This window comes from Calidris pugnax, unplaced genomic scaffold (genome assembly GCF_001431845.1).
Source record: "Calidris pugnax isolate Ruff unplaced genomic scaffold, ASM143184v1 scaffold20, whole genome shotgun sequence".
Lineage (NCBI taxonomy): Eukaryota > Metazoa > Chordata > Aves > Charadriiformes > Scolopacidae > Calidris > Calidris pugnax.
In genome coordinates, this window is record NW_015094510.1 from 30,981,016 (window position 1) to 31,047,473 (window position 66,458).

At 40.2% G+C, this 66,458-nt stretch overlaps 1 protein-coding gene across 1 annotated transcript; it reads left to right on the forward strand.

The window, feature by feature from the left end:
- The first annotated feature begins 2,822 nt into the window (after positions 1-2,822).
- MMP7 (matrix metallopeptidase 7) lies at positions 2,823-45,590 on the forward strand. Its single transcript, XM_014965770.1, has 7 exons — positions 2,823-2,904; positions 41,411-41,544; positions 42,062-42,285; positions 42,388-42,536; positions 44,092-44,217; positions 44,741-44,902; positions 45,453-45,590. The coding sequence occupies exons 1-7, from the start codon at positions 2,823-2,825 to the stop codon at positions 45,473-45,475; spliced, it is 900 nt and encodes a 299-aa protein (XP_014821256.1). The 3' UTR covers positions 45,476-45,590.
- Positions 45,591-66,458: the final 20,868 nt, after the last annotated feature.

The window sequence follows — 66,458 nt, forward strand, 5'->3', positions numbered from 1 at the left end:
GCCCTCAGCAGTACCCTTTGCCTTATTTTGTTTCATTCACATAGGAGGCTGTGAATGTGTCTGGAAAACATACTTCCAAATGCGTCTCTTGCCTTTGATTTTCTTGACTGATCCCTTCCCTTCCCTTCCCTTCCCTTCCCTTCCCTTCCCTTCCCTTCCCTTTCTTTCCTTTTCTTAGCTCATGTTAAGTGCTGTTGCTGTTTATGAAGTTCCTGAGAGGAATTTGTTTTATTTTCGTAAAGGTCATTTATTTTGGGGGCAGGAGGGGTCCAATCTTTATCTAAAGACATCAAGTGATGAAGAATTTCCCAGCTCATTAAATGAGATGTTTTAGCATTTGAACTATTTTCTATTAATTTGTATTGAAAAGTGAGATATCATTAATCAGATCCAAGGTCTTTTAGGGCTTTTGACATCATCAGTCGGATCCTAAAGCTTTATAGGAAGACCAGTGTTCAACCTGGTCTGCGCTGTTGGCACAAGATACATCACCAGTTGCATCATGTAGCAGTTTTATTTTCTCTTGTGCTGAATCATACTGGTGCCATCTTTTTCCTTCAAATTCAGATTCAAGAGCTGTACCTGCAACTGCACTGCTGGGAGACTGATAATTTTTGAGTAACACCTTCCCCTTTTCAGGCCCTTATTACTGGGTTACTCAAGGATTTCAAACGCCGAGCCCCCCTTACACCATCTCTGACTTAGTTTTTTCCAAAAAGAGCAGCACATTGATGCAGTGGACTACCTAAAGGATAAAAAGGAGATGCTCTTCATGAGAGATGAATGTTGCACACACATTCATTACCTCCTGACCCTTTTGGACTGTACTACTATTGGAAAACAAAGATTTTATTTTTCACTAAGGAAACGCAGAGAAAATAAAAGCATTGGATACGTCTGAAAAAAAAAAATTTAGATGCCTACAGTGTATATGGCTGTATATGAGTATTTCAACCAAGAATTCCATTATACCAATCTGGACCCGTGTTTTACCTAATCTCTGAATAATAGTTTGGAGGGTGCCTGCATTGAACAGAGCTAAAGCCAGAGATTTCTCTGCCATCTCTCCAGCCTCCCCAGGGCTGTCGATTTCATAAGCAGAGTGAGCTACACTCTCATGCCATGGTTAAACACAAAGCACAGGCATGGTTTGCCACATCTCGGCTCCCCCAGTTTCAGAGGTGCCCATGTTTGGAAGATCCTCAAAATATTTATTCCATATTCTTCCAAATAGCACAAGGCACAAAATAGCCCTGAAATAAACTTTTTAGCTAAACTTCTTCTGTAAACGCCAAACTGCACCAGAGGAAGAGAGCAAGAGAGGTGACAGAGATATCTGTCTAAGTCCTGGGCCCTTAACCAGCAAAAAATGTGTTAGATACATGTACTTGATCCGTTATTACCACAAGCCCCTTTTGCACCCTTACTACTGCTCATTCTTTCTCCAGAAAGAAGCTGGGGAGAAATATGCACAGCCTAGGAGCCAGTCTAACCTGCATTTAAAATAGAATCCATCATCCTTAAAATTTTCCAACTCCATCTAAGTAGAAGTGCAATTTGAAATACTTAAAATAGTTAAGGAAACAAAGGATAAAAATATCTTAAAATTGGTAAAATGATAATGGAATATTTTCACATCGTTGCTTTCCTAAACAATTTTGATTATTTATCCCTCTTATCTAATATATTCGTTTTTAAATTTGGTTTCTTTGCTTTTCCTGGTGAAAAAAGAAAAACAAATGGTAACTGAAAATTTAAGAAAGAGGCAGTTACTCCAAAAGAAGGGGGAAAAAAATCCATTACTTTTCCAAGAAAAGTTTTCTGGAAAATTCCTACCCACCTATCTTAAAATCAGCTCCCTTGCTAAGAAAATGGAATAAGGATGCAGAATGAATGCAATATTATTACAGCTGTTCAAACCACTGAGCGAACACACTGATTCATTCTAAAGAAACCACATTCAGAAAAGCTGTAAAATGTTCATAGGAGGTATAAAATTTATTTGATTTGATGAATACAAAGCATGTGTATTTTCTGGCATAGTCATGAGTAATAAAATAATTAAGTATGGAACTAAACCAAATGTCTGTGCTACTGTACTTAGTACTTAGCAAAGTTGCTATGGAGTGCATCGGTCTTTCCATGAAGTTTACCATTAAAAGTAGCATTAAAGCTTTTAATCTGATTTTCCATTTTATTGACTTGACAGTGGGACACTAATCTTAGGGACAAACAACCATGAGTTGGTTTTCACGAGCCTTCTCTACCAGTCCTAGAAAACTTCCATTATTCTAAACCTAATGATGTTTCTTACTTGCGGTTTCTATAGCTTTCTTCTTAGATCAAGCAGTTTCCTATGGCTCCCAATAGATTTTCTACTAGCACATTTAACCAAGATCTTCAAACATTTCCTTTTCTTACCTATGCAATTCATATTTTTTTTTTAAGGTATGAGAATGTATAACTGCATCCATGCAGACTATATTATGCAAACTGCACAATCCAAGTGAATTTGCCTGAAACCATCTGCGTAGGTGAAGAGTAAACAGCCATAGCAGGGCTGCTGGGAGTGAGCAAGTGTAGGGGTTGCACACTTTCTTGAGGGAGAGGCAGCAGAAAGAGGCAGGAAGGGGTTGTTTATTATCTTACTGCTCCTCAAACACCACCATCAAAAGCACTATTTAGATCTTATCTATTGATTGCAGTGAAGAAGTCTTGCCACTCCAAATACATTTTCAAAGGCATGAAAAAAAGACCAGTAACACTGGTCCATTCATAATAATTGTTTCTTCTTTCAAAGCTACAATGAAAAGAAAAGAAAGATGGGAAAAGACCATGCAAAAGATACTCCTAAAGAGTTCAGAGGAATCAATGGCAAAGTAGATGCAATATTGGACGTGAATGGTGCGTATTTAACTACACAGCAAACAGGCCTGACCGTGCCAGTCTGTCCTCTGTGGAAGCAAGGAAGTTAATATAAGCACAATGCCTGTTTCCAAAAATAGTATTTTTATTGATTTATTTCTGTGATGAAACTGGATGAGACTTCCCATCCAGCTACTTCAACAAAGACTCTGGAACATAACAGCTCCGCATTCGAGCCATGAAATTATCAGATTATTTCAAATCCCAAGACATAATTTTGCATTTAGTTTAGCATTTTTCTCCATGCTAGTTTTAAACTGTTAAGAAATTCTTAATATTCCCTGTCTTCAGTTTTCTGCTGAAAAGCTCACAGCACACAAAACCTATGAGGTTTCAATTAGGAAAAAGACATATCTGTATTCATTGCAGAAGTAAAAAATTACCTTTTTGAGTCCTGAAAAATGACTTGAAAATCTCATACAATTACAGCTCTAACAGGGAAACCTTGAATTCCAAATACTAGATTTTACGGGAATACCATGCAGCTGTGACAAGCAAGACTGGGAAATTCCTGAAGTTTGTTGAGGATAATTTCTTGTCGCAAGCACTCAGTGAGCCAACTAGGAAAGACGCCCTCTTAGACTTGTACTCTATGAATAGAGAAGGACTTGTGGGAGATGTGATGGTAGGTGGCTGTCTTGGCTATAGTTACCACAAAATGGTTGAGTTTAAATTTTTCAGTGTAATGAGAAGAACGAGCAGGCAGAGCTGCTACTCTGGACTCCAGGAGAGCAAACCTTATACTGTTTAGGGAGCTACTTAGCAGTGTCCACTGAGAATTTGCTTTTGAGGGCTTAGGGGTCCTGAGTGATGGTCAGTTTTTAATAACTACATTTTAAAAGCACAGGAGCAGGCAATTCCATTGTGTCACAATGTCAAGAAGTGGTGCAGAAATCCAGCTTGACTGAACAAGGAACCCTTCGTGGAGCTCAAGAGGAAAAAGAAATAGTATGTTTTCTGGAAGCAAGGTCAGGCTTCACAGGAAGATTACAGAGCCATGGTTTGCATATGCAGGGAGAAGATAGGAAAATAACTTGTCTAGGGCATGAGAAAACTGAAAAGAGAATTGGTAACAGCCAGGCAAACAGTTTTTCCTGTGGCAGGCAGCAATAGCTACTGACATGCATTCAGCACAGATGTTCTGCAGATGTTCGGAGGTATCAGTCAACAGCAGATGGTGCTCACTGGGGCTCACATCTCATACCCTCCAACAGCAGGAACTGCTTCTGAGAGCTCTGTCTAGAGGTGATTGTGAAACCCTTCTCCATGACTCAACAAGAAATGCATAGACGTGGGTTTGCCACCAGACATTTTAGACTATAGGGAGCAGTAGGGGCATTTCATGAATGCAGACAGGATGTGGCAAGCATGAGATTCGATCCCAGATATTCTTTGCCAAGATTTTTCTTCATGAGATTAAGTTAAAGATGCATGACAGTGAATGTGTCTGTTCTGTCTGAAACATATAATTGACATTCAGGCTAAGTTTAGATAACATACCTCAGGAACAGCCTGCATTTGGAGCAGCGTAATTGACATTCGGGCTGTTTAGATAACGTACCTCAGGAACAGCCTGCATTTGGAGCAGCATGGAGCTCAACATGTATGTTGTGGTTTAACCCCAGCTGGAAACTAAGCTCCACACAGCCGCTCGCTCGCTCCCCTCATGGTGGGATGGGGGAAAGAATTGGAAGGGTAAAAGTGAGAAAATTTGTGGCCTAAACAGGGTAAACACAGTTTAATAGGTAAAGCAAAAGCTCCTAAACAGGATAAACACAGTTTAATAGGTAAAGCAAAAGCTGTGCACACAAGCAAAGCAAAACAAGGAATTCATTTAATGCTTCCCATCGGCAGGCAGGTGTCTGTCATAATTAGCATTGTATGCTAATTCTGCATATTTAAAGCTGCATGAGGCCTGCTACAGCTTTTTAATGTAATACAATGCTAGAAAACAAATGTGGAAATATGGACTTGGATTAAGTCCCTCAGATTTTATAAACACAGTTTAACATGCATATGTATCTACAAACTATTGCAACAGAGCCTTTAGGATGAGCTAGTTCCTCTAATGAACGCTTCCTTTTTCCTTTATGCCTTCTTTTCATTTTTAAGGATTTAATTACTTCTTTTCTGGTCCAAAAGCCTATAAATATGACAGAGAGAAGGAAAATATGATTAATATTGTGAAAAACAGTTCCTAGACTCATTGCTATAGCAGTCCTTAGTAAATCCTCAGATGGAAGTAGAAGAAAGTGAAAGCTGGACCATAAGGACCAGAAACAAGGTTACTCCCTTTCTAAGCTTTTCCTTTTATGTAAACATGCATCACAAGGAATGCTACAACTCAGCCCAGCAATATAAAACTATTTTGATAAATAGATCAACAATGGTGTTTTGAAGAGCTTCAGACAAATCTCAGAATCTCCTAGACCCAGAATATTGTTACCATTCTCCTACCTAGAATCAGTTCTAATGAAATTCAATGAGAAATCCTGTCTGACCACTTCCTAAAAACTTGCATTTCTAAGGAACAGGGGGACATAATGGTAAACCATTGCAGAAGCTGTGACTAACCAGACCCTTTGCCAATGGAACCATCAAAATTATTCCAGAGAGAGCAGCTCTCTGGAGGAAGAACCACTCTTGTGGTTTAAGTGGTCCTATGGAAGACAGACGAGCATATCAGCAAACAGCGTCTAATTATTGGAGTCCAGTCTACAGCCTCTTCAGTCTGACCTTTCATCACCACAATCCATTTTCATCAAGGAAGAGGTGATGACAAACCAGAAGCTAATCACCACTTCTCCCTCTTAGTTTGAAAGAACATACCGCATGATCTTATGAATGAGGCCTGACACAATACCTACACAGTTATTTAGTTGAAAACAATGATAGAGGATTTGCATATCACTCACTAAAACATGGGGAAGCATAGTTTAAAGTATGGATATGCATGAAGCCTGATGCTTTCTGTTGTCATCCTGTTGTCACAGTTGTTTGCATTAATCCAAAGAAAACTGGTATTTAAACATATGTACCTTTCATATTCCTTCCCTCGTGCTTTTGTATGCCAATCACAAATCTCCACCAGAAACTGTTCCAGGCAGGACTCTTTAGATGGCTGCCAAAAGACTGGCCAATGGATCAAGCTTACAGAGAAATTGCAAATGTGTAACACACTTGCACCCAAAGCAATTTAAGAAAGAACTTCTCTGCTTCTGTTCCATTTACTTCATGACAGAAAATGCCATTTTAACCTTCAGAGCAGCCTGGGACCAAGGTATGAGTGGGCCTTATATCTATTGTGTCTCCCCTCCAAACTGTGTAACCTATGCACAAGACAAATGTATTTCATTTCAAGTATCTACAATTCATTGAATGGTTTTTAGTCTTCTGTCCCACTTCTTGGGGATGGATCTTCCTTTCTATCTCCTTTAGAACAAAGCCAAGTGCGAAAAAAACTATGATCCAAAACTGGCACAAATTTGTCCCTGCGCAGAACTACTACAAATGCCCTCCAGTTTTACACATCCAAATGACAGCCCTGCATAGGCATCCCTTTATTTTCTACTGCCATCAGTGAAAAACAATTTTTTCATCTTTAGTTCCTATAGAGCAAAAAAGTGCAAGTTAGATTTGTCAAACATGCTGATAAAAGGGAACAGCTATTTATTGCCATTACTGAATTTAGCAGACATTACTGAGCAATCCTGAAAATCAGGATAAACAGAGAAGAAAATAGTTGTCAAGAGTTTCAGAGGCTTGCTGAAAGTCACAATGCTATGAGAAAACACAGTACCTCATTGCAACAGTGTCCATTAAAGGCAACAGTGTCCATAAAAGGCTGACTAAGATAAAGGCAGATTACTTTTCCCATGATAAGAAATGCCAGGTGCCATTTTAACAGATTAATTATCCCTGTCAACAAAATCATAGATTAAGAATCTGATTTTTCAGTAAATACACTGCCTAGATGCAAATTTGGAGAAGCCATATCACAATCTCTCCACTGGAACAGAATCCCCTCATACAAGGAAAACAGAACATTGAATCAGATTTTAGCGATATGGATAAAGAAAGGAGAGGAATTACTACTCTGTGGAAGAAATTAAACTATTCCTGGGATTATATGCTCTAAACAATAGATTGCTTTGATTTTTTTACATATTCTAGTTATTGAATAAAAACATTTTAAAACAGCAAACTAACTAAATAAACCTTAAGAAAATGTGTGTTAGAATTATAAATTATAGAAATCCAGCTTCCAAGTGATGCTACTATCACAGTAGAAAATGTCTTTATTTGTGAATTTTGAAGTTAACAGTTAGTTCATACTTGTAATTTTTGTATTTAAATATTTTTGTATATATGTGTAAATATGCCAAGAAACTTGTGAGCTAACTGGATTTTAATAAATCCAGCAAGACAATGTTCTATCAAAAATGATAATTTTGTAATTAAAAATTAAATAAGATATTAGAAACTACCTATTCTTTGTTATGCAATTTTTCTTGTTGGGATTTTCAGTGCAATTTTGAGAATTTTAGCAAAACATACTATTTCTGAACCATCCAGATACCATTATTTTCTAATTTTTTTCATTCCAAACTTTTCAAATCCAATAAAAGATTGCAAAAGATGGAATTCAGGTTCTGAATTGCACAATGGCATTACATCTTTCCCTTTTTTTTAATATGCCATCATTTCTGAAATTATCAACAAACTTATTTCATGTCATCAGTGAAAATCTTTTGAAGTATTAGCTAAGTTTCCCAGTTTCAGTTTGAAAAAGTGTCCCATCTACTACCTCTATATATTTTCAGCAAAATATTTTTTTTTTGCTTATTGAAACAAATTACTTGTGTTGTTCTTAGTTTTCTCTTTGAAGAGACATATTGTGTCTGCTTTTCAACTTGTCCTCATTTCTGTAAAATTGAAAAAGGAACTGTGACAGTCTACTTCAGTAACATTTTTTTCTTACTGAAAGCTGTTGCAGATATTTTATAATGAGATAGCTCTTTACATTTTTTCTCTAATGATTGTGACAGAATGATAGCTGGAGAGAATGGGGTGAAAAGATCTGAAGGGAAATACAGGCCTTATTGAAATCAGTGATTTTTAAACTGGCTTCAAGGGGTCAGAGGTTACACCTTGAGACTTAAGACTTTTTGAAGCCAGGCTCTCAAAGCCATGCTCCCACATATTTATGGTAATTCAAAGTGTGTTGTACCATGCTTATGTAACCAAAATACTGCACAATAAATCCATTATGTATGTGTTTTCCTTACTTTGAAGTTTCTCATACCTTGTGGTTTATAATAATGGCCCTTTTGTTATTCTTGCAAAGTAGAAAGTTGTATAACTCTGAGAAAGTTACGAAAGCACTGTGTGATCTACCTCAATTTAGGTATGGCGGAAAAGCTCTCCACTGTGCCCAAGTGGGCGCTGATACTTGGTATCAGCCGTTCCTTAAATGTTTGCTCTCTCTAGAGAGAGCCCATGGGCAGGTATTACAGCACAGCTCTCTCATTTCTAGAAAACCAAAGCACACTCAGTCATCAATTTCATGTTGCCACACACCGGTGAATGGAGGAGTTCGGGACAGGCATATTGGTTGCTGCTGTCATCTCCCATTTTTCTATTGCTGTTGTACCTAACCATAAAATCTGAGGATAAATTCTGAAAACAAAGTATTTCTAGTGTAACCTGGACATACCTGGCAAGGAAGAATTTAAAGGATGAGATGTTCCCATACATGGGAAGTATGGAGAAAAATTTTTTGGCAAGAAAGACCTCTCCATAGATGTCCTTCAAAACCTCCGCTTGGAGTCTCAGTTAGGGAGAGCAGCTTCCTGTTGAAACGTCCCAAGCCTGGGATGAGAGTGTTCTTGTATGGACACACTGCCACTTCAGGTGGGCTCTGGTCCTTGCCAGAATTCTGGGTCTTTGGCTGTACAGCTCAAACCAGAAGCCACTTGCTGGGAGCAGCTGAAGAGGCCTACTTCTCTCTAAAAAGAAACCGGGAAACCTAGGCCTGTAGAGATTGCTCTTTTAGATTAATCTCTCCTTCAATGTGCTTCAGATTTTTATTTTTATTAATATTTTGTACCTTAAAGATAAAATATAGGAACCTTCCCTTTCACCTCCCCTTTGCCAACCCTTACCACTGGTACTACTTTTTTTATAGCATCCTGTTTTAATGACACAACTGGTCCCTTACTTCCTGAAACTGGCCTTATACCTACCTAAACCCCAGCTTTAAATTGTGCAAAATTAATGCAAAATGGCTGTAAAATATTTATCAATTAAAACTACAGAACCAGACTGTGAAAGACATTCTGGTTTGCTGAGTTCAGAGCTGTCAGGCAAACACATTGCATCGTTCCCTTCATAAATTTATCAAGTCCTGTTTTAAAGCCACTTCAATTACTGCTCTTCTCACTGGGGAGCTGTTAAAAAGCTTCATTCCTCTGATGATTAGAAACCTACTTGCTATTTCTCTGCTATGTTTTTCCACATACTTTTCTATATTTTATAAATTCAATCGTCTTTGCTCCAGTTTAGTCTCTAGGATATACTTGAAGAAAATAGTCATGTCTCCTCATCATTGCAGCGATGCAAATCACTGCTGCCAACTAGTGGTGTTTGAACTTTAGTTGTGAAATTAGCAGCTGCTCTCCCATTACACAGAAATACAAAATTGCTCCATAGCGGAAAGCAAAGAACCTGTTCCCTTAAAATTCAGCAGATTTAGCTCAAGTGACACCAGTAAGGATGACAGTAAATGGAAATAGAAGTCCTGATTAGTATATGATGTACCTCCTTGGAATTTAGGTCACAGTTATATTAAAACAATGCAGTTATTAATTACTTTGCAATGCATAATAGATGAATCATCAGCTACCAGCAAACTTGGGTTTATAAAAATACCTGTAAGCTATATTTTTAAATTACAATAATGGGTATTTTAGCTATCACTAAAATGTTTTTAGATATCACTAGGTGTTTCTTCAGTCAAAACTTAACTTTTTTCTCACTTTTTCACTTTGTCATCTAAACCTCTAGACTTCATCTTATAAGAATTTCTTTGTCTTATTTTCTACAGAGTATCAATGTATATACTGTATAGTACTTAATTTCTTCAGTTTTAAGAGTCCTGAGACAGCTATTTCTGCCACATAGTGCAAGGAAAGCTGCCACAGTGACAAGCTTTGGAAAGAAAGTAATTCAAAGGTATTTAAGGGGAGGGCATAATTTTATCTTTGATCTATAAACTTATTGAATTTTTCATTCAGTACTTCCTAAGCATATACTGCAGATAACTCAGTGGGGAATTACTCTCCTGATGCAAGAGCATAGTTAGTACACAGCATAAAGGAAACTCTGTTTTTATACATACTTTTCTAGCTCATGGGGACTTTTGACCATCAGAAATGCGACTGGCTCATGTGTTTGGACCTGTACCTGGAGTAGACGTGCACTATGATGGGAATGAAAAATGAAGTCTTCCGGTGTGCAGTGTGAAAACAAGGAGAAAAAAAGGGACGTGGGGAGGAACTCTACTTTGTTGTTTGAGCCTGGTTAGAACAAGCCTTGATCACATTTTGTTCAGAAACAGCCTGTATCAAAACAAAAATTCCTCAGTCATTGCTTCATATTTCTTCCTGACCATAGTCATGTTCTACTTCCCTGTGACGCACTTCTGAAACTGTTCTGCATTGTCCTTTAAAGGTATTAACTTGCACTTTGTTGCTGCTCATAGGTTTGGCTACTCTGACTTCCCCCTTCAAAAAACAAGCACATCTGAAGCACCCACATAGGAAAAACACAGCATTCCCTTGAGGATGTGCATGAATGAATGACAGTGAATGATACGAGCTACATTTTACAGTTCTGTACTCGGTGCACTAAAGCATGTTTTATGTTACCCAACAGGCCTTGCTGCCAACAGCATCAGCAGGTTTGATACGGAAATACAAAGAGGAGTTAAGAGGTGGAGGGAACACTAATACAAAGGTAATGTTTGTGAACTGAAGGATTTCATTCTGAAAGCAAACATGAAGTCCAAGGAGACCAGAAAAGGTGCCAAACCAAGCAAATCCCTTTTGATACACACCTCTTTATACCTGCAGTCATATAATCATAGATTAGTTTGGGTTGGAAGGGTTCTTTAAAGGTCATGTAGACCAGGCCCCCCGGCAAGGGACATCTTCAACTAGATCAGGTTGCTCAGAGCTCTGTCCAACCTGACCTTGTGTGTTTGCAGAAATGGGACATCTACCTCTTCTCAGGGCAACCTGTTCCAGTGTTTAATCACCCTCACTGTAAAAGATTTCTTTCTTATATCTAGTCTAAATCTACCCTCTTTTAGTTTAAAAACATTACCCTTTGTCCACACACAACAGGCCCTGCTAAAGTAGTAAAGGAGTGTTCTTTCTTAGACGTCAGTTCTGGAAACAGCCATGCACAGAGAAAAATTTTTCCCCACAGCAGTCTTACTTTTCCCTGAAAATGCTCTAGTGTGCAAAGCTAAGTAATTGTGAAGGATCGTGAAGAACATGGATCTTCTTTCAAAAAGCCATCTTGAATCTTCCTTTGTTTATGGTGCTGTAAATTTCATGTAGTCATACTGTAGTTGAAATAAAACAGTGACTAGAAGAATAAGACTCACTACAGGAAACAAAATAATGTTTAGTGGACACTAATGTAAAATTCAACAGACACAGTTGCTTCTCAAGACCCTCACTGCCATAGATCCTCTGCACAGCACCTCAGGCTGCAAATATAACACACCTTATTTAGCAAAGATAGTCTCTACCCTTCCAAGCTCTTGAGCAAAGTCAACAGCAAATGTGTAATCAAGAATTTTTTTTCTTCTATCTTAACAGATCTCATAAGGAATAAAATCCATTTTCGGACGAAATCCTGTCCCCATTGAAAATCTCCAGCAAAGCTGCCACTGACTTTAAGAAACATGGTAATGTTCTAGATGAGATTCAAGGCCTCTGTGACAGCCAGGGGCAGATGTTTGGAAAGTACAACGCAATGCATGTAGACAGTAGGTCTTGTCCTGGCAACTACCTTCAGTGTTTGGACAAGGATGTTCATGATTTTATTCATTTTATATCACCTAGGAATGATCAATCCAAGTCCTCAGGTGAAACTAACCTAATATTTGATCTTCTTAGTAGTTTGAGAGAAAAGCATTGTATTCTTCAGAAATAGATGCAATAAATATTGTACCTTATTCATTCTGAGAAACAGAGAGAACAAATTTTGTAATTCTGGCAGAAACAGGACTTTCTGATTCATCCTTATCAGCAGTGATGAAGAAAAGGTATTCTTTACCTGAGCATGATTTAAGGAAGAAGTCATTTTCTTCTCCTGCTTTACACTTTCCCCTAAACAGAGAATCCTACAATCAAAAGGCAGCTACAAGATGCATCTTCATCCTAAGTAATGTGCATTTGTACATGATGAAGGCTTTTAAGAACGAAGGCAAACTGGCCTACATTTCTCTGATTTTTATGCAGGTCACTCTATGACTTTCAGCAGCCACTGAAGGTTTTCAAATTTATTTTTTTTCCAAAACAGACAAAAGAAAAAGGATCTGGGTTTGTTTCTTCTTATCTGAGACTTTAAGTAAACAGATATAATCTGTCTATTGTTTGAAACATAAAAAATTGTCTGTTAAGAGTGACTTTCAGTGAGCTGTATTGAGAAACTTGAACTGTATGCAACATATTAAGATACTTTTTCTGAGTACAAGGATTATATGACACGTTTTATAACCCTTGTAGCATAGAAAATGTCAAACAATATGAAAGTTTTCAAAATGCCATGTTAGAGAAAAAAAATAATTTAAATAAAATGCATCATTTAAGAATTTAATGTGTGCTTTCCTATGTTATTAGAAAAGAAACAAAAATGTAAAAATTCAAGTGCTAGGTAAAGTTAATAGTGTGACTGCTACTATTATTTTTCATTTCCATGGAGAAATGTTCTAACCACAACAGAGCATTGCACCTAAAGGCATGCCAAATCACCATTCCTTCTACCTTCTCATTTGTTCTATTGGCCTTGAGCACTTTTAATAATTAAGCTATCAGAATAGGCACAGTAAAGAGCATGGGAAACACAAGGAGAATATATATTTATTTAAGGAGCCTGTGGCTAGTGTGACAATCACTAAAGAACTTCTAGGAAGAGACAGGGAGAAAGGATGGATGGTGAGCTGAAAAAAAGGAAGGGTTTGGCATGAGGTGGAAGAAGGTTGGTGAAGTGACATCTGGCAGTAGCTTCTAGTGAAGAGGTATGGGATCAAAAAAATCAAATAAGTAATCTGCAAGCTTCAAACATCTAAAGTGGCTGTTGGTAAGATGCAAAGGGTTTCCTAAAAGAAGAAGGATTGAATCACTATTTGCAATTTATTGAAGGTCGGGTGTGGCCATTTTGGAGCAAAGTAGGCAATTGAAGAGCTCTGCCTGTCGTCACATACATGCAGACATGCTAAACAGTAAGAGTGCAGGCCTGTTAAGTACTAGGCTGGTTCAGAGCTGGTATGTTCCCCAGAGTTTTTGGGAACAGCTACTGATGCTGCCTGCAAAGAATGTTGTGGGACTTTTCCTCTATGCTTCATCCTGGATTTTATTGTCTTACAGTTTCTGGAGGCACAGAAAGGTTATAGGAAATTAATGGTGTCTATGGGAATGGATGCACAGAGACTTTTTCAGCTCAGACTGAGCTGAGCAAACAGGTGGGAGTTGCCTCTCTCTTCCCATTTACTACAAACCGAGATTCAATAGTTATTTTAAACTGGAAACCTCAAGTGTAGATCTCTAAGTGAAACTCACACCCCAATTAAAGGTTGGCTTCTGAATTTGTCCATAAGCAGCTCAGTGTGGACTATGTCCAGCAACTAGGTGCCTCTCCCACGTTCTAGGTCCAAAGGACCTCCCAGTTAATAATTTCTCTGTTTGGCTTTTCCAGGTCTCCTCTCACCTAACACATAAAGTAATCTCCTGGCTATACAATTGTACCCAGTTTGTCATTTTTCCTCTCTGAAAGTGTGGCTTCAGTAGTCACAGCTGAAAGGTATCTCGATCTTGGAAAAAGCTCTGAACTAAGGATAAGAAGTGGATGACATAATTCCCATTATTGAGGAAGGCATGCCCCATGACTTAACATTTTCTACTGTTTGTTTCAGGTGACTGAAGAATATTTTATTGCTATTTTAGGGTAGGAAAAATCATTTCCTAGTGGTGTTTGTTTGTCATTCTTGCCAACAGAGAAAGCACACGTGACCAGCTAACATTAGAGGAGTACCATATTTATGAGCTTGTAGACACTGGTGTAGCAATCATGCTTGGGGGGAAAGTTCCCCATCTAACTGATTCATGCTCATATGCCCACTCATCCAAAAAGGAAATAAAATAAAAAAAACACATGAAGGCGTGTAAATTTAACTGGCATAATGTTGAATGGCTGGGGGCAGAATGTAGAGAAGAATAAAAATCTATTTTGAAGAATAAATATGGAGGAATACTACAATAGCCAACATGCACCACTGGGAAAATTCAAACATTCTACCAATACCTCTGAATTTGTATCTTGTAAGGATCTCAGACTCTGTCCATGAACAACTGAAATAGGATTCTAGGAGAAAAGAGTGAAGACAAGCTGCTAAAAAGGGAAATGTGACATCAAATCACACAGGATCAAGGGGTTACTCCCAGTTACTCATTTCTTTGAACAGTATGAAGGATGGGAAGAAACAAATTTCCATACTGCTTCATCAGCAGGCTCAACAAGAAGACAGAGAATTTTGAGATTAATGACTCTCTAGATCTGAGTTGAGGTTATGATAATTTGACACAAATGGGCAACTACATGTTTAGAGAGAAAATTATAATTTCCAGTCCATTGTTATAAATTTGTTAAAAGGTATATGTTTTAATTATAGTTAACATTCCTAAATAGCTGCTTAATTCCTCCTTTTGCTTAATGCAAATCAATAACTACTCAATGACTATTTAATTGCTGTTTATTGTGCAAAAGATTACCCAAATTCACATGCAAACAAGCATGCACATCTGAAGAATAAAGCTAATAAAATGTGAAGTTTTATGAAATATTCTGTGAAGTAGAAAACACAAAAGAGTATCTCTTATTGTTATCTTTGAGTTCAGCAAAGTTCTTAGCAGATGCTGCGCACAATTATGTCTGTGCATCTTTTAACACAGAACTCAACATAATTTGATCACTGTGTCGTTCAAAAGTTCCACTGCCAAGTCAGGAAGCACCACTCATGCACTATGAGCAGTGTGACAAATCACACTTGACAAACTGAGATTAGTCAAAGAGTTTGGAAGCAAACACAGTTTGCAATTGCATCTTCAGTAAGTCTGTGAAGAATGAAAGCATTCATTAGCAATCTAATGGTCAAATCTAAGTACACTGTGTCTGTACACAGATCATTTCCATAAAAAGGTCATTTAGAAATCTTTAGTGTGGGCATATTATTATACCTCTTGTCAAACCTAGAGTTGAGGAACTGGGCTGGAAAATTTGATTTGAGAACGTGACTAAGATTCACAATGGGAAATTCAACCCAGTAATCTTTTCTTTTGACCACAGAAAGCCGGCATCCTCACTAAATGCTGGTTAACTTAAGAAGTCCCTAGGATTTCTCAGGAGAGAAGTGGGGCTTTGCATGACTAGGTCTTAATTGGAGGAAGTGTTTATTTCACTGTTTCATATAACACAGATGCACATCCATTGAATTTTCTGGACTAGATTTTAATTATGTTGCCATATAATTTCTTTTTTGTTTCCTCCTTGTGGGGTTTTTAGGGAGAGTAGAAGAAAAGATTGTTATTCTTTTTCCACTAAATTTCAATTAAAACCCAATAAACTGATGTGTCCTAATTTCTGTAAATTACATTCTTCTGGAGACCACCCAGAAAGTATGGAATAATTATTGTTCTGTGTCTATTGAGTAGGAGGGCAGTCAAATAAAAACACTTAGTTTACCGTGAAACACATTTGGTCACAATAAGTTCATCCAGCACAAATGGTAAATGCAAATATTTTGATAGAAATTTCTATACAGTAGAACGTGAGCCGGTACATGCCGTATGTTGAACTGCAGAGACTACAAGTTAGGGCCAACTGTCCAGATAGAGCTTAAAGTTGCCCTTTTGTGTGGTGTTAGTCTTGTGTTTACTATCCTTCCTGGGATAGTTTAAGTCAATGCACATGGATGACCCTGTAAGACTGCAAAGAGCTAGGCATTCAAGCCATGTGTTGATATAGCCTTTTAAAGTTTTGACATTTATGTTGTCTTATTTCAAAGATAAGGAATTGGTTTTTCAAACCTCAGTTTCCCAGTCAAGATATCCAGTGTCCCAGGATCATTTTCACAGATGGATCCCTTTAGAAAAATGAGGTACCTTCCTTCTCAAAACGTAAAGAACATATTTGAAGGTACATCTTTATTCCGAGAAAAAATTCCAAATACCCAAGAATCAAATCGTAAAAATACTTACTATCAGGCAAGTTGCCTTAGTAGGAAGATTACTGCATAAGGTGGTAAGTACTACATGTTTGGAGAACGATATCTCACCTTAGTCTCTCAGTAATAGGAACTTATATTTGGACATCAGGTTATGAACAAACTGATTTGCTTCCATGCTCAAGATAAGCAAACAGTTTTGTAAGTGTCCTGGTGTTTTAGTCAAACAAAATATCTTGACTGGCTTGAAATGTTTCATTTGCTTTTTTTAAAACTTTAGTTACATGTAGCTTTAAAACATCATTTTGTAACAAAGCATAAAACTATTTTAGCTAAAAGTTGAAAAATAACCAAACTTTTGGGAAGGGCTGAAATTATTTAATGAATTCAGGCAGACCTCACAAAACATTCCATTCAGCATGAAACTGCATTATTTTAACAGATTATTTCCTTGGGAAAGTTTGCTCCACTCTATTTCTGCAGCTGTTTGAAATGTATTGGCAAAACACGCTTTTCTCTGTTTCTGCATTACACATACATTTGTACAAGTGTATCCACACATCACCGTTTTTTTGTGGCAAGAGACACCAAAGATGTCACCAAATGGCAAGAGTGGAGGAAGAAGCAGGAGCTGATGATACCTGTGAAGCGGAACCTGCAGTCCTTATGCAGACAAACCAGCCAGAAGAGGTTTGCCTGAACTGGTGCCTAGGAACTGATCTGGCTCCAGCAGGCCATTTTGATTGACTAAAAATACAGTTGAAGCCCACATAACCCAAAGGCTAGGGTTGGGTTACAGAAATTAAAAAGCGGAACAAGTGTATGAGCTTCAGACTGAACCACCGCTACAATAAGATGAGTATTTCTGGTCAACTTTTTAAATGTCATGGTCTGATTTTGGAATAACCACTGATAAACACTACGTATTCTATATTTTTTATTTTTTTTTTCAGGATTAACCTTAGATACTATAGTAGAATACAAGTTGCTGGGCCTTATTAACACAGGTTGGAGTTAGAATTTTCTCTTGGTCTCTACCAGACCCGTTTCTATGTCTTCTGACAGCAACATATGCCTCGTTAGTGGCAGATTGAGTCCTGCTGGTTCCTTCCTTCAGTGTCTGCCAACTCCCTCCAATGCTCATATTGCACAATGACTCACATCCAGAAATGGCATTGTGTTTTTCAGTGAGATAGCCCGAGACGTGGGTTGGAGTGGTGCACACGCGGTCTGGGCAGAGATTTCCTCTGCTCTCCAGTCTGTGTTAACAGTGGTTTCCTGCATGCTGTCCTGCTTACTCACCTCTCCTCGGTCTCTGCCAATGCAAAATAGACATGACAAAGCATATCTTTGCTTCTGAATTTGCATTTGATTTTTTTTGGCCTAAAATACCTGCATTCTTAGGTTTTGGTTGAGATTCTGACATATTATCTTCTGTTTGACTATCTTGTTCTCTGACACAAACAACCTTTGAACTTGCCCCTTTCATACAGAATTATCTGCAGCAGGTTTATATCATGGACCACAGTTCTTCAGGGAGAACAAAGAAATACATTCAATGTGTCAGAAAGAAGATTAAAGAAATACGAACTTTCTTTGGGTTTCATATCCCTGGTAAGTTGAATGTTCAGAAAGTGACACAGATGAGTGGTCTCAACGTGGAATCCTCGATGTGAAGATATAGCAGCTGTCTCTCTCCTCTTCATTTCACATGAATGTGAAGACTTGCTGTTTGCCATCCTTACACACTGGCTGCTGAACTAATACTGACCCCATTGCTTTAGAGATATAGAACAGTAACAGAGCAGAAAGGTGCCCTCTTTTTTATAATACTTAAAATACTTCACTTCAATGAAAAAATAATTTAAGAAATAGAAAATCTATTCAGGAAGTTGAATATGGTATCATACTTCTGCACTGTTACAGTAATTGCCATAGTCATGCTCACATGACCTCACATCTTTCAAAATCTTAAAGAAATATTAATTAATATATGTTCAAAATACACTTCCACGTTAATAAATTGACATGAGAAAAAAGGAATAACCACAGTGTACAGGTGAGCACTGTATAGCATGTACCTGTAAAATTTGATGCTGTCATGCCATCACCGTGCTGGTATAGCCAGAATAGCTGGGCCTCTCTCATTCCGCAGTGTATTTGTCTCTACTTAAACTATTTTACCAGGAATCAACTTGAGCATCACTTCCTAGCCCTGTATTGTGAAGGCACGTGTTTCCTTTAACACATAATATTTGAATTTATGTTTTGACTTTCAGAAGTGCTGGTCAGAACAGAGATGATAAAGCTCTAACAATGTCTCTGTTTACTTTGACACTGTGGAGACATAATATGATGGCATCATTCAAAACAGCCCCAAAGTGACAGAAGTCACAGCTAGACTCTTTTTTCAGAGTGGAATGAACAATAAAATAGCACTGGATGTAATTCAAAAGCAAGGACCCTTTCTCTCTGGTAGTGCATTGCTATTATTGTATTCCAAAGTAAGTATATGAAATAAACATGGCTAAGCATTTTACTTCTACAGAGAGAATAATCGGAGATACAGATACTGAGCATTTTGAGGGGAAAAAAAGATCACAGAATCACAGAATCTTCTAGGTTGGAAGGGACCTTAAAGATCATCTTGTCCAACCATCAACCTAACTGACAAAAATAGACACCCACACAACAAACAAGAAGCATCACCATCACAAAACCATACCTCCCAGCACTACATCAACCTGTCTTTTGAACACCTCCAGGGATGGTGCCTCAACCACCTCCCTGGGCAGCCCATTCCAATGTCTGATAACCCTTTCAGTGAAAAAATTTTTCCTAATATCCAGCCTGAACCTACCCTGGCGTAACTTGAGGCCATTTCCTCTCGTCCTGTCGCCTGTGACTTGGGAGAAGAGACCGACCCCCACCTCTCTACACCCTCCTTTCAGGTAGTTGTAGAGAACAATAAGGTCTCCCCTCAGCCTCCTCTTCTCCAGGCTGAATAACCCCAGCTCCCTCAGCCTCTCCTCATAAGACTTGTGCTCCAGACCCCTCACCAATCTTTGTTGCCCTTCTCTGGACCCGCTCCAGCACCTCTATGTCTTTTTTGTGGTAAGGGGCCCAAAACTGGACACAGTACCCGAGGTGGGGCCTCACCAGTGCTGAGTACAGGGGGACAATCACATCTCAGGCCCTACTCACCTGTTCCTGATACAGGCCAGGATGCTGTTGGCTTTCTTGGCCACGTGGGCACACTGCTGGCTCATGTTCAGCCGACAGTCGACCAACACCCCAGCCTTTCCTTCATCCAGAAAGCGGGTCACTTTGTCATAGAAGGAGATCTGACAAGCCAGGCTTAAAAACTATTTCTTGAAGCCATATACTCAGTCAAAATCCTTCCTGGTTCAACCTTCATTGATTGGAGTAACTGGACCATTAGGCTTTTTTAGAATAGTCAGTTTCATGGTAACTACAGAACAGGAGCAGGATTTCAAAGTATGTGGCCCAAAGCTGATTATTTTTGCCTGTCTGTTAAGCATGGTGTAACCTTTTCTTTCTGATATGGGTAGGCTTTAAGCAGTGGTCCATACCTTAGTCACCTCGATTTTAGACTGCAATGCACCATTACTTTCAGACCACAATGAATTCTTGTTGAGGAAAAAGGTAAAGAAGACATTTTGTGTCATTCTGTTTAAACAATATCTAAAAGTAGACTATAGTAAGTCCTCAGGATCTGGTGAAGGAGGGAAAATACTTGCAACTTCCTCATGTCTGCAAGCAATTTCTCCTATGCAAAGGGAATTTCCAGTGTCAACTTCTAACTGGCTTGGATCTGCTTAGAACTACTTGTATGAGTCTATAAACAATGCAGAACCAAAACTTGCTAGACCAGAGAATAAGGTATTCATATATCAATACTGATATTTTTGAACTTTCCTTATATAACATGATACAGACCTGAACCTGGAAGAGGTAAATCAAATAGTCAGAACCTCTCTAAGGAACTCAGGTGACATGACATCTCTGAACTCTGTGCAACTGCAAAGTGGAGATGCTGGTATCAGAATAACCACCATTTCTAAAGATGTTTGCTTTTCCTGCGCTGTTTTTGTAAATCAACTCTCCAAAAGACAGTGTGAACTGAGGGGTTTCCTTCTAAGAAAAGTGATGAGAATCTTCCTGCTATGTCACCTTCTCATGCGAGCACTGCTGAGGAAGGACAACTTCTTTCAGGCACACAGGGCATAAGCTCCGAAAGGGCTTCAGGTGCCACCTGAGGAAAATTCCAAAGCTCATATCTAAGCAATCTAAGAAAAAGCAATGCAGAAAAATCCTTAATTGTACACAGCATGTTTCAGTTACACAGATACCTAAAGGTGCCTAACATCCAGCATGAATTTCATCTGGGAGTCTTTGATGCACAGTAAATAGGCATACCCTGGAACCAAGCGGTTCCCACTCCCAAACAGTGTCCCCAAGCAGTGTCCCCAGTATGCCAGCTTGAATACTGCCTGTCTTCATCCCCCAGCTGCTGTCATCTCTCCTGCTGCATCCTGAGGGGTAGGGAGGTTTGCAGAACCAAGCAGGCAATGCTCTGCCCTCAAGTCCTTCAGATACACAACTCATCTTCCACCCACAGCAGAGGAAGAGAACAATTTGGCTTTTGTGTGGTGTTATGACCTTAAAAGTTCAATTTTACCAGGACAGAAAGGAGTCCTCACACAAAGAAGTAGTTTAATGGTAAGACACTTAAATATGTTACCCAAGTCTTGGTACTCAACACAAATTGTTTTCAATGTTTAGAGACACGTATGTGCAGTATTTGTGAAAGAAAACCTCTTAAAGAATGAAATTCTTACTGAACCTCATCTCACTCAATTCTAGGCATGTAAGAGTTGATGTCTAGTCTAGACTCCACTGATGGTCACTACTGAGAGAACAAGAGATTCAGAGAGAACAAGAGATTCAGAGAGTCCTTCATCCCACCAATAGTGCCTCCTATTGAGTGACAGGCTTATTTGCTTCTTGGAAGTGACTGTCCCTTTATATTTGACCATACAAAGAACTAGATGAATGAGATGTGATGGATTTGAGATATCTGATGGCCAAAATATTTAAATTACATGTTTCTGACTGTTCTAGTAGGTTGCCTTCTCTTGAACCGATTGCATTGGCTTCTCTTGAACCGATGGCACAAGGCAATCAAGATGTGCATTGAGGAATGGCACAAGGCAATCAAGATGTGCATTGAGGAAAAAAAACAGGGATTCCTTACATAAATATGAATGGTAAGTGAGAATGAGAGAGGGACATGGCACGAGTATGCTAAATCATGATGCATTCTTGCACTGTTTGCTAGGAGACAAGCACAGGAGAATCTATTTACCACTGCCCTTAGAAATTAAGTTCCGGAAGCTCTCTATGTTGGGGAAAAGAAGTCTTTAACTAGCCAACATAATTTTAATTCCCTGAGAATTAGCTGTTGACTTAATGCATACGATGCATTTGAAAAAAAAAACAATTTAACAGGGAAGGAGAAACCAAAGGTTATTATCCTCTGGGTTCAAATTACAGTACTTTTTGGTTGAACTGTTTACCTGAGTACAAGCACTAAATCAGCTAAAATCCAAAATGCATTTTGCTGCAACATGGGAACTTTTTCCCATTTGATACACACCATTTTGTGCTAGGTCATGTATAAGGATGTGAAGGAGGGGAAACAGGAGGTGATACTCACTGAAATTGAGAGGAATTTTGGACAACGGACTGTGTCCCACGGATCAGTCATCTACCTCCTACCAGTGAAATCTTTCTGTTGATTTTTATGAGCTTTGGATCCTGTCCAGAGAGATGATGTGGCAAACCAGGAAGCGTAAAAATCCAAAACCGTTTCTGTGCAGTAACTAACAACCCTACCACTCAGCAGCCACCTTCACATCAACCTCCAGTCAAAACTGGTTTTTTTTCACCATGTTTTTTGTATTGTCACACATGCCAAAGGGTTGAAGAACAAGAATATAGTACCTGTTGACTTAATGCATACGATGCATTTGAAAAAAACCCAATTTAACAGGGAAGGAGAAACCAAAGGTTATTATCCTCTGGGTTCAAATTACAGTACTTTTTGGTTGAACTGTTTACCTGAGTACAAGCACTAAATCAGCTAAAATCCAAAATGCATTTTGCTGCAACATGGGAACTTTTTCCCATTTGATACACACCATTTTGTGCTAGGTCATGTATAAGGATGTGAAGGAGGGGAAACAGGAGGTGATACTCACTGAAATTGAGAGGAATTTTGGACAACGGACTGTGTCCCACGGATCAGTCATCTACCTCCTACCAGTGAAATCTTTCTGTTGATTTTTATGAACTTTGGATCCTGTCCAGAGAGATGATGTGGCAAACCAGGAAGCGTAAAAATCCAAAACCGTTTCTGTGCAGTAACTAACAACCCTACCACTCAGCAGCCACCTTCACATCAACCTCCAGTCAAAACTGGTTTTTTTTCACCATGTTTTTTGTATTGTCACACATGCCAAAGGGTTGAAGAACAATCAGTTTACAAGAATCCTTTCAGGATGGATTCTTACTGCTTCCTTCTGCTTCCTAGCTCAGGCCAGGAACCAATTTATCTGCACGGAAGGTTTAGGGTTGTTGCACATACCCTTAGTAGTTGTCATTCATTAGGCCCTCTTAGCTTCCCATCCACAGTGCTGCTGCATCTGCCCAAAAATACATATTTCCTTTGAAGTGCTCACTATTGAAACATATCCCTTCTCTCAAACCCTTTTCCAGATGTGTTCCAAATTTCAGGCCAAATTTTACTTTTCCCCAAGGAAATGACTGCAGGGCCAGTACCCCAGGAAGCCACAGTCAAAAACATACCAGAATTCAAGGACAAAAGTTAAAGAAACTCTTTTCTATGACGAAATTCAAACTAGATGATCACAGTTGTACCTTCTAGTCTTAAAAATTTAAGTTCCATATGTTTCATTTATTACAAAGTATCACAAAAGGCAGAAATCTGTCAAACAGTGTAAGTTTCTTATGAAAGCCAAACTATACTTTCAAATATGATATTAAGCCTAATGGATTTCTTTTTCCTTTGTTAGGACATGACCTGTTCAGCAGGGTAGGATAGCTCATAAATTTGAACATTCTCTTGGACAAGGACACTCCAAGGATACAGAATCTTTCATGTTCACAGTATAGAATTTTTTTGGCTCAAAGATGTTCTGCCTACCCCACGATGATCTAAGAGCCACATAGCCCTAGTACAGTGAGTTGCACTGAAAAGATCCCCATGTGAATGGCTAAGCTTCACTCCTCCCCTGTAATACATTGTAGCATAATAACATTAATTCTAGTCTAAAACTGGATGAACAATTTTCTGAGGCCCTGGAGGGAATAGTATCATTATAGGTAAATGGAATATGTGAGTGTCCTTTAGAAATATTAGTTCCCTCCAGGGAATAGTATCATTATAGGTAAATGGAATATGTGAGTGTCCTTTAGAAATATTAGTCCTCATTTTCCAAAAAAATCATAAAAGTATGTTTAACTAGAGAGAAAAACGTACTTGTCCTCTAGAAAATTAGCTCAAGAAGAGCACCTTTCATTACATAACATTCTGGAACAAATCCAAGTATTTTGGAATGTATTTCATATATTGAACAAAAATCCAGAATGCAGAAGAATGAAGAACTTATATATAACTATTTTTGCTCCAGCCAAAAAAAAAAAAAAAAAAGAATCGTGTTGTTATGACTACTTTCACAGTGATCTACTGAAATTCTTTCAACTAAGCCATACTCCCCTTTAAAATATTACTTCCTTCTACATCCCCTTTAGGTGAGAATGACTGCTATATACTGATGGGAAGGGACAGTTCAATAAACTGTGTAATGAACAACATGTCTTTTCTACAAGCTGAAAGTACTGAAATTTAACAAGATCTAAAAGAATAAAATCATATTCTGCATTTGGTCCAAATGCATTTGGCTTATAAAAATATGCTCTGGCCTATTCTTTTTTATCTTTCAGACAAATCAGTGTTTTGTCAGTGGGTTTTCATCCCGGTTTCAAAGTTTTTCACACCTCTGTGATCTGACTGTGCAGGCCATCTGTGCATAAACCTTTTCTGACAGCCCCCAGCACTTCAGGACTCTCTTTAACACTGCAGGAAGGTTCCCAAGAATATGTGAATGAAGAATCCAAACTAAAGGGTCCATTTAGTTTTAGACAAAGTTTTAAGACAAAAAGGAAGTGATTGATATTGAGATCCCTTTGCTAATAAATAGCCTTTGAGCTAATAAAGGCTAATAAATTAGCCTTTGAGCTAATAAATAATAGTTATAGACTGCTTATTTGGATCAGCTGTTTTCATGATATTTTGATCCAATTCTTTCAAGCAAAAATCAATATACGTATTTCCATTCAGTTTTTATGAGATTCATAAAGTACTCTAAGTAAATAAATATAAGAAGTTTTTTTCTGAGATTAAAAATGCAGGAAGTGCAGGATTTGAAAGAGGAGGTAGGTGACAAATGTCATGTTAAGCCAAAGAAAATGTTTAAATGTTGTATTTTTCACATGTACATTTCTCTTTGCAGAACATACTAACTGACTTTGTCACTCAGCTGTCAGTACTGCCCGTAAATTACTTCCATTATGCTTGAAACAAAATCATGGTTATTTTACAATGGCTGTAGAGTCATAAAATGACATGCAGAGCTTTCTGAGACCACTAACACACTGCAATCATGACTAAAGGACACAGAGGAGGAAGAACAGATGTTCCTCAGCCAATTACATTGACTTCACATTGGTCTGTGGTCCAGAAAATCAATGCTGGCTATGGTCCAGCACACCTATTATTTTCTTAACCTCAACAATGTTCATAGTCTTACACATAGTTTATAGGAACTATGAGCAAGTAAAATTAGATAAAGATCTTTCCTTTCTAGATTTCATTTACTTTTTTTCTGACTCTTAAGAACATGCAAGTAACTCTAAATAAGGTCCTGCCCAGCTGTTAAAGGGGACTGTCAGCCTGCAGCTGTTGATCTGAATACTGAGCACTCCTTTGCGTGGGTGCAACTTGCAGTATGTGTGTATTTTACATAGGATCTTTCAGTACACTAGAACCTGTGGCACTGCAATAAAATGATGCATGCAGTGTATATTTGGTCAAACAAGACAGGACATGAGAAATCCCTCACTTGGTTTTGTACCCCTGACCTAAAACACAGACAATGGAATTCTGGTTGTCCTGTTCCTGTCTTCCTAAAACGCAACCGACATGTAGAAATGCAGCTCCAGTTCTCCAAGGAGAGGAGTAGATAAAAGTGTGATGTCTTTTTAACCTGCTGCCCTTAAAAGTTTACTACGATGGGGCATCTGAGGCCTCACCAAGCATTCTGCTGCAACCTCAGTTGTCCTGGCATTAGAGCATTTTTCCTGCCTGCTAAGCTGAACCCATTCACAGCAGACACTTCCTTCCTCTTTGCCACTATGACCCATGTAGCTGTGGAGCGGTATCACGTCTTATTTCAGCCCTCTCTTCTCTAAACTTAACAGCCCCATTGCCTTGAACTTTGCACAGAAGTTATGTTTTAAAGAACATTCCTGTGGTTCACCTCTGTCCTCCCTTCATTTGGTTCCCACCTTCCCAGACGCATGGTGCACAAAACTGTATGTGAAACTCTCCTCGGGGACACACAAGCACCTGTTGGAGCAGGGCAATGATTTAATTTGCTTTATTTCCGGGATGATGTGTGCCTTTTTCAAAAGAGTAAAACTTTTTTTTTTAATCCCATTCAGCTCACGATCAACTATTAACTAGTTCCTTATCCTGAAAGGCGATGTGCAATATTTAACCATAACCACAGCACATTATTTCAATTCCTTTTTGAACTACATCCTGTTTTGCTGGGTCTTGGAGGTCAAGTGATATGTTTCCAACTTAAATGTGTATCAGTGCGGTTTAATGTGCACCTGCAAATTCCAGAAGGTTTCACCACTTCTATCCATGACACCTGTACTTTACATAAAATGCGTCATTAAAAAAGTCTCTAGTGGATATTGTTTCCTAAACCCTGCATTTAAGATCATTCTTTACCATCTTTTTTTTCTTGTTTATGTCTGTGATTCATTGTCTGATATTAATCATTTACCTAGCCCACGAGGAACTGGTACGTCCTTGTATTTATTCCAAATAGGGTCTTCATAAACAGTAACTTATTAAACAAAGCCTCAACAAAGCAGACACTGCACTCCATGTCTTTTAGCTTCCCTTGGGTTATCCTATGCAAGAATGCTGACATGGAAACCCTGTTCTCTGCTCCATACTGGAGAGTAAGCTGGGGAACTTGAGTTTGTTGAGTTCCCATCACTTTGAAAGAGACAGTAATGCAAATTATTTTAAGCTTTAATAACGTGGCCAAATGCAAATTAGCTAGGTGTGTTTTGTTAAGATTTGATAGCCTAGGTAGGTCTAGTATGAGCATCTGCTCATTTGAAGCATTTTCCATAACTTTCACAGCAGAACTTTAGCATCATACAAGAGTAGCATTTAAATTCACAAAACCAAATTCAGCCAAAGCACCGAGGGAGGGAATGAGTGGTATTGCACTGACTTCTTAATATAACTCAGAATAATTAATGGCATCTAGAGACAAAGTAATATGCTTTTGCTGGTAGAACAAAATGTCTGTTCATGCAAATTTCTTTGCGCAGGGCACCTGTGGGCAGTATCTTTTGCTTACTCCTAAACATAATGATTATTCATTGCACTGGGCCAAACATTATCCTTTCTGGAGCTGGACTTAATAAGCCTTAACAAAACCAATTATGAACTTCACATATCCTCTTTTAGGGCTTGAAAACTTACAGGGATCACAAGACAACACTGAACATCTTTACAGAGGGATGTTCATGTCTTTTACAGCCCAGGAGGAGCTGACAGCCCACATGCAGCAACCAGAAGCTGCAGAAGTAGCTAGAGCAGAAGCAGTCACCAGCTGCAGAAACGCTGCCTTTTGGAGGGCTCTCCTCAAGATCAGGCTTAGGTCCGGAGGAGCAGAGGGTCTGCAAGCCCAACACTGTGTGTTCTGTGGCTGAGCACAAGCTGCTGGTGGGCAGTCAGCCACCATCCCTTCACCAGCTTCCTACAGAGCTTCCTCTGGGTCACCTGCTGAGCTGCTCCTTGGCTGGGGACAATACCTGTGCTCTGGTCATCTGAGCACACAGTTGGTGAGGCACACAGCAGGGCTGAGCTTGTACAAGATAATATGATCCCCACAGAGGAAGCAAACATTGCTTGTTCTTACCATATCTTTTAGGTTTTGCTGGACTCTGTTCCAAGGCCATATTGCCACATTTCATGTTGACTAGATTACCCAATTTGCTAAAATAGAACCTGTCATATATTGCTGTTTTGTGATTTTTTCCCTTATTCTGCAGAGTGTAGAGGGTTTAGTCACTTCTAACAAACTTCCACACACCTCACATGACTCCAGCAGCTCTTTTTAAGGGCATGTTTGCTATCGTGTTTGTCTGTGTGCCTTTTTTCAGAAAAGGGGAACATGGAGCAGGATCAAATGTTATAGTATCTTAGGCAAAGCTAGAATTCGAGTTATACATGCATATATTCTTAGCCCATGGTTGCATTCTTTTCTGCTTTCTGCTGCACGCTCTCTTCCACTTGTTATAAACCTCTTGCATGGCACCTCTGTCAGAACAGTATTAGCTTCAGATGTCTTACTTTCTGTTACAGTGATTTCAACCTAGCTATCTACTATTGTAGGATTCTCTTTTTTCAGTCCCGCAGGGATGTACTCTATAATCATTAAAGGCTTATGTTGCCTCAGTTGTTTTTTCCATGTTATGTGAAAGAAATTCAGCTGTTGTGAAAAGAGGCTGTAAGCTGTAAAGTAGCTGATTAAATTTCTATTTTCACACCACACCACCACTAAGTACCTCACAGTCTGCAGATTTAGCAGCTGAGCTGTGTGGATTGATTGTCCATCCTCATCCACTCTAAGGCACAGTAATGATGCTACAACTTTGCTGTTTGCAAGGTAAGCCAAAAAAAATAAAATAAAATAAAATAAAATAAAATAAAATAAAATAAAATAAAAAAACAAAAACAAACAAACAAAAAACCCCAGCCCTAAGAACTCTTGCAAAATGCACCAGCTTTGGTCCTGCCTTACCACAAGACAGTAATTATGCTCCTTGTCAAACTAGAGAAGATACATGTCTTCAAGAATGCAGGTCTCTCAGATCCTGCTTCTACAAGTCCAGAGACTTTTTCTGAACATCCAGCTCAGTCATGCAATTGAGAGCAGGTTTAGCTGCCCAAGAGATTTATCTGGTAGCTAGTTACTAACCTTAGTCTGAAACTTCCCCCACCCATAATGGTGAAATGAAAGCTGATTCTTATTTCCTTTGGTACTGTTTAAAAGATGTTAGTGGCAGCAATGGAGCTTTGGCTGCTACAGATAAAGTAAGAAAACTTCTCCTCCCCCATAAAGAAGACATCCTGTAGTCTCATCGTGTGATGCTGGCTAGAAAATTACTGGAAAAGATACACTCATATTCAAGTGAGTTGGCTTCCCTGTTCACTGGGGAAGTGGGGATAGCTTCCTGATCTCTCCAAGGACGCTTACACCACATGATAGCTAAAGCAAGTAAGGTTTCTTAGAATTATAGAATAGAGTCACAGAAACATAACACCATAGTCCACCACTAAACCATGTCCCTCAACACCACACCTACATGTCTTTTAACTATCTCCAGGTATAGTGATTTCACCACTTCCCTGGGCTGCTTATTCCAATGCTTGATAACCCTTTCAGTGAAGAAATTTTTCCTAATATCCATTCTAAACCTCCTCTGGTGCAACTTGAGGCTGTTTCCTTTGGTTCTATCGCCTGTTACTTGGGAGAAGAAACCACCCCCCACCTCACTACAGCCTCCTTTAAGGCAGTTGTAGTGATAAGGTCTCCCCTCAGCCTCCTGTTCCTCGGACTAAACAACCCCAGCTCCCTCAGCCACTCCTCATAGGACTTGCTCTCCAGACCCCCCCCCCACCTCACTACAGCCTCCTTTAAGGCAGTTGTAGTGATAAGGTCTCCCCTCAGCCTCCTGTTCCTCGGACTAAACAACCCCAGCTCCCTCAGCCACTCCTCATAGGACTTGCTCTCCAGACCCCTCATCAGCTTTGTTGTTCTTCTTTGTTCGTGCTCCAACACCTCACTGTCTTTTCTGTAGTGGTAAGGGGCCCAAATTTGGACACAGTATTCAAGGTGGGCCTCACCAGTGCCGAGTATGGGGGGACAATCACTTCCCTACTCCTGCTGGCCACAATCCTTCTGATACGGAACACAGTTCAATTGCCAAGTCACTAAAGTTGCATGAGTTGCATCCCTAAAATGGAAACTGGCATGTTTCAACCAGATTCATCATTAAAGAAATTTTTCTTTCCACCAAATCTTTTATTTCAATAATTTCTGCTCCTATGTATCTCCAACCATTAAAGTCCTGCTATTCATGTAGCATAATATTCCCTGAACTGCCTAGTGTATTCATTTACTGCTTGTTCACCATATAAAAAAGTGCATTGCCATCTTGAGGTATACTCTTGTCACACATAGGTCCATTCACAGCACTAGTCTCCATCCATTTCACTCACCTGTATGCATAAAGTCCCTAATGATAGAATGTCCTTCTATGTTCTTCCATTATACTTTGCAAGTTAATGTTATACTACTATAAATATTATGTGAGGTGAACAGCCTGTTAGCATGTTTGCACTGTATAAAAAGTAAATAAATAACTATGCTTTCTGATTTCACATCTATTTCTCTCCAGTTTAAGTTCATATTACAAGACAAAGTTGCAAAGAAATAGGGCCTGTATAAATTCATAAAAATAATATGGAGAATTAAAAGGATCATGGAAAATATCTTACTGCAACAGTGCCAAATTCTGTAGGGGTATAATAGATGCCATAGGCTGCACAGAAGTCCAGCTATATGTTGCATCCAACAGAGAAAACTGACAATCACCGTAAAAATTGTTGATCAAACATTGATCCCAATTTTCATTTTAAAGACCTCTAGTGTGAGCGTGTGAACTTTGTTTTAATGCAACAATGCCTACAAATTTGGTTTGATGGGCAGCTATATGGCTGTTTTATGATCTGCTGTAGACTTTCATCAGGCAGGTATGGGCTGGGGCGTTTTTGAGATCCGGGAACAGGCATGGCAAACCTGGGCAGTTTCCCAGAAGCTAACACTTGCTGTCATAGTCTTGCAATTAATGTAACTGCCCTCAGTGGTTTAGTTCACACATCCTGAGTGAAAGGAGAACAATATGAAGGTTTTATTTCTTCACAAGGAACTATGATAGCAAGGCAAGGAATGAAGACTAATAATTCTATAAATACTGGTGTCACCAAGAGGATGACGCATTTGCTCTTTTAAGATAGAATCATAGAATCAGAATAGTATGGGTTGGAAGGGACCTTTAACAGTTACCTAGTCCAACCCCCCTGCAGTGAGCAGTGAGCAGGGACAAGATCTGACACTAATGTCTGTATTAACTGCAGGAAAGGGCACACTTGCTTGACTAGAACATTAACGTTATTGAAGCAACTACCTTTTTCCTCAGGATTTGGGAAACTGTCGTAATTCACAGTGCAATAGCTAGAATAGCCAATTCAGGCTAATGTCCTGCTCTGACCTAGAGAGAGAGCACAACCCTGGTGCAACACCTCTGGTTTCCCTGTACACAAGCAGTAAATTTAAACTAATTGTAAACTACAGAAAACCAGATGTATTGGAATTGTGTAAAACATACTGGGTTTGTTGTTTTTTTCTCCTTCTCAGGGTACAGTTACTGATCTGTTACTAGTGTGATGGAGTCAAACTCCTTCCACCCTTTGCAGAGTAATAAATAACAACTACCTCCAGAGCAAGCCAGAGTAATAGCAGGCTGGGGCAGGTCATAGAATCATAGAGTAGTATGGGTTGAAAGGGACATTTACAGGTCATTTAGTCCACCCCCCCTGCAGTGAGTCTTCAACTAGATCAGGTTGCTCAGAGCCCCATCCAACCTGACCTTGAATGTTTCCGGCCATGGGGCATCTTCCACCTCTCTGGGCAAGCTGTGCTGGTGCTTCACCACCCTCAGCATGAAAAATTTCTTTCTTATATCAAGTCTAAATCTTCCCTTTTCTAGTTTAAAACCACTACCCCTTGTCCTATCACTTTCTAGTTTAAAACCACTAGCCCTTGTCCTATCACTACAGACCCTGCTAAAAAATTTGTCCCTAACTTTCCCTTTAAGTACTGAAAGGCTGCAATAAGGTGTCCCTGGAACCTTCTCTCCTCCAGGGTGAACAGCCCCAACTCTCTCAGCCTGTCTTCATAGGAGAGGTGCTCCGGCCCTCTGATCATTTTTTTGGGCCTCTTCTGGACCCTCTCCAACAAGTCTGTGTCATGTTCAGACAGGATTCTGTGACAAACTAATTCTTACTGCAAAAGTCTGTTTATTTCCAGCAAAGAAAAAAACCCCTGGGCTAGTTTCCTCCTTCCATAAAAATTTAAACTTGCATTATGTAAAAATGCAAACTTTACTTACAGTAAACTTTTGGGACACAGAGAACACTGGAGAGAGTCTTCCTTTAATGTGAAATCTTCTTCTGTTACACATTAATGTAAAGGATCAAAAAGGATTAAAATACACAAAGGCTTATTGTTCCTGACCTGTGATCAGCCATATTCACCTGGTGTTTACAATTGCTTCTGGAGAAAACCTAATGACGTCGAGTTCATTTTAAAGGGCCCAGGCACTAGCTGTGCCTCCAGGAGTGTTCCACGCCAGACCAGGCATGTGATTCCAAAACCAGTCTCTATTCACACCAGGATCAGCCGGACCTGAGCAAAGAGTAAATTGTGTCCTTTTCAGATGGTACTGAGCCAAAAAGCACAACGTCCCACCAACAGACACTCAGCCTGCTGGACCAGACCTGAGTTGGTCCAGAGCAACCTCATCCCACCCATCCCAAGTGCCCAGGCCTCAGTACCCACTGTTTCACCCTCCACATCTACTTTACTCCTTAATATAGGTACAGACTTTGGTGCCTGGAAAACTTTTGGCAGAGATGAAACTGTGATGGGAAATTCCTCCTTCCTTTTTTTTGCCCTGAAAGCTCTCTAACTCTAGTGGGTTGACTTTGGTTGGCTGCCAGGTGCCCACCCAGCTGCTCTCTCACTCCCCCTCCTCAGCACGACAGGGAGAAAAAATAGTATGAAAAAGCTTGTGGGCTGAGATAAGTACAAGGGACACTGCTTACCAATGACCGTCACAGGCAAATCAGACTCATCTTACAAAAAAATAATTTAATTTATTGCCAGGTAATAACAGAGTAGGATAGTGAGAAATAAGAACAAAACTAAAAACACCTTCCTTGCACTCCTTCTTCCCAGGATGAATTTCACTCCTTTGTTCTCAAGTCCTCTACCCCCTCCTTGCCATCCCCCAAGTGGCACCATGGGGGGTGAAGGTTGGAGTAAGTTCATAACACTTCGTCTCTGTCACTCCTTCCTCCTCATAGTCTTCCCTTGCCCCAGCATGGGGTCCCTCCCACAGGATAGAGTCCTTCATTAACTTCTCCAGCATGGGTCCTTTCCACAGGGTGCAGTCTTTCAGGAACAGACTGCTCCAGCATGGGTCCCCCCGCATGGTCACAGGTCCTGACAACAAAACTGCTCCTGTGTGAGCTTCTATCCATGCCCTGTAGGGCATGTCCACCTGCTCCAGCATGAGGTCCTCCACTGGCTGCAGGTGGATATCTGCTGTACCACGGACCTCCATGGGCTGCCTCACCATGGTCTTCACCACGGCTGCAGGTGGATATCTGCTGCACCACGAACATCCATGGGCTGCCTCACCATGGTCTTCACCACGGGCTTCAGGGAATCTCTGCTCTGGCGCCTGGAGTATCTCCTCTCCTCCTTCTTCACTGACCTTAGTGTCTGGAGAGTTGTGTCTCACCCATATTCTCTGGCTGCTGTGCAGTGTTCTTTACCCTTTCTTAAATATGTTATCCAGAGGTGTTACCAGCATCACTGTTGGGCTCAGCTTTGGGCAGCAACATATGTGTTGGAGACTGCTGGAACCAGCTGCATCTGACATAGAAGCAAATCCTGCTGTCTTCTCATAGAGGCCACCCCTGCAGTCCCCCTGCTACCAAAACCTTGCTGCATAAACCAAATACGCTCACATCTGCCCACCTCCTGTTTCAGACGTCTTACAGGCTTCCTGATTCTGGCTTGTAGGCTCCCTGAGAGGGTGAAAGTTCATTTATTGGAACAAAGGAAAATGGAAGGAGAGGACAAGGACAGGGCTTCACCTGAATAATGCTTTGCCTGAGGTTATTTCCTTAAAAAAGTCAGAAGGTTGTATTTACAGAAAATGAAATGACATTTAGGCATTCATTTTTTTAGATGAACAGTAAAGTTTTTTTAAGTGTGTGTATTGATGTATTTACTAAGCTTTTTACACATTAGATGCTGTCAAAGTCCTGCTATAATCAGTTGCAACCCCACCAAATCTATACCTATTATATAAATTTTGTACCCTATTGAAACACACTTTTTCATCAACTACTTTTTGGTTGGAAGCAGCTCTAATAGCTTAGTAAATTTTTTGTAATTTAAAGAAGAAAGAAAAAAAACAAGTTGAAATGTATAAAAGCAGACAGGATGGAAAATTAAATAAAAAAGAAATGGCAAATAAAAATTAAAAAAAAAAAAGAAGGTGAAATGTATAAAAGCAGACAGGATGGAAAATTAAATAAAAAAGAAATGGCAAATAAAAATTAAAAAAAAAAGAAGTGAGAGGATGTTCCCATGCTCTTTGAATCTCCTTGAGGCAATGAATTTTTATACTGTTTTCATGAGGCAAACATTGTTTAATGGCAAATTTACTGCCTTTAAATTATATACTCGTCATAACACAACAAAGAGAACAATTAAGAGGTCATGGGGCTATATCTGATAGCATTTCTTCTTGCAGTTTTGCGGAAAAATGTGAGATAAATGCATCACAGGTGGAGTTGGGAGTAATACTAAAACATGCAGTAACAATAAGAAGTGTTTTTATAATTAAAGATGGCAGTCTGTAGGGTGGGGAATAGCACACTATTGTAATTGTGTGTAATTCTATTGTGTCTGTAACGTAAGTAGCGACACCTGCTGTCAAAGTCCTCCTATAATCAGTTGCAACCCCACCAAATCTATACCTATTATATAAATTTTGTACCCTATTGAAACACACTTTTTCATCAACTACTTTTTGGTTGGAAGCAGCTCTAATAGCTTAGTAAATTTTTTGTAATTTAAAGAAGAAAGAAAAAAAACAAGTTGAAATGTATAAAAGCAGACAGGATGGAAAATTAAATAAAAAAGAAATGGCAAATAAAAATTAAAAAAAAAAAAGAAGTGAGAGGATGTTCCTATGCTCTTTGAATGTCCTTGAGGCAATGAATTTTTATATTGTTTTCATGAGGCAAACATTGTTTAATGGCAAATTTACTGCCTTTAAATTATATACTCGTCATAACACAACAAAGAGAACAATTAAGAGGTCATCGGGCTATATCTGATAGCATTTCTTCTTGCAGTTTTGTGGAAAAATGTGAGATAAATGCATCACAGGTGGAGTTGGGAGTAATACTAAAACATGCAGTAACAATAAGAAGTGTTTTTATAATTAAAGATGGCAGTGTGTGGGGTGGGGAATAGCACACTTCAGGTGTGTGTGTAACATAAGTAGCGACACCTGAACTGCTCAGGTCAGTGCTCCCTATGGCACCCAGAGGTCAATGGGCAGACGTGAGCCACAACAAACCCAGGAGATTTTAGGAATCCAGTTACATGCAGTGAAGCTCAGTGTTATCCTTCAGTTTCAAATAAATGGAGTGAAAAATAGTTACTCACATGGGGTTTAGTGAAGCAACCACTCAGGCTGGCAAACAGCTACGTGAATAATTGTTCTAAAGATAGCAAGGCTTCTTTGTCCTTATTTGGTCGCAGAGATTTTTAGTGGTTGTGTTGCTTTTTCACAGTGTCAAAATCAAAGTACACCATGTTGTAAAGCTCAGCACAACTTGCTTTGTGTGAAACAGGAAGGAAATTTTTGGTGAAAGAACATCTCAGTTGGTATAACCAGGTTTACCGACGAGGTGATGTTATTGTCTGTATTCTCAGTTGCTGGAAGTCAGACAGAGGAATAGAGAAGGACCTGTCCCACACCCAAAGGGCCTTTCTGACCAGCAGGCTACCAGCTTCCAGCCATGAATCAGCACTGTGAATCGGGAATCATTTGAACAGAGACAATAACGGGATCACACCTGACAACTTCTAGGGAAAAAAATGGTGTAAAAACATTTTTTACTTGTGTGTTCATATATGGCTGGTTAGGAATCATTTGAACAGAGACAATAACATGATCACGCCTGACAACTTCTAGGGAAAAAACTGGTGTAAAAACACGTTTTACTTGTGTGTTCATATATGGCTGGTTTTAGTTTTTCGCAGTTCTCCTAGCTGAATCTTAGCTCTCTCTAATACACATGAGGTAAATCAAGCTTCTGCACTGGTCTTATGTTGACTGCGTTGATCTCAGCTCTCTCTAATACACATGAGATAAATCAAGATTCTGCACTGGTCTTATGTTGACTGCGTTGAAATTCCATCTCACACCTTTTGTACTAGAGCATAAAACCCTGGTGGTAAGTCTGAAATTCCTCTGGAATTGCTTTACTGTGTATCAGTTTGCAATGAAGTCTACCAGCTCTCTGATGTTTCGGGGCTGTTTAATTTTTCAATAGAAATAGGATTTTGCAAATCAGGCTAAATACAAAAAAAAAAATGGTTAATGTTAACTATACTCCTAGCACTTTTTTCCAAAGACCTATGCAAGTCCATGAGGTTCAGCACAGGTAAAGGCACAAGAAGGTAAAGTCTTGCTATGTCTACCCTGACTTTCAAACACTGGCCTCCACCATCACCGCAGCCCAAACTCACCATGCTGTCCCAAAATGCTCAGACACATGCAGATCCTCAGGATGAGTCAGGAAAAACCTCAGACATTGGCTGCTCCCTAGTTTGGGTCACATTCAGCGTGGACAGACGGAGCTGCAGCATGCTCCCCCATGCTGTCACAGCTACCCTGCCTGCCCTTGCAACACCATTAGGTGATTGGCGTCTTTTAGATGGGACTCTGCTGCTCATCACAGAGAAGAGCTGCAGGACTATAGGCAGTCTGAGTTTGCCTTAGTCCAGGTACTGAGTTTAAGGTTTCCTACAAGAAGAGACATGGTTTTGTCAAGATGTACACAGATTGCATCTTAACTCAGTTCTTTAAAGACAGTGTTGAGGCAGACTTACAATTGTTTGGGGACAGCCAGCTACAAAAAGGGAATCCGCAAATGAAAGGCGACTAGAGGAGGTTGCACCACTGCTCCTGCCCAGCAAGGGTTGGATCCACACGTCAGTGAAATGCAGGTGTCCGACCTCCTGCCCTCTTCCCCTTGCACCTGTGCTTCTGGAGGAAGGAAAGACTGCATGCACCTAAAGGTTATATCTTATGACTTCAATTTAAATTGAATAAAGCAAATTATTATATGGAAAATTTTGAGAGATCCACATGTGTCTGTTAGCTGTAGGAAAGAGAGACTCCTGATTATTGACCAAAGGAGCAAACAAGTTAAAAAATGCCATTTCCCTTGTGGTTTATTGCTCAAGACTGTTAATGTAAAAACTTATGTCTATATTTACATCTTTTTCCTACATGATGTCCCAATTAAACTGTTGTAAATACAAAGTCATTGAATGCAAAGCAATTCTAGGCACTGTAAGAAGACAGTAAATCCATAATTTGAGATATGTTAAGTTTGATTACTTAAATATTAGTAACTTAGATGTGATCTTTCTTGTCACATTGTTTGTGCTGAACCTGAACATCTAATCCTTTCCTGAAGCGTTTCTTCTCCTAAAGCGGTGGGACATGAGGCAGATCCTGTTGGGAAATAGCTCAATGCACCTTGATCCGGCCAAACAGGAGGGAAGAACAGGATTGTCTCCCTCCAGGGATGGGCTGATGCAGGGCTGAGGGGACTTGGCAGGACCTCAGTGCCCAGGCTGGGATGAGTGGAGACTTTTACGCTCACACAGCCCACAAAAGGGATACATAGCCCTGGATTCCAGGTGCCAAGGGATTCCTTTGAAGAGAGCCCCCTCAGAGGTAAAATCCATGGAAATGGAATGCAGAAGCCATTTAGGTGTGCCTCCCTCTACAGTCTAGGTCCCAACCAAGAAAAATGGCCCATAAGAACCACAGGGGGACTTCAAATCTGTGTTGCTCAGAGGCCATTTTGCATCCAAAAGGAGTGTGCCATGCAAAACTGAGCCAAGGAAGAGGAGGAAAGTTCTGGAGCAGGCTGTGCATCACTGGACATAGCCTCAAGAAATTGCAGTGCAAAAAAAAGTTTTACTCTGCAGAAATATTTGCCATGTTTGAATTTTATTTTTTGTTAGTCAAATTGAATAAGCAGGTAACAGAACAAAACAAACCAGGTGTCCTGGAGACCTAAGAATCCAGGTCTATCGAGTTTGGTAGGACCTTAAATACAATATTGAATAATTCACAAGTGACCCAAATAAAGTATTTCCCAGGAATTCTTGGTCATTCTTTCTACTTGGTATTCACCGTAGTGGGTTGGCCACAGCCAGCAGCTAATCATCCCCATGCCCGCTCACTCACTTCCTATGCACAGTGGGATAGGTAAGAGATTAGGAAGTGCAAAAGAGAGAAAATTCATCAGTTTGATAAGCAAAAGAAAGGGGCAGTGAGCAGTAATACAAAGGCTCATCACCTCCCACAAGCAGATCGATGTCCAGACAGTCTCCAGGCAATGACTACTTTGGAAGACAACCCTCACTCCATCATCTTCTTCTGCAAGCCCAGCTTTGTAGCTGAGCATGACATTATATCATATGCACTATCCCTTTGGAGAATTTGGCTCAGCTGTCCCAGGTATGTCCCCTCCCAGCCTCTTTCCCACCCAGCCTCTTCCATACACTGTGAGGGCACAACGTAAAACAGAGAAAGCCTTGATGCTGTGCAAGAACTTCACCAATGCCCCAAATACTAGTGTATTATCAACACTGCTTTAGCCACAAATCCAAATACAACACCTTAAGTGGTGCTATGAAGAAAGTTAATTCCATCCCAGCTAGACCCATAATATTCACAAAGATATTTGAGGAGCTCTTGACTTGCATAAACTCCACTGTTGGCTGAATTCATGTTGGGCAGAATCCAGCTGACCCTCCTGTCCAAGTCAAATGACCAAGAAACAGTGATCATTCATCACTGAATCATTCAGTTCTACATCACTTTTTCATGCCACTCATGTCCAAAGATGGCTCAGGTTTTAGTTTCTCTATATGCATTTTTCTCTAGACAACAAAAACTCTGATGCCCATCAATGCATTCCACATAGGACGTAGCTTCATGAAGCATCCTTGTTCACAGTAGGGTTACTCACCTCAGAAAATGTCACTGTGTAAACATTTTGGTGACAATATTGTAAGTCTTCTTAACAGAATTTTACATCATGGAGTGCTTTCATCTTCACTGTGTGGCTACAGCAATTTCTATTATTAAATGTCTCTAACAACATTTCTTCTGACCTTGAACTTTCTCCACATGGGCCATACTCTGGCATAAGCACAGGTTCTCTGCTGAATGTAAATTATATGACTATGATGTTTGGGAAGGAAATTATTGTTCTTGACCCACAACAGTCTTTGTCATTCAAAATCAAGGCAAAAAGACAAAGTCTTCAAAATTCACACAGCTACACATAAAAATCAGCATCTGTTTCCTTTTGATATTGATCTTATTAGAATCAGATTGATTCCTCCTGATTTTGAGCCCAAAGAAATGAAAATTCTTTTCACTGGAAGATTTTTATTTTATTTCAAGGAGGGGAGTTGACATATTTCCAGCAGAAAATAAAATGGAACGTGACACCTGTCCTTTCCCAGGAAGCTCTTGTGTTTAAACTCTCCTTTTCAGTTTTGCCCATGACACACTTAAAGATGTATGTGAGTTGCTCAATAGTTTGTCAACTGGAATGGAGGTCTGGAGGCTTTCAAATTCTTCTTGTGATTATGAGGAAATAATCAGTACCACACACTAGAGTCATGGAGTTCAAACTGGCTTAAACACATCCTCATTTACGGCCATCCAGACCCTGGTCCAGATCATTTTTACTGCCACAGTTAGACATAAAGTCAGTTGTTGAGGAAGAAAAGGATGAACCTGCTCATAACAACAAAACAGCTTTTTTTCATCAAGCTTTAAAATTTAGATTTTGATAGATATCCTGTCAGCCTACCAAAATGTGCAGAAATGATCACATGGTAGGTATCTGGACTGTTTTCAATATGAGGCAGGAGCATCGTTCCTTTGGCAACTGTTTCAGGCATTACTGTGTAATGTAGTCCTGTCCTACATAATTCAGCAGTGTTTTGATAAAGATCATCTCTCTGAAATCAAAGTTTGTCTTGTCACGTCAGTCAAAAGTACATTGGACTTAAGCTAGTAACCCACAAACGCTCCCATACATGCTCAGCTATACCCATATGAGCTGTCCTGTTGTGAGAAACAGTAATAAGTTTATGCACCTTCCTTTTGGATTAGAGGTAATATGGTCACAAAACTGCACAGCCTGAAAAAAAACACAAGCCAGTCTGTGTTTCCAGTGTATCCAGTCCTCAAAAACCATCGCTTCCAGTGGGGTTTGGTGGAATGAAGCTGAGACCAGTGCTGGTCTCAGGGGATCAGGAAGGTTGTGGCTGCCCTGTTCAGCTTTGGTTTTCTCCACCAGGACTCCATGGACCTCTGTCAGATTGCAATGGCACAGCCGGAGGCAGAAGATAGCTCCACATTTGTTAGGGTAATCTCCTCTCTTTTTTCCTTAGGGCTTTCACCTCTTCTTGTAAATTATGTTTTATATCCAGTTCTCCATGGTAAAGAGACTCTCCTGAAAGCCCATCTCATCTGGGAGGAAAAGGATAAGTCTTCCCACAAATTCCTATTTCTAGAGTGCAAATTTAATGTGCTCTCTCCTGGTCTCCGCAAAAAAAAAAAAAAAAAAAGGAAGCCAATACTCTCCTCGTCCTGCTGTCAGTGGTGCCAATCTCCTTTGCATGTCTGGCAATCAAATTGACATAAATGAGATTTCTACACATGAAATAAACTGAGCCAGAGATCCTCACTGTTGATAAAAAAAAAAAAAAAAAAGCAACAAAAAACCAACCAAAAACCAGCATAAAACTCTTTAACTTCACTGAACTGGATTTCCTGCAGCATAGGACACCTCACCAGAGAATTTGAAACAGAAAAATAGCCTAGACAGTGTTGTGTGTGCTCCTTAAGAAACGCCAGTGAGATAGCGCTCCCACCCATCTCATCTCTGCCTCTGCACCAGCTGATACAGACAGGTTGTCTGACCAAAAGGCTCTTGCAAAATGCCTTTGTGTATAAGGAACAGTGCAGAGAAGCACAGAAAGAAGTGATTATACAGTAACTGTACTGATGAAGTTGCAGAAACTGAACTTCCCTGTGACCCTGTGGTTTCACTGCTGGAATAATATGAAAAGAGAGAGACAAAGCTGGCTGCTAGCTGTGACATGACATCAACAGGGAAGTCAAAGGAAAGATTTGTTTAACATGCTTTCATTTACTTAGAATAGTGATGACATTACAATAACACCACAAAAAGTGAGTCATGTATCTAATTGCCACTTGGAGCTATCAGGATCTATATAAGCACTTTAGCTGTGGGCTTGGAGACAGAAGGTGAAACCCCTTCTGCTGCAGCAAGGCTCCTTGGCAGGCCGGGCACCATGCGATACCTCCTGCTTTGTGCTGCCATCCTCCTCCCCGAGAGTCTTGCTTTTCCAGCACAACTTCAACTACCATCATGGAGCAACATAGACTTTGAGAACCTAAAGGTACGTTAGCAGGGGAACAACGCAAGTGCTTTATGAATAACCTGACTTTTGATTCAGCTTCTACATTCTTTTCCTATCTGCTTATATTATCTGCTTATCCTACATCAACACGACAGTTTTTGCAGAGGTGACATAAAATAATTTAAACTTGCTGATAAGCTTAAACATCCTAAGTCTAACTTACAAAAGAGACCAAGTTCCAACTGGTAAATACAAGGGAGCCTTAAATTTTTAAAACATCTCAAAAATATTATGTATACTACGTTGGAAGGCTGAGAATTTGAATGCTCAGTAAATTTTGTTTACTTAAAAACATTGCTTGCTTACAGTGCTTTGTTGCTATTGCAATTCTTTTTATATATGCAAATTGATACTACAGGGAGAACAGCATTTAATAAACAGAAATGGGAAGAAAAAATACATCTAAAACTAGCAATGACTGCAGGATGAAGAAATAGTTCAATCAAATGAAAAATACAATTACATATTAATTTTTATTTTCCTTTTCTTCTTCCAGACATATCTTGATAAATTCTTTCCAATGTTTACAAAAACACCAAGCCTTAGCTTAGAAGAGAGGATTAAAGAAATGCAGAGGTTTTTCCACCTGAATGTAACTGGAAATTTAACTGCAGAAACAGCAGAAATAATGAAAAGGGCCAGATGCGGTCTCCCTGATATGACAGGTAACAAGGCACTTGCTGACAGTTCAAGATGGGAAAAGACACGTTTGACTTACAGGTCAGTAACATTCCCTTTCAGGGAAAGGGATTGCTTTGTGTTTAACTATGAGGTTTTCCTTCACACCCTAAATGACATTAACCCATTTCCTTTTGTTGCCAGGATTGTCACTTACACAACTGATCTAACCCAAAAGCAAGTGGATAATGCAATCGAAAGGGCTTTCAGGGTATGGAGTGATGTGACTCCACTGCAGTTCGAAAGAGTATTCTTCGGATTTGCAGACATTATGATTGCATTTGCATATTATGGTAAGAATATCTGTCATTATTAAAATGCAATGGTCCATATTCCGCTCAAAGCATGTATTTCTACACAGCTTTAAGAAAGAACAGTTTGGAAATATTCTGAATTTTGCATAAATTTTATCTTCCTTTTATCATGCCACGAAATTTATATATTATGACTTAGTTTTACCTTATGAAACCATTAGAAAATCCTTTCAGACGTACAGCTGTGAAATGGAGAGAGAATTCAGCTCCGGAATGAGACACCTAAATTTAGACGTTCAAGGTTCTGTCTGCCACGATGAATAGTGCAAACTAATGGGACCAGATCCTGTAGAGCAAAACAGCTGTTTCTGAAGATCCAGCCTCCACAGGCTGGATTCGGCCACGTTCAGGCAGGTTTACTTTGTTCTAGATCAATTTTGGTTCCCTGGACTGATCAGTCTTTGGCAGCTGGGGTGCATTAGGTTTGGCCATAAAGAGGTTGATTTTCTTCTAGAAGGAATCCCATTGGTGCATTCCAAGATGTGCAAGCCAAAGCATGGTATATGCAGACAGCCAGTAGAGTCACTTCAGAAGCTTGCTTGTGGTTCAGATTAATACATGATGTAGCCATACCTTTAACTTGTGCCTGGCACCTAGACTGACTCAATTTAGCCAAACTAAACACCTACTTTAGGATTAGCTGACTTGTTCTCTAGATCCATTGACCATATTCACTAGATCTCCATTGACTCTAAGTGAAGAGCAGACACCTGGCTTACAAGTAGATGACTGCACCCAAATATCACAAGCTCATGCTTCACCGATGGGAAACATACTATGTTGCCATGAAGAGTCAACTAATGCCTCTTCTGCCTGTGTTATCCCTGACCCAAGGACTATCCACATGGTCTGAAGGAAAGGACACAGCATGGTATTTGGGTCCCCAAATACTCCTCAATCACGTCGAAGCTCATTAAGGGGTAGGAGGAAATTTTCAGAGATGGTACAAATATATCATCCTGTCAGCTCTTGCACTTGAGGTAGGAAAAGGTAACATTCTATGTGAACTGTGCTAGAAGTAGGTAATAAACCATACCCCAAGGCTGGGGACAAATTAACTTAGCTCTTCAGGAACATGGTTATCAAAAAATCCAAATCAATACCAAATCATTGTCTTCCACTAAAATCAATACAACTAAGAATGTCTACAACTAATGTTGCCCAGCACTTTCCAACATTGAAAACATTCAAGTGCTTATAACATTGTCAAGCATTAAGTAGTTATTCTGAAATTATCCCTGATTGCTGCCTCAGCAACACATTTCTAACAACTGCTTAAAAGAAAATGTTCAGCTCTTTCTGAAACATGCACCAGCCTGAATTCATATATATCATATATAAGTTTTGAACTTAAGTCATGAATTTTGAGATTTGTTTCCTAACTTCCTCCTCATTTTTACAGCCTTGCTGATATCTTAGGATTATTTTTTAAGGACTAATCATGAACAAAACTAGTACAAACAAGCATCATGCTTCAATTTGCTGAATTTAAACATGATGCAACCTGAGGACTTTTATTTCTTTTCAAATGCAGCGCATGGTGATGGAAACCCTTTCGACGGAAGAGGCAACGTTCTAGCTCATGCATTTGGACCTGGAACCGGGCTTGGTGGAGATGCTCATTTTGATGACTCTGAAAGGTGGTCAGAGACAAATAGAGGTAAAACCCACATGTGTGTATGAAGGGGAAAGGCAAATATTGTACATGTTAGAACACAGCCATAGGAAATGCTTTCCATAACTCTTCATGCTTCAGCAGCGTTTCAATACCAACACTTCTGTTATTTTCAACTACCTTTCTAAGTACTTGTCCTTCGTTATCATTAGCAGCTACACAATGCCTGTTCTGTCCATATTTTAAAGCACTTTTCACAGCCTAAACAAGGACTATGAACCTCTGTTTTCTACATAAGTTACAAAAAGGTAAAATGACTTTCATGTAGGAATACAGTTGACTAAAAGCAGAGTTGTAAAGAGAGTCTCTAGATGCATATGCAAGGGAACAGTAATGTTATTATTAAAATATTATAGTTGAATTAGAAAGTTTAGTAATAATTGGTTAAAACTCTAAGATTTCATTCCGACGGAATGAAAGATATACATTGTCCTACTACTTCAATTCTTTGTATGCTAAAAAGAACTGCCATATGTTTAACATACTTTTCTATGCTTCTATGTTGCAGAAATTAATTTGTTCCTTGTTGCTGCTCATGAATTTGGCCATTCTTTGGGACTTTCTCATTCAGATGACCCTACAGCTCTGATGTACCCTATCTACTCATATGTGGACCCATCAACCTTCACACTTCCAGAGGATGATAGGCGAAGAATTCAGAATTTATACGGTAAATTCATTATGAGATTTAATTTTCAAGATAAAACCTACTGGGGTACAGGTTTCACTACTCTCCCTTACTGTAAGGGCCTCATCAGGTTACCAAAAAGAAACATGCTTGGGAAAAACACATTCCTGTCTACTCCATCCACTATGTTCTTTTTGTTATGTGTCCACACTGCAACCAAGAGATGATGGAACAGCAGTGCAACTGCCCAGCACACTGTCTTCCTTCACACCTACATACATATTGCCAAACAAATCCTGTGGATCTTGCTCTGCAAACGAGCTGTTTAGTGAATGTGGCTACTGGCAGGGAAACGAGAAGGATACCATAAGACCTACCAAGTCAATGGGACAGTTCAGGGAAGGCAGAAACTACTCAGCAGTAGGAGTAGAACAAAAGCAGAATTGACCCCATGGGGTAAACTCTGCCAGGTTTGCTTTTCTTTAGGCATCGTCTTCCTCAGGACATGCTAGAGGAACACTAGGAATAAAATATAATTGCCTGCATTGTCCATTTCCAGTATAGACTCTATTTTTATGCTTCTTTCCCACAGGGAAAAGGTCATCAACCTTTTGAAGAAAGTGCTTCAAAACGACCAAAGAACTTACATCTGGTTGTTTTGGTGTTCCCAAACAACTTTAATCCTCTAGATAATTAAAATGGTAAATTCACGGAATGCACCTTCTCTTCCTGAATTTTTATATTGATTTATTTGCACTTTATACAATTTCACGTCACAATTAAAAAACCCCAAACTTGTATACTCTGTTGTCTAATGTGTTTTGTTTTTTTTTCTTCTGGCATTTCACTGGAGGATTAAATAACCCCTGCATGTGTGATACACAGACAAACATCTTTCTGATTAGAGGTTTACATATCTAAAGAGTCTGTGTGCATTTACTGCTGGAGTTAAAACCCTCCTCCTGGCTTGATTTCAGTTCCCATGCATGTCCTGGCCTTTCACAGTACCTACTGCTGCCTCCTCAGGATCACAGTGTGCTTCCCATAGCACTTCTTTCAGCATGGGCTGGGATGCTTTCCCAACGGGAACAGCTTTTCAACTTCATGTCCTCCCTGGTTTGCCAGAGAAGCAGGTTTGAGAAGCAGTGGACTAGGATTCCCATTGTCCACTGTGATGTTACAGAATCACAGAATCACCATGGTTGGACCCACTGTGATGTGGACACATCACAGAATCACCATGGTTGGAAGGGACCTCTGAGATCATTGAGTCCAACCTTAAAAAAAAAAAAAAAAAAAAAACCACAAAAACAAACAAACCACCACACCACCTAAACACACAACAACAACCAAACCAAAAATCCATCACCCACCCACTCAGCAGCCCACGACAAACCAATAATCTTGGGCACTAGAGCATGCCCTGAAGAACCATGTCTACACGTTTCTTAAATACCTCCAGGGATGGTGACTCCACCACGTCCCTGGGCAGCCCTCTGTCGCAACTTCAGACCATTTCCTCTGATCCTGTCATTATTCACTTGGGAGAAGAGGCCAACTTCCTTTCAGGTAGTTGTAGAGGGCAATGAGGTCTCCCGTCAGCCTCCTCTTCTCCAGACAAAACATGCCCAGTTCCCTCAGCCTCTCCTCATATTACTTGTTCTCTAGACCCCTCACCAGCTTGGTGGCTCTCCTCTGGACACGCTCCAGCAGCTCAATGTCCTTCCTGTAGTGAGGGGCCCAGAACTGAACACAGTACTCGAGGTGAGGCCTCACCAGTGCCGAGTACAGAGACACGATGACTTCCCTACTCCTGCTGGCCACGCTGTTCCTGATACAGGCCAGGATACCATTTGCTTTCTTGGCCACCTGGGCACACTGCTGGCTCATGTTAAGCCGTCTGTCCACCAACACCTCTAGGTCTTTTTCTGCTGGGCAGCTTTCCAGCCACTCTTCCCCAAGCCTGTAGCATTGCCTGGGGTTGTTGTGACCAAAATGCAGGACCTGGCACTTGGCCTTATTAAACCTCATCCCATTGGCCTTGGCCCATTGATCCAGTCTGTCCAAGTCCCTCTGTAGAGCCTTCCGACCCTTAAGCAGATTAACACTCCCACCTAGTTTGGTGTCATCTGCGAACTTACTGAGGGTGCACTCAATCCCCTTATCCAGATCATCAATAGAGATATTAAACATGACTGGCCCCAAAACTGAGCCCTGAGGGACACCACTGATGACTGGTCGCCAACCAGATTTTGCCCCATTAATCACAACTTGCTGGGCACGGCCATCCAGCCAGCTTTTATCCAGTGAAGGGTACACTTGTCTATGCCATGATTTGCCAGTTTCTCCAGGAGAACACCATGGGGGAGAGTGTCAAAGGCCTTACCAGAGTCCAGGTAGACAACGTCCACAGCCTTCCCCTCATTAAGAAAGCGGGTCACATGGTCATAGAAAGAGATCAAATTGGTTAATCAGGACCGCCCTTTCATAAACCCATGCTGGGTGGCCCTGATCCCTTGCCTGCCCTGCACTTGCCATAAGACCTCTCCCAAGATGATCCTCTCCATGATCTTTCCCGGTACCGAGATCAGGCTGACAGGCCTATAGTTTCCCGGATCCTCCTTCCGGCCCTTCTTGTAGATGGGCGTCACATTGGCCACCCTCCAGTCATCTGGTACCTCTCTTGTTGACCAGGATTGTTGATAGATAATGGAGAGAGGCTTGGTGAGCTCTCCCGCCAGCTCCCTGAGTACCCTTGGGTGAATTCTGTCCAGCCTCATAGACTTATGTGTGTCCAGGTGCATAAGCAAATCATTAACTACTTCCTCCTGGATTACAGGGGATTTGTTCTGCTCACCATCCTTATCTTCCAGCCCAGAAGGCTGAATACCCTGGGAGTAGCTGGTCTGACAATTAAAGATGATGGCAAAGAAGGCATTAAGTATCTCAGCCTTCTCCTCATCCTTGGTCGCAATGTTTCCCCCTGCATCCAGTAAGGGATGGACATTCTCCCTGACTCTCTTTTTGTTGACATATTTATAGAAACTTTTTTTGTTGTCCTTTATATTAATGGCCAGGTTGAGTTCCAGCTGCGCTTTTGCCTTCCTAATTTTTTCTCTGTATAGCCTAACAAGGTCTCTGTACTCCTCCTGAGTTGCCTGTCCCTTCATCCAAAAGTGGTAAACCATCCTTTTTTCCTTAAGTCCCATCAAGAGCTCATATACCTCTCAGGTATTTTGAAATTAAAAAAAAAAAAAAAAGCCAGAACAGGAATTCTCCTTCCCTCCTTTGGAAGGCTAATCCCACATTGCCAGAAAAAAAAACCAAGCACAGACAGGCATAACCCTGGAAACACTAGAATGACCTCCTGATTGCTGGAACTGGCCAGTTGTCTGGAGGACCTGAGCTGCCCTCTGCTGCAGGGTGGGATGCCCGTCTTCCTGCCATAGATGAAGAGCTGAAATGACACGAGAAAATGCATCCATGTATCTCAGTTCCAGGAAATAATGGCCGTGCCCTCCTGGGTCTCTGAGTTTCTCACTTGAGAAACTTCAAAGCTTCCACTGGAGTCAGTCCCTGGAGAGGCTGGGAAGGATGTGAAGAGAAAGAATAGCTTACTTTGCACACAGGCACTCATCTACAAACACCGGAGCTTTTTTTCATATTTAGCAGGATAAACTGCTATGGAACCAATGGTTTCTCCATTAGGAGCTTGTTGTGTGGGTGGGTGATGGTTTTGGTTTGGTTGTTGTTGTTGTGTGTTTAGGGGGTGGGTGGTGGTTTTTTTGTTTTGTTTTGTTTTGTTTTGTTTTGTTTTGTTTTTTGTGGTTGGACTCAATGATCTCTGAGGTCCCTTCCAACCATTACGATTCTGTGATTCTGTGATTCTGTGATTATACATTAATACATTTGCCAGAAGTGCCCAAAAGTCTAGCCTCTCAAAAATTTGACACCAATTCCCAGCCTTTATCCAAAAGCCTTTTCCTGTTCATGAGCTTCTGCCTGGTGATACAAGGGCTCTGACTCAACATACAACTGGGAAAAAGTTTTGCCCAGCCTTGGGTTTGGTGCAGGACACCTGAGAGGAAGTCTCATGGGCAACATGGGACATGAGGAAGTGGTGGCATCTTTTGCAATTCAAGGGCCAGGTGTAAAGGAAGAGAGGTACTTTTAATCTGCTTACACTGAGAAGATTCATATGCTGCTCTCTCAGCCACCAAACATAAATATTTCCTAGGATAGCATCTAAATACTAATACCCTTTCCAAAGCAGGCCTAATTCCCAGTTGAGTTTCTGCGTACCAACTGATCTCTGGGGGTTGCTCCTTCTGGGTCCCTGGAGCTGGAAGGGATGTGAATCAAATTGTAAGGAATGAAGGTCAATTCCTCTCTGACACATTGGGAAACTACCATTTCCTGCTTTCCTTCTCACCTCTTCTCATCACTCCCTTCCTAGCTGATACTTTACCTTAAAGGTACTGCATCAGATAAAGGACCTTCACTGAGGTGGGACTGAGGCATCCTTGTGTCTTGGAGAAGGCATCTCCAAGAGGCAACAGTGCATAGCATGTGAAATAAAGTAGGAGCTAGGATTTTTGCCCTCAGAGAATGCAAAGGTACCACCGATGCATCAGCAGCATCTTACCTCTTGCCAAGCTGCTGCTGTGCTTCCATTCACAGACAGGACCTCTCCTCTGGGGAGAAGGCTGCCACTGGTTCACCTCACCCTGCTTACTCCATGTGAGCTGTGCAATATCTGCCTCCATCTAGTGGTACAGCTCGGCAGCCTGCACTGGCCTCACACCCTGGCGTAAAGAACATCCTTTCTTTCCACAAGCCCACAGCCCTACCGTACAGCCCACCATCGGGGGAATTAGGGACTGCTTTCCATGTAATTTTTCACGTGCTCTCTCTAGGTTGTATCTGAGGACATCTAAGTGCATTATGTCACTTAAACAGCATCTGCTCCCGCCTCTTCCATATGGAAGAGGTGGGTAATCACATAGTATTTTGTTTTCGTAGGGCTTTGAATTTTTCCTTGCTTGTACTACTGTTCTTGTAAATAAAAACATATTTTATTTGCAACTTTGCTGGTCCAGATAGTACAACAAGCAGCAAATGAACTCTCAAATGTGTTAACATTTCTGATGGGTCCTTTGACTGTCCACATATAAAGGATAAGCTTTATTCCTGTTTTTAAAAAGTGATGGCTACTGCCCTAGGGAAGCTGTTATTGGGAATTACCCAGTCATTTGGGTGTTCTGAGCCTACTCCATCAAACACAGAGTGGAATTCTGAGGGGGCAAAGTCGATATATGTGTGATAGAATTGTGTACAAGAGGTGCAGAGATTTGTAGGGAAATATTAGTTCTAATTCACACTATTAATTCACCTGCTGTCTAATAAAAGTTTAAGCCAATTAATTTTTCTTTCTTCTAAGAAGTGCTTGATGTCCTTGGGATTAGTTTTTTCTGTAATCCTGGAAATGGAGACATTTAATTATACAAAGAAAGCCAGAAAGAAGGTTATACGGGGCAAAAAGACACTTACATTTATCTTTTAATTTATCCATTTCCCCACTGAACAGTCTGCCAAAAAGAGAAACAATAGTAAAAAACAATAAAGGCAGTGCATCAGGAATGAAGTGAGATGGCTGCTTTGACATTGCAAGGATGGACAAGGAGTACTAGGCAAAATATCTTAAGTTAAGGAATACACCCTCATTTTGAGTTTTCAGACACAGGAAAATGGTCCTCCAACACATGAAGTAACAGTAAGTCTAGCTTTAAAGTTTATATAGCAGGCTGAAACTCTTTAATTTTCTGTATCTCCATGTCTGAGATAAAGAAATAAAAACAGAGATCATGCCACAGGCAGTACATGCTTCCAGAGATTTGTTTTGTTTTTCAGTGAGGTATTTCTGCACAAAGTGTTAACAGTGACATTTAGTGGAGCTTTTCTGGTTTCTTCACATGAGAGTCCACTCCTGGTGCTGTAGTTTTTATAACGCTTCACTTCTAAAGGATCATCATTCTTGAGAAAATTCCTTTTATTTTATAATCTGAGTACTTAAAGTTTATATGGTTCAAATACTGCCTGTACAAATTCATGGAGAAAAAAACCTCCATTAAATGATTCCTCATGAGTCCCTACCTCATGGAGTTCCTGAGCTACAAATCACTAAAAGATAATATATTATTCTTGGGAATTGCTACTGTATGTTTGTCCTATTATTATATTCTTGTCTAGGTGGTCCTTATGGGCGACCAAATACTGAGCTACTTTTTGTATCCAATACAGTTATCCTTTTATTTGACCTTTTTTTTTCCTTTCCTGGTGCTGTAGTTTTTATAACGCTTCACTTCTAAAGGATCATCATTCTTGAGAAAATTCCTTTTATTTTATAATCTGAGTACTTAAAGTTTATATGGTTCAAATACTGCCTGTACAAATTCATGGAGAAAAAAACCTCCATTAAATGATTCCTCATGAGTCCCTACCTCATGGAGTTCCTGAGCTACAAATCACTAAAAGATAATATATTATTCTTGGGAATTGCTACTGTATGTTTGTCCTATTATTATATTCTTGTCTAGGTGGTCCTTATGGGCGACCAAATACTGAGCTACTTTTTGTATCCAATACAGTTATCCTTTTATTTGACCTTTTTTTTTCCTTTCCACAGGATATATCCTTAAATCCACCATGCTCTTCCAAGCTTTGCAATCTGCCCAAGTGCTCTCTCATATACTTCTTTTATAAGGTTAATTTGCCAACCCTACCTTCACCTGGCTATTTAATAACTGTCTATCTTACTACTTTCTGAATATTTCTCCATTTTCTTTCTCATTTATATACAGTTCCATCCAGGGCCCTTTTTCCTTCTCAGATGAATTATAAAAATAGATATTTGTTTTTACTGGCTACTGTTCTTATAAGAAACAAGGGTATTGCCCTTGGCCCCCTGTGGCCTCTGATGCCTTCAGATCCAAGGAAAACCCTGGCATCGGGCAGCTGAGCTCCCACCCCAGCTCTGTGCACCACCTTGGCTTCGCACAAAGGCTCCCGTTGCTTCAGCTTTTAATTCTATAACGGGGCTTAATTGCTACATAATCTAGATGAGGGACAGTGATACCTGGTATTAGCAGGGAAATATGATCTCTGGAGAATAAATTTAATGACATCAGCAGCAATTCCAGCCTTAGCAATGTGTATTAACGCTGCCACAGGTAAAAAGCTCACAAATATATGATGGGAAAGAGCTAATGAGCTGCAAAAGTATGCACAGTACCATCCTCTTGACTTTTCCTTGGTAATGTTAACTGGAAATTTCATTCAATTTGAAGATTTTTTTTTTCTGTTTTTATAAAATTATGTCTTCAACAAAGCCTGTCTCAAGCACGATGTTCTTAATGGTATCACAAATATGTTTTCAGTTTCAGCAATGTCAATCTGAAGCACCTCCACTGACATCAATGGAATCATTTTGGACTTATCTAGAAAAGTAAAAATGTTAGCAAAGGACCAGAGAAAATATTATCTGTTTTGATTATTGTTACAGCAGGAACCGCCACAAGGCAAAGAACTACAGATAATCACTGTTTGTCGGAAAAGATGGAGGAAAATTATTTGGGAATGGAAATTGTTACTGTTTTGTCAGCCCTAAAAATAAAGTTCACAGGCAATAAAACAAGCATAGAGAAAAGCAGCAGGCCGCTCAGAGATATTGGAAAATATGGAATGCTAGAATTTGGGAACACTTACGTAAGTGGTAATCTGATTTCTGCTTATATTTCAGTTACAAAGGTTACAGATCTTAGATGTCTTAATCAAAGTTCTCATGGATAACTATCACTAGCAACCTAGATGACAGCCAAGAAGCCATCCTAGGTAGTACCTAGGCACTAGTTTATTTAACAACCTAAAAAATCACCTTGCAAGAAGTTCAGTGTGAATATCCTTGAAGTGCCAGATCAGAACAAAAACACTGTTTCAAAGAGGATTCTGTGCCTGGTGCATTTTTTCCAGTCTGGCTTTTCTCCAGGCAGCCCTAGCTTCTGCACTTCGCTTGTAAAATGCGCCACTATTTTTCTTTAAATAAAATATATTGCAGTACAATCTACTTATTAATTCTGAGAATACCACAGTTCTTTCACACCTTCAATCCCGTTTGTCATACTGTGCACTCTTGAGATCAAAGTTTTCTTTTACCGAGTAAATGATGCAAACAACCTGCATAAAAGTAAATAGCAGTTTTATAAATCAAACCTTAAGTGCCTAAATGCATTGCCATTTCAAGCTGTAATTTAAAGAGTTAAAGCAGAAACATTGTCTTTCCATCCATTATAATTCAAGCACTGAAACTTGGAAACCTTTTATTGTGGCTCATTTTCAAAATACCTATGTTTAATGTAAGAAAGGTAATTCTACTTCTGGTGAATTGTGCTATCAGAGAGGTACAAACAATGAACGTAATGTTATTTCCCTTACTTTGACTCTATGTCTATAAAACACAGAAAAAATACCATTTTTGCAATTACTTCAAATTTAATTGCAGGTCTCATAGGATATAAATAATTCGAGATCCTTAAATCTTTCCCAACTTGAGTGTGCATTCACGAGCTGGTAAGCACTCATGCACAGCCCCAGGTGCTTGGAGCTGTACCTTCCTCAGCATAGACTTATTCTTGAGCCACAATCCCTTCAGAGGCACACCTGCTGTGGTGCCACAGATGCTTTGGAGCATCCTGCTCCCACATGGACTCATCCACAGGCTGCACTCCCTTCAACTCGAGCTCATGCTGGAGTTCCAGCCCATCCAGCACAGCAGCACAGAAATATCAGCCCTGGCCAGAGACAACACCATTGCTGTTACCAGAACAACCCCAGGCCCAGCAGAGCAAGATGCTCAGCAGTACAGCAAGCAGCAAAAGCAAAAACCAACCACTAATGTGCAGTAGACTCTAATACGCAGTAAGGCAAGCAAGCTCCATGGCAAGCACAGGGGCCTGTGAACTGCTAAACAGCAGTAACAGCTATAAATTCAATCTAGCATATTCCAATCAAGTTTGTCATTCTCTTGAACCTTTTGAGCCCCACGCTGGGCACTAAAAGGATTGTCCTGCTTTAACCCCCAGAGGATGCACCAGAATTTGTATTAGCAAATGACTTAAATAAAAAAAATCCAATTAAGAGAAGATGGATGTACAGGCAACCACAGTAAGAAGTCCAGATATTTGGATAAGCTTTCTCAAAGTACCAAGAGTTACTGATGGGAAACAGTTTCTGTGATATCAGGTTCTGCCTTCTTGAGCCCTGCAACGCATTTTTTCAGTTCAGGATCAAAGTCCAATAATACTGTTTTACTGTCACTGATTTATGAGACTATGCTTTCCAGCTACATTACGGTACTGTTACAGCGTTGGCCCATGTGTGCCAATATCGTGGTGCTCACAATCAGCAGTATATCAAAATCTCACACGGGTTTACAGCTCAGAAACTGTTAATTACCCAAAAGGTGACCCAATCTGCCAAACAAAATGACCGCCTGATTGAACTAACTCCCATATAAATATTTCACCCCAGTATTAAGGCAGGTTTGAATAGAAGCAGAAGCAGAATCCTCTGGAATCTAAAACATTTAGAAAATGAAGACTTACCTTCCTGCATATTGCAGCACTGACCTAGTTTGCGTGCATTTTCATAGCAACAACAGTTATCTTTGCTTAAAGGATATCAATCATAATCATGATCTGGAAACAGTATCTGCTAAAGCGGGTGAAAGCATTTTAAGATCATTAATAGTGAAAGCATGGAGCTGTACAACAGACATCATTTACAGATTTTTCAGCTGCTAAATCACAAACAGTATTTCTTGCTTTTAGAAAAGGTTGGGTTTGGGTTTTTTAGACCAGTGACTGATTCACTCGCCTTCACTGTTTTTCATTAACAGCGATAAGAATAAACATGAGCATATATGCAACGTACTATCATATTTCAGGATACTCAATAACATAAAAACATAAAAGGAATAAAAGGTGGCAGCCCTGACTCACTGGAGCAGACTGCTGAACACTCTCATCATTACAATGCACTGTCACAGAGTGCTAGGCTCCAAATTAACATTCTGAAATTAATAATTCTTTGTAACTGATCTAGAAACTGTGGCTGCTAAAAAATAGAAACAATTGCATATTTTACTAATCTGCATACATTTTAAAGGAAGGAAAAGGACTGCAAAGCAAACTTATTAAATAGGGCTGCAAACAATTTATCGGGTGTACTAAAAAAAAACAAAAAACAACAATATGAGGATTTGTTACTCTTTACAAATAGAATGTCTCCTAAAAGGATGAGACGAGAAATTTTAGACACTCATATGTTTCTGAACATATTACATGGAAAAACACATGTACTCTCTGAGAAATAATCTATCTGTAGGGATCTCTCCATCTTTCTCTGTACACCATGTAATTTCTGTAAACAAACTCTGAAAGTTAAATCAAAAGATAATGTATGACTGCTTTGGAAACAAATAGTATGATTGCATTGTGTCTTTAAAATAAGTAGTTTTAATTATTCTTATTACCTCAATTGATGTGGTTGTTATTTAAATTTATGTCAGCAAACATTCTATTTAAATCAGATAAGGCAACTGTGATGCTATAAAAGTAAATATTTGAATTTCATCCATTTCCCTTCAAATCTGAGAAACGTTTATATATGCCTTAAAACTATATCAGTTTAAAATACTTGGCTGAGTTTTCTCCCACATAATTTTGGGATAGTTCTATATGCTAGTTTATATGCTAGTTTAGTCTTTCTTATAAGGTCATTGTAAAGCTCATTTCTTTTCTTGTAAAGCATGTTTCTTTTCATGTCTGATACAAAGTTAATTTAAATCAGCTGGAAATTTTGGCTCTGGATAGTTTTTCCAGTGTCTCTTCTTTTTCTAGTCTCTTTTACTCCCTCTTCTAAACAATTTTCCCCAAGGCCATATACGTAGACAGGTCATGGGCATGTGTCTAAGGCTCATTTGTCACACATTGAGGAGCGTATATGACACAACAAAGTTAAGCCTCTGGGCTGCAAGTAAGTCTCACTTTAGGTCTGGGTGACCAGGCAGAATGTGCCTGGTGCCTTTGTCATCGGGTAGGTACACTGAACAAGGAGGATTTATTGGCTACGGACCAGGAAGTGTAAGGAGAAGCTGCATGGAAGAGCTTGGGGTGAAAGGAAGGGTGGGAGATTAGATTAAGACACTCTAAGTAGCACTGCAACGAAGTATTGATCTGTAGCCTTAGCTTCCTCATCAGAGGGTTTTCTGGGAACTCCATTTCACCAACTGAAGAACTAGAATAGAATATATTTTTAATGTCCTAGTACAGGCGTGGAATCCCATTTGGAAATTACAAGACACCTATTCAAGGCAGCAGAGAGAAGATGAGTAAGAGAATTTGCCCATTCTCTTCTTTTATTCAAGGAAAGAGAGCATTTCCTTTTGTAGATAGGAAAAATTGGGTTTCCTTTGGTCTTTAAGTGATCTAATACAGGGGCAAGCAAGTTGGTCTTTAAATGCTGATGTGGTAATGGAAAAATAGAAACTTTAATTTCCAGACAGCTTCAAAAGCAGAACCAAAGGGACAGAAATAAAGAAAGAAATTCTACCAGAGCTCTTACCTGGTCTTAGGCTATTATAGACAAGTCACTGCAGAGAGGGTCAGGAGACATTTCTGAAGACATGCTTCATGCTTTCTGTGGAAGGAGAGTTCCAGGAGACAAGGTATGTACTTTTTTCCCCAAGTATTTTCCATGGATGTCTCTCCTGAATACATTTGACTCCCATAAGGCCATTTTTAAAGCATGAAGTTCATTGTTCTATGCTATTTATTCACTTTAAGAAAGAAAGGATCAAGAATTGAATGGCAGAAGGTTTAATTAAACCTATTATGTGTCTGTCACAATAATGCCACAGTAAGAAATCCACACGGACCATTTCAATTCTTGCTTTAGAGATCCTTATCTTTAACAATAACACAGAGTTTAAGCATGTGTTTAATTTTAAGCACGTACATCATTCCTAGAAAACTTCAAAAAGATCATGCTAATATTTCAAGATGAAATACTTTATTAGACTAGAGCTACAGTTCTTATTCTCAGTCTTCCTTTACCTGAAACTGCTCATGGACTGTGACACAAATTCATATTCATCTCAGGTTCATTGAATGATATTCTTCAATTTATAAGCGTGGTGAGTGGGACTCAGGAGGTGATCGTCCCCCTGTACACGGCACTGGTGAGGCCACACCTTGAGTGTTGTGCCCAGTTTTGGGCCTCTTACCGCAAAAAAGACATCAAGGTGCTGAAGCGGGTCCAGAGAAGGGCAACAAAGCTGGTGAAGGGTCTGGAGAATAAGTCTTTTGAGGAGCAGCTGAGGGAGTTGGGGTTGTTCAGCCTGAAGAAAAGGAGGCTGAGGGGAGACCTTATTGCTCTCTACAACTACCTGAAAGGAGGGTGTAGTGAGGCGGGGGGCCGTCTCTTCTCCCAAGTCACAGGCGATAGGACAAGAGGAAATGGCCTCAAGTTGCACCAGGGGAGGTTCAGACTGGATATTAGGAAAAATTTTTACACTGAAAGGGTTATTAAGCATTGGAATGGGCTGCCCAGGGAAGTGGTTGAGGCACCATCCCTGGAGGTATTTAAAAGATGGGTAGACATAGTGCTTAGAGACATGGTTTAGTGATGTCTTTTTTCAGTGTTTGGATGATGGTTGGACTAGATGATCTTAAAGGTCCCTTCCAACCTAGACAATTCCATGATTCTAATTTATGAAATAAGTGCAGCCTTTCCTATATAGAGTGAACTTTTTCTGCCATGCACATCTGGTTTGCAGGCATCTTTTGAGCATGCATTTCCCCCAAACAGCAACTTGGAATTGTGCAGAAATCAATCAAAAAATTTTACAGTGCAAATCACTATTGTAGCGGTAGCTATTCTTGACCAACAACATAACATCTTTCAAAGCAATGCCCAACTTAGGCTGTATTACAGGATAGTCGGGGACATTTTTAGAAATGAAAGTATGACACTCTGAGTAGCATTCTGATTTCTTTTCCCACTTCAGCTTGTTTTTGTCTTTCTTTTATAGTATTTAAAACTCTTTAGCTTTGTATGGTTTAGAAGGAAATGTGGATATTATAATGTGATCAAGTAATTTGTTACATTGTATATTTTGGAATGAACATGAGAAATAATTTTTTTTTGCATCTATAGAGTGCTGCAATTAAATCAACTATTTATAGACTAATTTTTAGTAGAAAATTATGGACTAAAACCAATGACACACCCTAGGATCTCACTTCCCTTATTATTTTTTTCAGCTGCAGGTGATATGGCCACCTGTTAGCCGTTCTACCAGAATGGGAAGAGAAATCTGAGGTTCAGAGCCCTAGAACAATCTGTTATACCAGTTATCAGGTTCTCTAATAAAATGATTTCTTTCAGGATATTTTAACTGTCTAAAAGATAAAGTGTAGCAAAATTTTTTCTGAGCTAAATAATTTTCTCAGGAAAGGAAGAATTCACAAACACAAGATTTCATAAAGACAAGACTTCTAGATTTTAATATTAAGGAATGCCGTACACTGCAGAACATTATCTCAAAAACCACTGGTACCAAGTACCCTTGCTGATGTGTTTGAGGAAGTGGGAAATTCATGCCTCTGATATAATGATACTTGCATGAAAATTTCATCTTTAAAAAAAAGTTTATTTCCAGGCATATCTCAGAGAATGTTCTCTAACAGGGATAGTTTTCTCCTGTCCTGAGAATTACTTCTGAAAATCAAGATCTGATTTAATATAGCAGACTGCAGCTGTGTTCATATCTGTTGCTATGAGCTCCCTCTCTTTCTGTCTGCTTAGACGTGCATCTCTACCCCAGTCTGAATCAGGTGGCAGAAGCCAGCTGGGGTTAGTTAGGGAGTTAATCAGGACTAGGACAGGCATAAAATCACATGCCCAAGTGGTACCTGCCAAATGCTGAAGGGAGCAACATTGTCCATGCCAAAAACCTTGTCCAGGACAGTGTGAAACCAGTAGATGGCTGCACCAACGGCTGCCACACTAAGGTCCTGTCACGGATTTTGTCAGAATAGTTGTTTCTTCATCCCATCAAACTGTTCAGGGTCCAAAATCAACTACGCGCTTCTGGATCACTGAAATTCACCTGAAGTTCCAACTAGGTTTGTTTGTTGGTTTGTTGGGGTTTTTTTACTATTTCCTGGTTTAGATCATTATGAACATTTGTGTTGTCACCTCTGTAAGGCAGCTGCATCGCACTCAGCCAACAACCTCCTCTCCCCATCACAGCACAGCAGCGAGAAGTTAGCTACTTTGCTGAGCATCTTAAACTCCCACTCATCACTAAAGCAACTGTGGACTGTCACTGGAAACTGAATAGTCAAAAAGTCCACTATGGTTAATTTTCATAGAGTGTTTTGATCTGCGTGGAAAAAGCGCTGCATAAGAGGAAAACATTCTATATTTATCATTTAAATTACCCATTCAAATCAGGTCAGTTATGACTGGAAGTTTTTTCCCTCTGATACCACTACACTATATGAGAAGCAGCTGGTTGCTTCAGTCAGCTTCTTACTCACCAGAGAACAAGACAAAGGGAAAAAGCAGCTAAGGACTCGGCAGGTATGGTTCCCATATTCCTGACCCCATACTCCAGACTCCCAGGCACTCTCCACAGCAGGCTCTGTGCTTCACCAGGTCCCTGGTTGAAAGTGTGCGTGCCTGCAGGCAAAACTGTGTGCTCAGGCACAGCATCCACAGAAATACAACACTGCAGTTTTAGTCCAGAATTCGCTACAGGAATAACATCACAGAGTTTGCAGAACAGAAAAGCTGTCAGGAGGTTCCCACTTGCACTGAGCACAACACAGTGATAAAAAACCTGGTGTATGGAAAATCTAAAGCTGGCCAGGAATAGAAAGTTCATAGAGATAAAGGCTTTTCAAAGAACCATGTAAACAGATCTTTCTGACTGAAATACTTGGATTATGGTTGATTTTCATTACAGTTGTTCATTTACGGGCCAACACCGAGCTCAAGGAAATGCCAGTATTGATTCATAGGGTGCTGATGCTTCATGTGGGCACTGATGCTTAACAAAATATAACGGAGGGGTTGGAACTTGATGATCTTTAAGGTCCCTTCCAACTCTAACCATTCTATGATTCTATGAAAATATGGCTAATCCTGGTAGTGCCAATATAATTTAAAACTTAATTCAGATTTGCTAATGCCCCAAATGAAGAAAATTGCCAGTTTGGTCAACCTTGGTTGTTATTTCTCCTTCTGTAGAGCTCAAGTGCTATCTTTGCACTGCCAAGAAGTATGAATTAAACCTACCCTTGCCAGTATTTCAGTGAAACACATTGCATGTTCTATCTCGTCCAGATTAGAAATTCTTTCCTTTTAGCTAGCAGTGTTGCTCTAACTCTGATGTCTAAGAATATAAAAATGACATGTTTGTAATGCGAGGTGTCATCTATTATGTTTGGAAGAAGACATTCTGTGGTGGGCAATAAAAACTCATTTACAAGTTGGATCCACACACAGCAGACATCAAGCTAAGTGAAGGTTGGGAATGACTGTTCTGGGTGTAACCTAAATTAATATTCTTCAAACAGCTTAAGAGAGGAAGACAGCTGACAAAGTATGCCAACTAGGACAGATAACAGTCTATAGAAGTGAACTTCTGTGGAACAACCATGGGTTAATAGTTGATGAGATATACTGAAAATTATAGTGGCCAAAAAAGTTTTATTGTGCAAATACTGAGTCCCCAGTTTTCAGTAGAGAAGTACTGGTACTTCTGGTTCCCAGGCTTGCTTTTGTAGGTCTTTCCTGAGGATCAGGCTTCAGATGTGAATAAAAAGAGTTTTCCTTGTTCCAGTTGGATGTTTTTGGTTTTTATTGATCACCCTTGTGATTAATACCTCGCTAACATAAGAACAACTTTCACCAATCAAAAACTTTCCTCTAAAGGGTCAGGTTGTAGCTTTGAATGAACTGCCTGAATGTCAGGGCCATGAGTGTGCTAGTAAGCCTTAACTGGTAGTATTAAGCCTTGACCAACCTCAACTGGGACCTCCATCCACATGCTCTCTACTCATTCATCCAGGAGCTCTTTCAACTTTGACCTGAGCCTTCAGTCCCTGCCTGAGCTGGATCACAGCTGTGCTTGTCCCCAGCTTCCCTGATTTAGTGACTGGCTTTCCTCAAGGGACCCCAAACTGACAAAGGTGATAGCCTTATACCCTGTTTTCTGCATTGACACTGGACCTATGCCATAGCCTTGTTTCTGAGCCACCTCCTGCTGTTCTTCCCAGCTGGACTCCCTCTGCCAGGCTCATCACCTTGACTTGTCCGAGACTGCTGGTGGACCCTGCCTCTATCACCACTCTGCCCTGCTCAGGTCCTGTGGGACTGCGAGCTCATCTGCACTGTGGGGCAGCCCCATTCGAGAAGTTAGCTACTTTGCTGAGCATCTTAAACTCCCACTCATCACTAAAGCAACTGTGGACTGTCACTGGAAACTGAATAGTCAAAAAGTCCACTATGGTTAATTTTCATAGAGTGTTTTGATCTGCGTGGAAAAAGCGCTGCATAAGAGGAAAACATTCTATATTTATCATTTAAATTACCCATTCAAATCAGGTCAGTTATGACTGGAAGTTTTTTCCCTCTGATACCACTACACTATATGAGAAGCAGCTGGTTGCTTCAGTCAGCTTCTTACTCACCAGAGAACAAGACAAAGGGAAAAAGCAGCTAAGGACTCGGCAGGTATGGTTCCCATATTCCTGACCCCATACTCCAGACTCCCAGGCACTCTCCACAGCAGGCTCTGTGCTTCACCAGGTCCCTGGTTGAAAGTGTGCGTGCCTGCAGGCAAAACTGTGTGCTCAGGCACAGCATCCACAGAAATACAACACTGCAGTTTTAGTCCAGAATTCGCTACAGGAATAACATCACAGAGTTTGCAGAACAGAAAAGCTGTCAGGAGGTTCCCACTTGCACTGAGCACAACACAGTGATAAAAAACCTGGTGTATGGAAAATCTAAAGCTGGCCAGGAATAGAAAGTTCATAGAGATAAAGGCTTTTCAAAGAACCATGTAAACAGATCTTTCTGACTGAAATACTTGGATTATGGTTGATTTTCATTACAGTTGTTCATTTACGGGCCAACACCGAGCTCAAGGAAATGCCAGTATTGATTCATAGGGTGCTGATGCTTCATGTGGGCACTGATGCTTAACAAAATATAATGGAGGGGTTGGAACTTGATGATCTTTAAGGTCCCTTCCAACTCTAACCATTCTATGATTCTATGAAAATATGGCTAATCCTGGTAGTGCCAATATAATTTAAAACTTAATTCAGATTTGCTAATGCCCCAAATGAAGAAAATTGCCAGTTTGGTCAACCTTGGTTGTTATTTCTCCTTCTGTAGAGCTCAAGTGCTATCTTTGCACTGCCAAGAAGTATGAATTAAACCTACCCTTGCCAGTATTTCAGTGAAACACATTGCATGTTCTATCTCGTCCAGATTAGAAATTCTTTCCTTTTAGCTAGCAGTGTTGCTCTAACTCTGATGTCTAAGAATATAAAAATGACATGTTTGTAATGCGAGGTGTCATCTATTATGTTTGGAAGAAGACATTCTGTGGTGGGCAATAAAAACTCATTTACAAGTTGGATCCACACACAGCAGACATCAAGCTAAGTGAAGGTTGGGAATGACTGTTCTGGGTGTAACCTAAATTAATATTCTTCAAACAGCTTAAGAGAGGAAGACAGCTGACAAAGTATGCCAACTAGGACAGATAACAGTCTATAGAAGTGAACTTCTGTGGAACAACCATGGGTTAATAGTTGATGAGATATACTGAAAATTATAGTGGCCAAAAAAGTTTTATTGTGCAAATACTGAGTCCCCAGTTTTCAGTAGAGAAGTACTGGTACTTCTGGTTCCCAGGCTTGCTTTTGTAGGTCTTTCCTGAGGATCAGGCTTCAGATGTGAATAAAAAGAGTTTTCCTTGTTCCAGTTGGATGTTTTTGGTTTTTATTGATCACCCTTGTGATTAATACCTCGCTAACATAAGAACAACTTTCACCAATCAAAAACTTTCCTCTAAAGGGTCAGGTTGTAGCTTTGAATGAACTGCCTGAATGTCAGGGCCATGAGTGTGCTAGTAAGCCTTAACTGGTAGTATTAAGCCTTGACCAACCTCAACTGGGACCTCCATCCACATGCTCTCTACTCATTCATCCAGGAGCTCTTTCAACTTTGACCTGAGCCTTCAGTCCCTGCCTGAGCTGGATCACAGCTGTGCTTGTCCCCAGCTTCCCTGATTTAGTGACTGGCTTTCCTCAAGGGACCCCAAACTGACAAAGGTGATAGCCTTATACCCTGTTTTCTGCATTGACACTGGACCTATGCCATAGCCTTGTTTCTGAGCCACCTCCTGCTGTTCTTCCCAGCTGGACTCCCTCTGCCAGGCTCATCACCTTGACTTGTCCGAGACTGCTGGTGGACCCTGCCTCTATCACCACTCTGCCCTGCTCAGGTCCTGTGGGACTGCGAGCTCATCTGCACTGTGGGGCAGCCCCATTCTTGCTGCTCCTTAACACTGAATATCGTGTACAAAATTAGGAAAAAACAAACAAACAAAAACCAAAACCACTCACCAGTCCTATTTTGATGTGGGAATCTATACAGGAAATTATTAATTACACCACATACCAAAAGGAGATTATAACTTCCACTGAATTTCCCCAGAATGTTTCCTTCTCAGCACATGAACGATTCCCAGCCACTCCCAGACACATTGTCAGAAATTTGCCTCCCATAGAACACCAAACACCAAGCGAGACAAGGTCACACCAAAGCAATCAGCACACGGCCTTCCAACACTGCTGCCTTTATGCAGTAAAGAAAGAGCCTGTGCTCTTTTGCAACCCATCTCAGTTCCTGCTAACTCATCACTTCTACAGGAGTTTCGTAGCCACCTCCCACAAGCCTGTGACTTCTCTTTGTTCTGTGTATCTTACCTACTCCTTTCCTGCAGATACACAAGTTGAGCAATGTTAATTAGGCTGTTCCAAAATAAATCGCTTCCAGTCTGTTCTAAGCCTGGATGTTCACCGGAGTTGTGCAAGAGCGTAAGGACTTACATAATTAATATCTTTATCCTCTCTATATATTTTAGTTTAATAAAAAATATTCTTTCTCACTATAAGCTTTGCCTCTATAACCAAACAGAAGCCCTTCTACTTAGCCCTGTGGATTACCAGGATTTTGAAGCTTTACTGGAGTTAGGCTAGCTGCATACACTACTCCTACTGCTATCATAAAGAAAAGCTTTAGGGGATCAGCTCAGAAAATTCACAGGAAAAAGATGCACGTTGGTCTTCAGGTGCCTTAGTCATGAGAACCACACAGGAAGCAATGCAGAACAAAGGCATGAGAAAATGTCAGAAGCACAATGCATGTGTCTGTTTTCACCAAATGCAAACTATGGGGCCTAATTTGGCTACAAATAATAAAAAAAAAAAACCAAAAAAAACCAAAACCTTTATTCAGCACCAGTCACAAACTTTAGTTTACCACTCACTTGCGGATTCTTCCAGAGCAGGTGCATGTAAAAGGACAATTCTGTCATGAGAAAGGGAACTGGGTCTCACACCGTACCCGGGTGCCCCTGCGCTCTCAGGCCAGTCACTTTCCCTCTCTGGCTCAGACACGCTGCTTGACACACAAACATCATTGTGCTGCAGTGAATATAAATATAAATATAACATAAACATAGTAATATGTGTTAAATATTCTACTGCCGCTTTGATGATCCTACAACTATTCACATCCAAAGTATTTTTCTCTAACTTATAAAAACAAATTTGTAGTAGTGCATAGTTTTCCTTCCTTTGATAAATAGTTTTCAAGTATTTTTCACTCTTAAGAACATATTAATAAATTCCCTTTGAAAAATAAATTTCTCACATCAACTTTGCATTAGAAGTACACAAGAAAAAATTGAAAGAATTGAATGTGATTGTTACCTTTCACTTTTCCCTATCACTTTTGTAGTTGGTTCACATGGAAATTTCAGAACACCTGCACAGCATTAGCTCTGGAGAGTTGTCGTTGTTGAGACGGACACGACACACACGGAATTATGAGCAAAAGACATGTTTATTGTTAAAACAAGCCCTTTTATATCTTTCTTAAGAATGTGTGTCCATATATAATTGGTTCACTCAAAGACCGACAGTTCATAATTGGATGACTTTTTCTCTGTTCTCGGTTGTAACTTCAATAAGCTTCCTCTGCTTGCAGTCTGGCAGCTCCTTTATCTTGTTTACTTAGCTTTTCTCGGGACTGTCTGGCCTCTTCAAGGATACATGGGTATCTGCTCAAGGTCAATGTTAAACTTGAATTCTGATGCCTCGGACCAGCTGAGGTCTCCCATAGTGAGTCAACAGCATGAAACACAAGCAGAGACTGTGTGACAACCAGCAACATTTCAGCCCCCTGTGAACAGTCCAGTAGTTCCAGCCTCCAGATTGATTTTATGAAGATGTGCACAGTGGTTTGAGCGACACAGGACTAATTTCTCCTCTAATGCTTGGGAAAATGGCACTTTTAGAAGACTCGAGTGTCTGAATTTATGAAAATATTTACTTTAGAGCCAGTTATGGCATGTGGGTTTCAAGGTCTCGATGTTTCTGAGCTAGCCAGGTGCAGGGACGAGGGGTGAGACCTGGGCACTTGACCCAAGCTGGCCAACAGGGTTATGTCACACCATGAAGGTCACAGTCAATGTAAATTAGAAAGCTTGCCGAGGAGTTTTCCCTTCCTTGATGCCTGCAATCCTGAGAACTTCTTGCCCCACTGCTGGACCCCTGAGCCCGTCCCTTTCTTCCGAAGCCATAGCACTGGCAGTGTCTGACATTTGCTGTCCCTGCTGGGAGTGCTCAGCTGCCTGCTGACAGAACGGGCTGAGTACAATCCTCCTATATTTTATATTGGTATCAGGATCAATGTAGGTTTTTTAGCGTTGTTAATGTTAATTATTTAGTCCTATACTATTAAATCTGTTTATATTTCAACCCATGGGTTTCCTTGTTTTTTCCTGATCCCTCTTCCTGGGTTGGGAGGGGTCACCAGGTGACAGAATAACCGTCTAAACGACAACAAATTGTTGTGGGTTCCTCAAACCATAACAGCTGCCAAGAGGGAGCGTCGATCACCAGATACCGCCCAGCTCAGTGTTATTAACAAGGATCAGTCCTCACTGCTGAGGCTCTGGTGGGAGACATTAAAATGCTTTTCAGAAAAAGGATTTTTTTTTTTTTTGGCTTTTCCCCCGTCCCGCGGGTGTTCGCGGACCCAGCGGGCGGCCCTCGCCTGTCCCCCCGCCGCGCTCCAGCCTCTCCTTACCGGTACCGCAACGCTTTGCCCCCCCAGCCTGCCGTCAGACCGGCGGGGGAGAGCGGGGAACCCCGGGGGAGACGGGGGG

Excerpts from the sequence above, each read along its gene's own strand:
- MMP7 (XM_014965770.1), top strand. The coding sequence starts at position 2,823 with ATGGGAAAAGACCATGCAAAAGATACTCCTAAAGAGTTCAGAGGAATC. Across the intron at positions 42,537-44,091 it reads GATTGCATTTGCATATTATG|CGCATGGTGATGGAAACCCT; the intron begins GTAAGAATATCT and ends TTTCAAATGCAG. Across the intron at positions 44,218-44,740 it reads GTGGTCAGAGACAAATAGAG|AAATTAATTTGTTCCTTGTT; the intron begins GTAAAACCCACA and ends TCTATGTTGCAG.